This window comes from Hibiscus syriacus, unplaced genomic scaffold (genome assembly GCF_006381635.1).
Source record: "Hibiscus syriacus cultivar Baekdansim isolate YM2019G1 unplaced genomic scaffold, ASM638163v2 tig00111027_pilon, whole genome shotgun sequence".
NCBI lineage: Eukaryota > Viridiplantae > Streptophyta > Magnoliopsida > Malvales > Malvaceae > Hibiscus > Hibiscus syriacus.
Genome location: NW_024062960.1, coordinates 1,708,187 through 1,780,275, shown reverse-complemented (window position 1 = coordinate 1,780,275; position 72,089 = coordinate 1,708,187). Strand labels below are relative to the sequence as shown.

Here is a 72,089-nt window from a genome sequence, read left to right as displayed (position 1 = left end):
ATCGGATTCGGAACGTCGAAAAATGTCAGGATAGGTATACTCGGTCAAAGTCAAAGGTCGTTTAATGCCCGGTCAAGCTAGTCAAAGTTTTGGTCAATAGTTGGTCAACGCGTCTACGATCAACGGCCAATGGGTCGGGTCGGTTATGACCGGTCAAACCTGTCAACTCTGCTCCAAAACCGGTCAAACCGTCATTTGGACCATCCCCCCACGCGTAGTGGGGGCGCGTGGGCCCCTTCCGGCTGCATAAAAATTGGAAAAATTCTTAAATTTATTCGCGTGGCCCCTTCCGTCTGCATAAAAATCTGGAAAAATTCTTAAATTTATTTGAGCGATTCCGATACTTACAAAGCTCGGTTCACATTTTGAACGGCGGAGAGCTCGATTTCAACGATCAGAACTTTGACCGCTTCACCTCCTCACGCGCCGCCGTCGACGGAGACCAAGGATGACACCGGCAGACTCGGAACGAAACAAGGAACACGATGTTATTACCGATGATACTTCCGATTGAAATTAACGACGAACCGACGATTCACGACAAAACCTTTTAGGGGTTTTGTTCCTCGCTCGACAACGAACACGATGGTGGTTTTGGCTCGTCGATCGGAGGTCGACGGTGAGTAATCAGAGTTGAAAGGAGGGTTGTTGGAGAGGAAATCTGGGAAATCTGCAGAAAAACATACGGAATGGGTGTTATAATTCATCCCAAAAGAAAATGGTCAATCATGAATCTACCACTGAATTTCCCGCATTTCTTAAAATAGTCTGCCAACTTTGCGATTTTACAATTTAATCCACTGTTTCTTTTAAATACCAAATTAAATCCACCACTTTATAATTTCTTATTTTAGCCCCTAAATTGGGGTTACAATTCTCCACTCCTTAAAAAGAATTTCGTCCTCGAAATTCATTCATGTCACATAATTGCATAATAAACTTTCATCAGTTCTCTCATATCTTTAAGTAGCTTTTACAAATACGATCCTCCATAATCCTTAACCAGCTGCATACATTCTTATCATAACTTTTTCCTCATTTCAATAAAAGAATCCGAACGAAAATTTCCTTGAGTAATCAATTTAGTCTTTGTCACGAGAATAGGCTCATAGAGCAGTAGCATATCCCAATTTCATTTCCGGAGTCAAGTCAGAATTTTTCAGATAAATAACTCTCACATGGATCGTAAGGTACTTCACATCGTTTAAACAAATGTTACTGGTATTCCTTTTTGTACAAGTATAGCCTTAACATATAGAAACTTTGGTTTACTCGCTACAGATAGGGACTCAGCCCTGGAGTTCCGGCTCAGAGAGGTACGATTGTAGTCTAGGGGCATGTACTGATCAGACATATTTTGACATTCGACCGGCCGGTCTATCTCGAAATTTTTTGACTCAAACCATAGCTTTGATACCACTAAATATAACCCCCTCAAACCGATGCGGATAGCCCGATCCGATCTGGGGTGTCACATTAGGGCCACCGGAGCGACCCACTGTAAAAATGGCAGAAAATTTAAAACATTTATTAAATATGTAACTTATAAATGATTTATCAGTATGTAGAAATAAAACAGATTTCTAGACTCGTATATAAATCAAAATACAATTACATGCCCCCTAAACACATGCATCATACTCTACACAACGCCGGAAGAACTCCCTTACTGAAGTCGATAGTGATACTGATACAATTCTTTTAACCTGCAATGATGAGTAATAGAGTGAGCTTCAAAAAGCTCAGTAATACAGAACTACCAGATGATGCTACATAACATGCAAATAATTAGAAAACCATAATTTCCTTATTGAATCATACGTATACCAGTGGGCGGAATAATTTGGGGTTCCCTTAGAAGTTCATCGAGTAGAAGCCATGAATCTCAGTTAATAAGAAACCTTTCATACTATCACGTTTTCATGAGGTCGAATAGGATGCCTAGTGTGTTCCATCAGTACGATAAAACCATAATAGGTACACTAATCAAATGATAGTTCAGTAAAATCCCATAAACCATACTGTAGTGGAGCTTTTTAAACTCGTATTTTAAAACCATCTTACAAAGAGTTAACCTAAGGGAACATCTTAGGGCCTGAGAGCCTACCCAAGATAGATTTCGGGGCTGTGGGGCCTACCTAAGAGTCATATTAGGTCCATAAAAATTTTCCAGCTTGATCAGAGCTGTACTTTACAAATCTGTATCTCCAAGATACAGTTTATACAATATTACAAATCCATAAGCCATCACCGTTAAGTCAGTGCATCCATAAAACAGTAACCATAGATTTCAGTGTACCACATGTTAAAACAATAAAACAATTTTTCAAAATATAAGGAACACACTAGAGAATCCAATTATTTTTCAGATGCATTTTGTAGTTATCAATATGGATAACATGAACTTGTGCAATTTGATCGGATTCCAATAATAAGATCTTATTGAAGAGAATTGATTTCTAACCGATCTAATCAGACATTACATATTGATACTTTAGAATTCCACTAAGTTTCTATGTGCATCAGGAAAACGTTCAGGAACCTTTATACATAATAATTCTAAATTCATATTTACTGCGAGTGATTCCATTACCTAATCAATCAGGGGTATTCAGGAATATACTTTGAACTCATAGGATTTCAACCCAATTGAACCAAATGAGGTATTCAGAATCTTTTTCTTCTGCGTTACTTGCTTTTTCAAATATGACCGAAGTGATTTTAGATGAAAATATAGAATCGAAGATTCAAGTCATTTATAATCTATGACTATCGATCGTATTATCAAACAACTCCAGTTACACAACTCCAAAACTGATGCATGTCAACAGTCAATTCATTATCATTCCAGTGTATTCACTCTTTAATGCCATATACAGATCCATAGATCATCCCCATAATCATCGCTGAATAGATCTCCCAATTGTCTTTTTTCATTTCCATGTTTCAACGATATCAGGAAATACAGACGTACTTGATTCATGGTTCATAACCCATAAAGACAATTCATCATGTAAGTTCAACAGTGTTTCTAGACTCATCCAAATCACTTATTTAATCCTCATTCATTGAGGTTATTTAGTTCATTTAACAATCATGTCTATTCTTGTTACTTCAGAGTTTTTCAGAGTAATTCAGATGTTTCTGAATTCCAAATACATATTGTATTTCCATTCAGTTTAATTTGGTCTTCGTGGTTTATTTGTCGAACAACCGTCCAATTCTTAATACTGAATGCGATCTAGAGTTGAGCTGAGTTGAATACTTCCAAAATTATCATCAAGCTAAACTTGAGTAGACGAACACGCATTCAAGTAATATCTATGCCGTTCAAGTACTGACATATCATTAAAGTTGATCGGCTTACTTAAGCTGTGTTCCATAATTTTTTAAAGGTAGTCCAATACCTATGCTTATTTGGATTCCTTAATTAATCCAAGGCATTTACTTAGAATATGACACAAGGGTATTTTGGTAATTTTGGTATTCATTTTTATTCCATTTATTTCAGAGCTCGAAGATATCCAATCATTCTTGAGCTTGGTGGTATTCTTGGGTTATTTCAATTACAGGGGTATTTTGGTCATTTTATAGATTCAGCGTATTTCAATCATTTCCTTCCGTCCGATCTTACTATTAAATTCAATCTTATCATTTATTTCAGTCCTTTCGAATAATTATGACAACAGAACACCCCGACAAATTATTCTTCAGGTGTTAACTCATAATTCGGATATTTCTGGGTCAAGTGTCTTCTCAGATTTTACAAAAGGAATATCATAAATTTTTCTGTACAAAGATAGGATCTTAACAATTAAATTCGTACTTAATCGAGTTAAGTACAAATCCTCAAAGTACTCTCTCATTCAGGGCCAATTCAGACTATTTTATCTCTTAAGGGCATTTTCGTAATTTCTTAACTAGATAATTTCAATATTAGCTCTTAATGAAAATAATTATAATTTAGAGATCCTATGATCAATTGTTTTCCCGAACATTCTCTTATCTTGAAATGATTCCTTAATAGAATTCTAATATCTTGCACAAACCCTCTAGGGGTTAAAAACCAGTTATCCGTATTTCGTAAGCAAAATCTAGCATTTCTTAAGCACATATGTAGTTTTATCATATCAATATATCCTTTCAGAGTTATTAATCAACTTCCAAGGATAATTCTTGACATCTTACAACTTAAGGGTATTTTTGTAATTTTACCCTACTAGAGTATTATCATAATTTCTCATCCACTTACCTTTAACATTTAACCTTTGATGAAAAAACTATAAGTTACAAATCCATGTTGATTTCTTTATCACTAAGTACAGAATTTAATTCTAACAATCCCTCAATTTTTTATAAAAATCATCTAAACCATAATCAATTACCAAACCCTTTTATCGTATTCAGATCGAGTGTAGAAACTAATTAAATACACAAATGAGACCAACATTATCTTAATCATGCATTTACCAATATTCACATGTTCCATAAAGCATAAAGAGGTGGTAAAGTATTACCTCGATTTCCGTGCAATATTGATCGACCATAAAAATTCCATTCGAACGCCTTTGATCTTCAATTCAACTTCCAATAATTCCTTAGATACATATCAACATAAATTATATAAAAAACAGAGCTGAATTACGATAAACGGATCGAATCGGATGATAAATCAGTGAAAAACAACTTACCGGGTTCGAATTTGGCAAAACGGACTTCGGATTCAGGACGTCGAAAGCATAAAATATAACTTTTTGGAAATTTGGAATTTTTGGTCAAAATCAAAGTCAAAGGGTTTGATCGGTAATTTTGAGGTCTTCGGGTTCGAATTTCGAAAAACGGACAGCGGAATTGGATTTGGAACGTCGAAAAATGTCAGGATAGGTATACTCGGTCAAAGTCAAAGGTCGTTTAATGACCGGTCAAAACCAGTCAAAGTTTTGGTCAACAATGGTCAACGCGGTTAACGATCAACGGGTCGGGTCGGATTGTGACCGGTCAACCGGTCACTCTGCTCCAAACCGGTCAAACCGTCATTGGACCATCCCCACGCATAGTGGGGGCACATGGGGCCCCTTCCGGCTGCCTAGTAGATCGGAGTTGAAAGGAGGGTTGTTGGAGAGAAAAATCGGGAAATCTGCAGAAAAACATACGGGAATGAGTGTTATAATTCATCCCAAAAGAAAAATGATCAAATCATGAATCTAGCCACTGAATTTCCTGTATTTCTTAAAACAGTCTGCCAACTTTGCGATTTTACAATTTAATCGACTATTTCTTTCAAAATACCAAATTAAATCCACACTTTATAATTTCTTAATTTTATCCCCTAAATTGGGGTGTTACAAGCCTTGAAACCCCATAAAACTTCGAAACAAGTTCCATATAACTAGGTGTGAGTTACCATAAATTATTTCTATTAATCACATTCCTAACATTAGTTTCACAAACTTGAAATAAACAATCATGTGAATAGGATGGAATATCCCTTAGCCATAATCCACAAATCTAGAATTTGTGTGAATCCAGAAAATTCAATATTGAGGTTCCTCTTTTACAACATCATTCGAAATCAGCAAAAGTCCATCTTTGCTCCCATAGATTTTAATCGGGCAACAGAATGAAAAAGAAATCAACACAGTCCCCAACATTTCATTTTCACGAGATGACTCAAGGAATATGTTATGATAAAAAAAATCATAACATAACAAGGAAGAGAAAAAAACCTAGGTTTTCCAAATTCCAAGCTTTATAAAAGAAATGACAAAACTGATGCATAGATCTAAACAACATCGCACCCAGTTAATGCTCAGATTAATAAACAAAAACCCAAACTGTATTTGCAAAAATGAACAAAACCCATAGCTTAGAATTCATGAATTATAACACGAAATGAAGATAAAAAAATGTTGAAAAATAAACGAACCTTTGAGATCTGAAAAGGTTTCTCCATATCTACGTCTAAAAGGTTTGATATCCCACCAGAAATTTGATCACTTGGCTCTCATTTCTACACAAAAAAATATAAAAAGTGGAAAGCTTCCATTAAAATAAGACTTAAAGAATAATATTAAAGCCAAAACCCTTTTGGCGTCCTCTTCGTCTTCCTCGAGAAGAGCTTCCAACCAAGTGGCTGGCGCTGAGCGGAAACGGGCAAGTCCAGCTCGACTCCCTTCACCACCACCACCCCACCACTACCACCGTTGGAGCTGCTACTTCCGGAATCAAGCTTGGAAAACAAAGCAAGTTTGAAGCTTTTGAAAGCATAATATTAAGAAGAATGGAAACGGCGAGAATGGAAAAATTAGGAAAAAAAATGAAAAATGGTTAAATAGAAATTGTAAAATTACGGCATTTGTAAAAGCCACTAAAGTACTGACAAATTGCAGCGTTTGTATAAAAGCGCCACTGAAGTATGAATCTTTAGAGGCGTTTGTATACAAAACACCGCTAAAGAACTAATATGTTGCGGCGTTTATTAAAAAATGGCACTATAGATGGACCTATTGTATAAAAATGCCCCTAAAGTTCTAATCTGTTATGGCATTTTTGAAGAAAATGCCACTAAATGTGAACCTACTGTGACGTTTTATTAAAACGCCGCAATAGTTCTAACTTGTTGCGGCATTTATTGAAAAATGCCACTATAGGTGAATCCTATTGCGGTGTTTGTATAAAAAGGCTGCTAAAGTACTAATCTATTGCGGCGTTTGTTTAAAAATGCTGCTAAATTACTACTCTATAGCGGCATTTGTCGAAAAAACGCCACTATAGATGATCCCTATTACGACGTTTGTAAAGAAACGCCGCTAAAGAACACTTTTGCAAAAATAATATTGAGTCATAATACATGCTCATGATTTTTTTTTCATTCCAGTAAAGCCTTATTGTATATATATATCTCCGTTATTTCTCCCATTCTTGTTAGCCATCGTCCAAAGATGTGCAAAGGTTTATAGCAACGAAACACGCCAGATTCATGTCCGAATGAGAGTGTCACACCTAATGAGAATAGGGTTTTGAGGTCGGTGAACTGTGAGCTTTGTAACTCGAGGGCGAGCTTATATTGTCAAGCCGACGACGCATATCTGTGTCGGAAATACGACAAATGGGTTCACGAAGCTAATTTTTTGGCTTTTAGGCACGTAAGGTATTTCCTTTGCAATACTTGTCGAAACCTAACGCGACGATATCTCGTCGGAATTTCGCGTTAGGTGTTGTTACCGACAATGGTGAGTTGGTCCGAGAGAAGACACTATGACCCTGACATGGAAACAAAGCACTCGATAAAAAAAATCTTTTCTTGTTCTTTGATGGGTTTTTTTTTTTCTGGTTAAACACACAAGGGATATTAGAAATAGTAATGGAATTATGGAAGTGACTTGAAATTAATGTAATCCTTGTGTAAACCAGATTGACTTGGATCGAGGGTGCCGACAACGGTTGTCGTTTCTAAAAATTTTAAATTATCTTATAATTTATATATTTTATGTATTTTCTATTGATAAACTATTTTTATTCTCTAAAATTTATAAATTTACTCTTTTAACATAATTTTTTTGTCCGTTTCTACTCAAGTGTTGCCAATACAAATGTTGGAACAAAATTTGTATGATTGGCGATGTGGTTATGGCAAGGAAAGACTCAAGGTCACCTACCATTCCTATTAGGTCTAGAATTGATTTCAACCATTTGTCTCCAAAAACTATCTTGCCAAATCATTTCAAGCAATTGGATTGAATCATGCAAAAAGAACCATTGAAACAAGTGTGATCCAAATCATCCCCAAAGAGAAGCAACCAAATGAGACGAAGCACTCACTTATGGCTATGGGGAAAATCCATTTTTAAACAATTAACGACAAAGCTTGCTTTACATGGAGAGAGGGCGTAAAGGCTAATGTCGGCCATATGCATTTGCCTCAGCATTTCATCCCATGGTGTCCTGTTGGTTGTCCATATCAATCATAATATAACTCAAATGTTCCACCATAATTTTTTTTAATAATATAGGGTTAATATAAGATGGTTTTTATTTAAAATTTTATTAATTTATTAATAATGTACATACTCTGCATACAATAAAAGTTGCTTGAATTCATGACTTCTAGGGAAACACATTTTCTTTTATTACTGAGACAATTTTAATTTTTTTCATATAAATACATCAGAATTTATAATTAAATAGGAATAATAAATTTTTAAAGGGAATATAAATAATAATAAAATGAAAATTATAATTTAATTATTAAGTAATTAATTTAAATTTTAAAAAACAAGATGTTACTTTTAATATGTTTAATTTTAAAATTAATAAAAATTTAAAAAGTATTTAAACTGAAAAAACGACACAGTTTTAGGATTAGAGTATAACATTGTTAAAAGCATCTCTCTAAATAGTGTAAAAGTCTTATTAGCTTAGTATAAGATTAAGGAGGGTTTTTTCTCAAGGATGGATTGAAAGAGGGTGAGTGGAGGTAATTGCCCTCGAACCTTTTTTTATGTTTCTTTTATTAAAAAATTAGTTTCATTCCTTAGAATATTATAAGTTCATTATCTTCTAAAATTTTAGAAGTTTGACTATAACATAAAATTTTACGTCCGTCACTATTTATTCTCTTGATATTGTGAAAATATTTTTTGATGATATTTTAAGGTTCATGATTCAAATTTAAACATCCATTCTTATTTTTATAAAATTATTAATGATAACAATAATATTTTTTTTTTGTTTTAGGTGTTTTTATGAAATCATTAACGATAACAATGATACATCGTTTTTCGTTTTGCATAATTTTGGGTACCAACATCACTCCATTGCCACAATATAAATCAACTACCCTTTTATTTGAGGTACCATAAATTCGTTCGGGCGAACAATCAACAGCGGCAAGAGACTATCACCTAAAGGGATAATTAAAACACAACACAATTCAAATAGCAATCCAAAGCAATAAAATACAAAGTTCACCCACTGGTCCAACAAAGAAGATCGAGAGACGCGGTTATTAATCTGCATTATGATTTTCCTTCTCATCTTTCACATGTTCCAATTCGTTGCCTCCCAAGGCTTCCAGATAATGGTGGTCTCGGCAATCATCGATGTCACGACATAAGGATCCATGTTCGACGCTGGCCTTCTGTCTTCAAAGTAGCCTGCAAATTACATCACCGTGAGTTTTAAATTCATGGGACCACACACTAGTATCATAGTTTGGACATTGAAGAGTGGTTACCTTTTCCGGCCTTTTCGGTGTCACGGCCAACACGGATGGAAGCTCCCCTGTTAGCAACACCCTGGAGTTCGAACATTGCAAGCAAAACAGTAACAAGAAATGAGAATTCAATGCCATGCTATATAGCTTGTTGCTGAAAAATAGGGTGCTGAAGGCCTAATATAGTGCTAACTTACCCATGAAAATGTATTGATATCTGCAGTCTCGTGACGACCCGTTAGGCGTCTCTCGTTACCCTCTCCGTAGGCGGCAATATGCTCCTTGTGACGCAGACCCAACTTCTCAATCGCCTTCTTGATAACATCGATGCCCCCATCATTCCTCATGGACTTTGTGCTGAGAGAATAGTTCCATTTCAACTGATTTAACTCCGTCCGTGCAAAGGGACATAATAAAAATGAAGAGCATATTGGTTTTATCATCTACCTGTAGTTAGTATGAGCACCAGCACCATTCCAGTCACCCTGGTACCAGAAGTGAAATGCGAAAATTAGGCAAAGATAATTGAGTGAATTTGAAACCAGGGGAAATTGTAGCATAAAAACGAACCGGGATAGGTTTGGGGTCGAAAGAAAGAACAACTCCGGCGATTTCGGTGATTCGCTGTTTAAACACGAACGAAGAAGTTATGGTTCAAACTTCAATATTAAAGACACAAATTCATTACTAAAATACACTACAAATATATGGATCATACCTCGAGAATGTATCGAGCAATCCATATTTGATCGCCCGCAGATATTCCAACGGATGGGCCAACTTGGAACTCCCACTGTTTACACAATCACAAGACCAGATAAACACCATGGACCTTTCAAGGAAAATAAAGCTGGATCAAAATTAAAAGAAACACCATTTAAACGAAGAACGGCATTACGCACTTGACCAGGCATAACTTCACCATTGATTCCACTGATGTTAACGCCAGCGTAAAGGCATGCCTTATAGTGGGAATCCACAATGTCCCTTCCAAAGGACTTGTCAGCACCTACTCCACAGTAGTAGGGACCCTGTATGGTTAATAAAACATGGTTAGATAATCAGTTCCCATTAATATAAACATAAGCTTTACAGCAGCATATAACATTTGGGGATTTGATATACAAGTAAAACATTCATAGGTAAGGACGAGTATTTAATCTAGTTGAGTAAAAAAATTTAAATTAGTTGAATTGATGAGTCATATTTTATCATTTAAATTTTATTTTAAAAAGTTCAAGTAGAATTGTTTAATCAAATTTAATTATAATTATTTATAATACTATAACACGAATTGATTATAATTTAATGACTTTCACTAATCATATAAGATATACATATATATTCCTTCATATTTTTTTCCACTGTAATGTTATTTAGTAAATTAAATATAATCTAAAATTATGAAATATATTTGTAATATTATTTTTCTAAAGAATGTATTTTAAAGACAAAGTATTGATAGGATTATAGAGAAGTCAAGGAATTGTTGGAAAAAAAGAATTTGCAAAAAGTTATAGTTGAAATACCAAATTAAAAAGTTAAAGGAATTAAATTTCAAAAAAAATAAATCTGTGTTGAAAATAGGAATTATGTTATATAAGCATTATTTAGTGGTAAAGGAGAATGGAGGAGGAATTAAAGAGTTGAGGAACGCATACAATGTCCAAGGATAAAAATCGAAAAGGAGGAAATTTGTTGTAAAAGAAAAAACTAAAGCTACATAGACATTCTAAAATAATTTAACAGCATGGGATTTAAATTTAATCAAAAATAGATTTGAAGTAAGGTGAAATTAAAGAAATAAATCAATCATACACCAAAACATAAAACTGTCAAATTACTTGGTTCTTTTTTTTTTCAGTTGTTACACTTTGTAAATAGAAATTCAAAATTTAAATTTACTCGAATAATTTAAGCAATTTGATTCGGAAAACTTAATTCAAAAAGAAAGTCAATATTTTCGAGTCAAATTATATTTGTTCAACCCTACTAATTTGCATTTCGTTAATAAATGACATCATATCATTTTCAAAGAAATTTTTGTTATACCAATGCATTAAATATAAATACAGAATTTGATTATCAAAAGCGACAACAGTCGGAAAGTGCAGTTTGACAACTATACCTGTGGTCCGGGAAACCCTCCAACAGGCCATCCAACAGGCCACTTTGTATCCTTTTGAAGAAGGGTGTACTCTTGCTCAATGCCATACCTGATTCCAATATGTTTTAAGTTTCAATCAACCAACAAAAGTCATTAAAAGGACAAATACAAACGATAGGAGAGGAGGAAAACTATTCTAATAATTAAAACTTGTCATAATCAAACTTCTAAGAAAGTCATTGTTGCTTTAAAGTTTAAAGTATATAATGACAAATCAACTAAGTAATCTTAGTAATTAAGTGATTAAAATGATAGTTGTTATATCTAGAAGTTTCGAGTTCGAGATTAACGTTTTAAGAGGTATTTAAACATCCATGATCAAATGATTGAAAATCTTTCAAACAGTTACTACCTTACAATCATTCTATATTAATTAAAAAAATTAAGTAAGATGAATGGTATTTATATTTACGGCAACAAAGTTAGAGTCTCTTTGGCTAAATATAAACCCCGACAGTCTTTCTGGAGAAAGTCCTCGAAAGTTGTTCACAATAAGCCTGGGAAGGAAGATATTTCGAGAAATAAACTCTTTGAAGTTGAGGGCGTAGTGGATGAAGAAAAACTACAAGTGTTGAGTAACTGTCTTGTGGGGTGGTGTAAGAATTTTATCAAAATGGGTAATCTTGCTAACCAAATAAAAGCCAAAGGATTAGCTGGTTTCACGCTAATGAGTGTTGATGGTAATGTAGTTCTCATGGTTTTTTAAGACTCTGATTCGTTGGGAAGCGTGAAAGAAGATAAGTTAGAGACTCTTGCAAAATGGTTTTCCAGAGTGGAAATTTGGTCAGAGAGCCTAGTGGTGGAGTCCCGATGCGTGTGGTTAGTTTGCTAAGGTATCCCTTTTCACGCTTAGAATTGGAATACTTTCAAAAACATTGCAACTCAGTGGAGCAAGTTAATAGCAGTTAACAACAGTTGTGAGTTTCCATCGTTTTTTGATCGGGCTAAAATTCAAATACTCACAAATGCTTAAGGGAGAATCGATGAGTTGTTGGAGTTGAAGGTCGGTGATAATTTATTCAAAATCTTGGTGCATGAAGTTGATCATTCCTTCAAACTTAATTCTTGGGTCCCTGAAGATTGCGATATTTCTTTAGAACTTGTTCCTCCTATTAGATCGTGATTGTTTGGCAGCTGTATTCAGAGGTGTCTTTTAGTTTGGGGTTGTAATTGTTGGTTTTTATTTTGATTTGTTATCTTACATCTTGAGGTGTATTTTAGAAATATGGTTATTATCTTTGGGGTTTTTTGTTTGAAGATGTAAGATTTCTAGGTGATATGGTTTGTAATGGTGTATATTCTCGTATGAGAGATCGGTGTTACCACATGTACTTGGCCTACTATTTAATAAAATATGAGGCATTCTTTTCTTCCTTCCTATGTTCTTCAACATACTTCTAAGTATGTGGAAGAATGTGAAGGAAGTTTTTAATGAGACCTTCAACTTCTATAAAAAAAATATATGATGAGGTTCCTTAAAAAGACTTCAAAAGAAAAGAAAAAAACAAAACTTTCATTATTGGATCTTTTATATTTAAAAAATAATAATAAGTTCACCAACCCAAAGAGTACAGGATGAGGTTAGCTGACTTTGAATCATTGGCTTCATCGTTAGCAATGTCAAACCCTAATTCGAAGTTAGTTGAAATAGTGCAGATGAGCATAAAAAATTAAAATACTTTTAAAAACATTATAATTAATAATTTATTTTTATTGAATTCAACAAATATAATATACTGATGGGATAATTAAATAATCCTTATCAAACTACCCCGCTCTCTTTATTTTCTGTGCATGATCGAAATTATTTATTTTATTAACATTCCATTTAATTTTTATATATAACTGAAGAGTCGGCAAACCAGGGAATCATTCTAGATAATGATGGTGTATCATGTGACAGAAAAAAACAAACAAAAGAAGCCAAAATTATTCGGCGTTAACTTTGCACTTGCCAAAAGATCTATGCATATGGCCTTCGATATGTTCATTGTACTATTAAAAAAAGGTGGAAGAAATCTTTCAATTTTATATGCAATAAATTATTATTATTATTATTATTACTTTAATATGATTTTATAAAATATATAAAGCTTAAAACACAAAATGACCCTTGAATTTTGTAAGCTTGATCAAATTAACTTCTAAATTTTTTTGGTCAAATTACCACTAAGTTTAACAATTTTGGCCAGATTGACCCTTTAAATTTTTAAAACTTATAAATTTAGGGGTATATTTGAACAAAAAAGTTTCAAGGACTGACTTGATTAAATTTATAAGTTTAGGGGTCAATTTGTATTATAAATTAATATATAAATATTAAGAAACCAAAAATTTAATATTTGTGGCTTTCTTCATTAGTTGAATCCACCAACCCTCTCGTACGACAAAGTATCTAAAGTCCACAAGCACGAGGCCACCAAACACGTCATTATTGCCCATGTGAGAGTTTTCAAAAGCGCGTTTAATAGCGAGAAAGTGAAGATTTTTTTTGTTATTAAATATTTAAAAGTTAAAATATTAAATTTATCAACTTTTATGTTATTATTATAAAATCGATTGATATTTTATATTTTTTTAATATAGAGATTAATAGCATTTATCATATATTAGAGATCTTAGATATATTTTACTATTTAAATATTCAATGTCATAATAAAATAAGGTGAATATATAATTATTTCAGAAAATAGATTATTTAAATGTTATCTCCTTAGCTATTAAAAAAATGGTTATCTCCTTAGATCTCACATAGGGTTTATACTTTATAGCCATTTTATTATAAGAAACTCCATAAAATAGCAAATCAAAAGGTTAAAAAGGGAAGAAAAAAATTTACCAAGGCTCCTCAGCAACAACATCAGGATGGCTAAATATCTTAGCCGCGTTAAATCTCTTGTTTGTGGGAATGGGTTCTCCGGCTGGTGTATAAGCATCGCACATCACCTAATATATTATCATCAACGTCCAAAAGACATAATTACCCCTCTTGACTTTTGATTTAGATCGGGATTATCATTAATTAACTAACTAATTAAAGCAAAAGCTAAAATCTCGGAGAGAAAGCAGTAACGTGTAAGGAATCAAATTTTACCAAAATGTTGTTTCCTTTCCTGAATGGATCTTTGAATATAGCTTGAGGGCTGATTCAGTCAAAAATAAAAACCGAATCTTAATCTTAGTAAAACAAAAAACAAATCTCGAATATACTTTTTCCCCTAAAAAATATGATCTAAATCGGAAAGTAGATTAAAATAATAATAAAACTTACTATAGAATGACCTCACTGTCCTCTCCAGGTGCTTGATCGGTGCTGGAACCATCGTAGTTCCATTTGGGGAGTTTTGAAGGGTCCGTCACTGGTCCAGGCAAAGTCTACGGTGGAAAAAAACAAATAATCTCCTACTTTTTTATAATACAAAACGTGTAATAATCAATAAATGAAAGTTTGAGAAGTGAATCGCGCACCCTCGCTTTGCTTCGCAAATCCATTCCAGATCCGCCGATCCTGAAACGAAAACCGACGAAACATTTAGCTCGAGATCGTATCGAAGAAAAGAAAGAGAGAGATAACCGAGTAACTGACCATATATATTCAGCTATGATCTTCTTGGTGGTCTCGCTGAGATTGAGGTTGATGAGATCATTGAGGAGCGACATGGCTGCTATTGGCTGCTCAGTGAAGAACAGAGAGATGCAGAGAAAATATAAAAGTGGTGGGAAAATTTGATAAGCAGGGAAAGTTATATATAGTGGGAACGGGAAAGAGCTAAAAGATAACAACAAGAAGGAATTGAAAGAATCTAGGAGACAGCCGCTGCAAGTTGTGGCACCAACAACTCCATCACCTAATACTGGTGACTCTTTAACCATTTTTTTAATGTTCATTATATTGGTTTAATATCATTCTTAATCCTCAAATTTCTAATTTAATACTATTAAATTAAATTAAAGGACGAAAAATTAAATATTTTATCATTTTTAAATGTTTTAATTTTCAAAATATTTTTAATAAACGTTATTATTGATATAATGATCAATGTATTCATATTTTTATTATAGTAGAATACATCCTCGTAACATTCAATTATGTATTTGCTTACAAATAAAATATTAGTTAAAAATTATAAATAAGTTATTTAATTAAAATATTTTTATGAACTCATATCAAGAGATGATGTGGTAAAAGAGAAGTTATTTCTCCTAGAGATATTGGCTCAGGTAGTTGCATCTATAAAATGTGTGATGTCAATAAGTAAAAAAAGTTTTAAAGATATTGGGTTCAAATAGTTGCATATGCAAAATGTGTGTTACAGAAGAAAGTTTTGAATATATATTATCCGTATACTCATTGATTATTAAATATTAGACATAATAATGATGTGATTTAGTATTATAACAGTTTCAGACCTCAAAATTTATATAATCAATCAGTTTGATCTTAACTATAAACAGTTTTAAAAATATAACTCTGAATATTTTTTTATCATTTTAGTGTTTGTTTTCTCTTATATTGTTTGTTCTCTGAAAAATATTATATTACTTTTATGGTATAATAATAATTTTATAATATTTTTTGTTGTTTTATGATCTAATGTAGTTATTCAATTATTAGTTTCATTTGATGAGTTCGTTTAGTTTGTTGGTCTAAAAAAATTATATTGATAAAAAAATAAAATATAAATGATTAAATTTGTTAAATTAATTTAAATTAAAATAATTTATAATATATATAAATTTTGAGGATTAAAAATATTATTATATCAATTAAATTATACATATGTTTCATTTTCAATCATAAATACAAGTGACCAATCCATACAGAAGGCCATTTATATTTGGAGGATCACACCCCATAGCCACGTCATTATATGTGTCAGTCACAAGTGACATGAGTACTTTAGCAAAATGAACAGTCCAGTTAACATAGCTGGGATTTGGTATAAGGAAGAAATTGAATGTCTACCATGAATTTGTTGAAGTAACAATGGCTTACATTTTGAAAAAAAGTTGAAAAGTCGTGGTTTTTACTCTCTGAAATTTTGTTTGTGATGGGAGTCCGTGTAAATAACAGGTGCCTTAGACTCTGAACATCTGAATATAGCATGATGCCTATTTTTTTTTTTTTTTTTTGATGATTTAGGTATTGTTCCTGCTAAAACCATTCAAACAGATATATACTGGAAAGAGATGGATGGAGATTCAGAATGGGTAAGGCTGTTAATAATGCTGCTAAGTGCTAATGCTTTTGACTTACTCTTTTAGTTGAATGGTTACTGAAAAAGTTGATATTTGTTTCAGGCTAGAGTGAATGGCCTGTGTGAAAGTATTGAGGAAGTGTATGAGAGCTCAAGGGATGAAACATCTTCTGTTTCATCCTTTAATCCTTCATAGGAACATCTTTATAAAACCTTGAGTTCCCTATCATTGCAATCCTCAGCAACCAGATCTTCAAATAGAGATAGTCCGTATCATGATGGGGACCGTATGAGTTTATCGTCAAATGTAGGACTTCCACGATTATTGATAGCAGAAGTCTTGCCTGATTCCAGTGCTGGTAATTGCGTTATACTTTATTACGTGGCGTCACTATGTGATCTAAATTTGTTTCCCTTCTTTTGTCATTATACTTGCATGATTTTGTTTTCTGTGAATTGTTGTGGTAACTTTTAAGTTTTTCAGCAGACCTGCAGATGTAATGTTAATCATTCTATCCAAAATATATTTTCTGATACTTAGAATGCCTTTTAAAGTAGATTTTTTCATGCAGACATATCATCAGTCATATCTCCAAGACAGCAGCGGACTTCCACAAGATCTGGAACTACTGAACCTTTAGCATGTAAAGCATCAGACTTTCTGCCCCCATTTTTTGTTCTGTTTGTTGCTAATGAAGCAGGAATCTAGCCTTGAGCTGTCTCACATGCAGATCCCGGTAAACTTATTTGCTACCAATATTTTCTGCAGCAGAAGACTTTATTCGAGGAAGGTCTTATAATATCAGGATGGACGACCAAGTTTTGCTAAGATTTTCCCCTAAGAAATCTGAGTCCACTTATTACTTCAGTGATATGGTAAAATCAGTTTTTGGCTGTAGCTTGTCTCATTGCATGAATTTGCATCCATTGTTTCTCTCGTTCTTATAATTATCTGTTCCATTAACAGATTGGCGGAACTCTTACCTTCTTTCATGGAGGAGCTAGAAGATGCCTTGAGGTACTGCAGATTATGACCAAAACAAGTGAAGAAACCATGATCTATTGAATGATGAATCTTGTAATTTACTGGAATAATTTCCATTTTATAGGTTTCAGTCACGCTGGAAACTTCTGAAACGATAAGTCAGCGTTTTGTTCATCCTTCCAGAAGGAATTCCACAACAATTACCAAGGTGAGCCTTTCCAAAATCTTAATTCTACAGTTAGATACATTGATGGACTTATGAATTAGACTAATTTCCATAGATTAAACTCATTTACATGCCTGGCCTTTTTTTTGGCATTCATGAAACCTTTGATAATTTGTTTTTCTCACACAATCTTGAAATCATTGGCAATTTTTTCTCACATTCATGAAACCTTTGATAATCATGTTTCCTATAGTCCTAGTCGTTAATCTATTTCAATGAGCATTGAGCAGAGTACACTAATTGTATCAGGCTTAGAAGTCTCAAAACTGTTTCTTTTCCGACCCAATATGACTGATAAAAGACCTAATATTTTTTCTGCATATTTACACAGCTCTAGCAATATTATGGATTATTGTTCTTGTAGGTCCAGAGTGATCATCAGGAGGTTGTTGCTGATTTAATACAGAAGTTTTATTTTTTCAATTCCCATGGATGTTCCCATGTCGTTTTGCACTCCTCGTGTCTCAGTGCAGTGGGTTCTAAGAGTTGAATTTTTCACTACTCCAAAGAATGTAGACTGGACAAGGTATGGTCAATGACCACGTGCTACTCCACGAGAGTTCTAACTTATCAAAAGAGTTTATTATTAATTGTCGAAGTTTATCAAGTGGTTGTATGACCATGTTGTTCTTAATTATGAATTCAGATATGAGCTTCCTCTTTTAATAAAAGGTAGAGACAAATGTGAATGGGTTCTTCCTATAACAGTGCTCGCACCTCAGGCTGGAACTTCAGCTGTCGTCCGTTCCCGTAGTAAGAAATATTTCTCCTTAAAATCCATGTGGATTCATAGTTGAAGGTAACTTGTTTCAACTCTGCTAGTGGCTGCTGCATTTCCGCTGTAACGATATCTTAACCGCGATCCTTTATTTACAATTGTCTGGTAGGTGCATACAAAGCATGGTGCGGGTAAGGAAATACATGTAACCATGCAGCTTCTAGTTACACTTACCATTGCAATTACATGAATCTTACATAATGAAGTTTCGAACTCAGTTTTATTCTTTCAGTATTCATTGTACAAGAACACTAAGCATAACAACGAATCAAAACTTTCATTAAATGTGAGCATCACATAAACGTTTTCATAACATCAGAAAATTAAAATAAAAACTTCAACAAAAATTGCATACTGCATTAATTAAAAGTTCTTCCACCAAAGCAAAACAAAAAACTAAACATGCAACAAGAATAACAAAACTAGAAAAGAGACGTTCCCTTCCCTTTCTTGTCTCCACCAATCTCAAAGTGCTTGCACCTCTGCAAAAAAGAACCCACAGAACATTAGCACATCGATACAGAAAAGTGAAAACAAAACAATAATAACAAAGTGAAAACAAAACAATAATAACAAAGTGAAAACAAAACAATAATAAAACATAATTGCCTTTTCTGGGCACCGACCTTGATCGGATGCTGCGAAACATGCTTGCAACCCTGGCATTGCAGCCTCAGCACAATCTTCTTGGTGGTTTTTGCCTACAAATATACATGCACAAAAAGGTTTCAAGTCCCAAGACATAACAACTATGTTTGGTATTACCACAATATATACATCCACGGGAAAGGATAAAAGTCAAGTGCCACAAAAGTTACCTTCTTGTGGAACACTGGTTTGGTCTGACCACCATAACCAGATTGTTTGCGATCGTAACGGCGTTTCCCTTGGGCAGCCAAACTATCCTTACCCTTCTTATACTGTGTAACCTTGTGCAAAGTGTGCTTCCTGCACTCCTTGCTCTTGCAGTAAGTCTTCTTGGTCTTAGGTACATTCACCTGCAACACCAAGACTATTACAGTCGAAACAGAAGTACTAGATTTAGCACTCATTTCATCAAAAGAAAACCTAGATTACACCTCAACCACAGCACACAACAAACAACACCGCAACTGTACTGAATAGAAACCCTTTTATTTAAGGGCATCTTTACTAGTAAAAAAAATGCTCCTCAATGTTCAATTGTTCCAATGACAACAATATATAAGCTCTTGTGCCGTAGACAACATTGGTTGCCACGAATAAAGTTTACCCTTTGATTGCAACGTCGTCAATTTAATTTATACTGGGATTTCTGAGAGAAACCCAATGCTAAAGCCATCAATTCAAGGCCAAATTCATACAACACACCGAAAAATTAACCATTAATTCACCAAAAGAGCATGAAATTTTCATCCATACGGGTATTTTATTAAATATAAGTTTCCTGAAACATATAAAAATGGAAAAAAAAAGCTTAAGCAACTCATTCTAAGAGCTGGTTAGTATAATATTAAAAAATCATTCGATTTGATTATTTCCATTTTACAAACATTTTGCATAGTAAAACAAAAGAGCAGATCAAAAATGGATGAACGAGAGGTAAATGAAAGCAAAGAAAGAAGAGTAAAGAGTTGGGGAAAGAGAAAGGTACCATGGCTACGGCTGAATCGAGAGAAGCCGAGCTGCTGTTCTTCGCGAATGGTAAAGTAAAGAGGGGGCAACTAATCCAACAATTGTGTACTCTAGGTTTTTAGTGGCTTCTTCGGTTTGTGGGAGCTTTAAGCTTGAAAATGGTTCATTGCCATATCCAACCGAAAGCCTCCTTTCGTGGCCCAATTATTCTTGGACAGACATAGATTAGGGTAAAATCTCTATTTGGTCATCTACCTATTACTTAGTTTATGTTTTAGTCACCTGACTACTATTTTATATTCAAAATCATGTCTAACATTATGTTTTGATCCCTTATTGTTAAAAAAATTAGATTTAATATTGGATTTTAAAAAAAATTATTTTTCCAGTACGAGACATTACCTTAATATCTAGAATTTTTACATGAAAACAAGAAGATTGCACCTATGTGTGACTTTCAATATTTAATCAACTAATTTCTAACCTTATTCTCTAGATATTCTTACAAAGTAAACTTATATAACAATAAATTTACTCAAATTAGAGTTCCTACTTTTAAGCAATGTCTAACAAAAGAAGTATAATTATGTACAGATTCAATGTGGTAAAATAGTACCACGAGAGTTCTATTATGATTCAGATAGAATCGATTCATGAATCTCTTTTTAATTTTATCTCATCAACTAGATCGTACCATAAACTTTTTAAACTAAACTAAAACAAAATTTAGATCACAAAATTTTAAATTTTATTGAACAACAAAGCAAATGTAAATCAAGACTTACAATATCGCAATACTTATGTCCCATATAAGGGTGGGGTGCCTCCTATTCTAAAACGTCCAATCATTAATAATCAAATAATTAAAACAATCCCATTATTCTATAGTCCTAAACATAACCAAATGCCACTCTAAATTATACCTATCTTTTTGTTTCCTATCAGCAAAATGTTCCGTTATTATTCTTGAGGTAAACTTGAAGATCCGATTCATGTCGCTTGATTAAGTTTACCCTAAGGCCATGCTTCACGTACATCGTCAAGGCGAGCTTCGGTGCAACAACATGACCTTCCGACACCTTCACACAGTACCGATATAAGAGCGAAGCCGCCATGAATTTCATCTGGTAATAGGCAAAATCTTTCCCTAGACAGTCGAGGACCACCATAGAAGGCGATAAACTTGTACGCGGGCTCGCTCGTATAACGACCGTCTCTCAGCCATCCCTCCGGTTTATATTCGCGGCAGTCTTTTCCCCATATGGTTTCCATTCTACCCATCGTGTAGGTTGCATAGATGACTTTTGTTCCTTTCTTTAGCATTGTTCCATCTGGAAATTACATTATCTTCAGCAACCTGAAAGAACATAAAAATGAGCAATGAAATCACTCTCTAATCACAGATTATAGACATGAGATTTCAGTCGAGTCAAATTGAAAATAAAGAATTAAATTATTGAGTTGATGAATACATTTTATTATTTAAATCAATTTAAAGTTTTTTCAAGTCAAGTTGATTTTATGAAATTCGAGTCGAATAGAATTTATTTGTTCAATTTTCTATTCAAATTTAATTGTAATTATTTATAATGTTATGGTAATGATTTGTTCCAATTTAAACTACTTCACAAACCATATACGATAAATATATAGTTCTTATATTCTTTTTCATATGTGTAAGTAAAATTTGTAATTTATTTTAATAAATCATATATCATCTAAAATCATGTAATATATTTATAATATTAGTTTTCAAATGATGAAATTTGACGAAAAAGATATCGAAGAGAGTATAAAGGAGTTAAAGAATTAATGAGAAGAAAGAATTTATAAAAAGAATAGCGATCAGTGTATCAAATTAAATAAACAGAAAAAGTAAGAGATTAAATTAAAAAAAAAGTTAAATTTACACTAATAACTCAACTAAAATAAGATTAAATAATACAAGTAAAGGACTTACCTCCTTGTGATCAACAGGAATCGAAGGGTACAATCTTAGAGCCTCTGACAAAGAAGCTTGCAAATAATCGATCTTCTTTATCTCCTCTGGTCTAAATATCAATTGTAACATCCGCAATATCGGGTTAGTGACCAAATTGTAAAGTTTCAGAATTTGGTGACTAAAGTATAAGAATAAAATAGTTCAATGATTATTGGATATATATGATGAAGGTTATTTAGTAATTATTAAAGGAAATAAAGGGCAAAAGGGTCAATTGACCAAGAAATGAATTAAAAATGGGATTGGTAAGGATAAATGCACGTGGAAAGGGAGAGAATTCTCCAGAGTTATCTTCTCCTTTCTTCTTCTTCTTCACGTGGAAGCCAAGAGCCAAAGGTAAGTTTCTTTGTTTATAATTGAATTGTTGATTTTAAGGTTGGGTTTTAATTATTAGATGATAACTAAGCTTAAGGAAAGCTTAAATCATCTTAAAAGCAAAGGATGGTGGAGTTAGGAGAGATTAAAGATTTAGAGTTTACAAATGAAATCTTGGAATAAAGTTCATTTCTTAAATTGGAAGTTAAATTTGACTTGTCAATGGTTAAATTAAGAGATTTGGAGTGATAGAATTGGATTTAGAACATATTGAAATTTTAGTATGATTCTTGAATTACATATGAAGGATAGGATTTTGAAGTCATAGAGGATTTTCATGGATATAAGTTAGTTTAAGTAATGGTAGTTGAGTTTAATGACATGGTAGGGGTTTAAAATAGAAGAATTGAAGGAAAAATTGGTGATTTTCGAGCTAAAAATATGATTTCTGGGCAAGGGGAATCGGTACCCATTCAAGGGGAACCGATACCCCTTCAAACGAACAAAAATTTCCAGAATGTCATGAGGGAATCGATACCCCCTTAGTAGGGAACCGATTTTCCCTAAAGGAAAATTGTGAATATGAGTTTAATAAGTTCGTTTAAGTTGCTAGTATCCAATTACAAGGTGTAGGTATCTAATGATTACCTCAAAATGTACATTTATGTAGATTATGCGCGTAAAGCAATTCCGGAACATTTGGCAAGTAAGATCGATCAAGGGAAAGATAAGAGATTGGAATTGACTAGTGAGGCCAAGGTGAGTGCATACTAGTGACATGTAGTGTTTAATGGAAATAAGACTTGCGATGAGTCTATTTCCTAGAGTAATATGCATGAAGTCATAGACATGATTATGTGTTGGTTATAACTATATGTGATTATATGTATTACATTGATTGTATGTATGCATGACTAAAGATAATGATATGCTTTGTATATGCTATATGATTTATGTAAGACTTTATTATGTAATAATGGAAGAACATGGAATAAGTTATATGATAGAGTCATAAGAAATGAAATGAACATGAGAGAATAAGATAATCAAGTATAAGTCATATGATATGGTATAAGTGATTATACGAGAAATGTTAGGAGACTCTAAGAGAATAGTATGAATTCGAGGGCATAAATAAGGATACATAAGTTATATAGAGAAGATTGATAAATTAAAGGAAACTATGGTTTATGTATTAAAGTGAAGAGCTACAAAGTTTTATTAAAGAGTATTATGGAAGTCATGAGAAATTGAACTAAATAAATAGATGGTTTATGTGAGTGAAAAGGGAAAATGATATAAAATAAGTTATGAAATTATAGGAATATAGAAGATAAGTCAAGAGATGTAGGGAAATGGAAAATAGATGTTTATAAAGAGTCATAGGAGAACAAATATAAGTAATATGATAATGAAATATAAGACTATGTGAATACATGGTTATGAGATAAAATATGCAATAATAGGAAAATATGATGAAAGTGAGTTCATGAGAAGTGATATGAACTAGGTAAACATGGGTAACAGTATATGCATAATGGAAACATGAGTTGGACAAGTACATAGTGGTATGATTTATTATGAGAATTAGTATAATGGAGCTATATGAAAAGATTATAATGAATATATGAAATTGAATTAAGTAAAGAGATTAAATTAGTACCTAAATAAAAATACTATTAAATGATATATGTTTAGAAATACGACATAATTTATAATCTAAGGGAATACAAAGAAATGGGGCATAAGGTAGATAATATGATATCCGTTATTATATATCTATATGATATATGTCATCAGGTAATATGAAAGGACTCTGAAAATTGATATAAGCTATGAGAAAGTGTTCTAGGTGTTTCTATGTGTTATATGAAGCATATATGATCATATGTGAACAAGATATGATATGTATGTTTATATGAATATCTGAGAAATGATCTAAGCTATATGATATGATATATGTGATTATGTGCACTTTGGGATATATGTTATATGATATGGATCTATGTAACTACGTGAGAAAGTATATAAGCTATGTGACATGTAAATGTGACTCATATGAAAATGTTCTATGAGTAATTATGTGTTATGTAAAATGATAAGTATAAAAGAAAATGCCCATGTTATGTGTCTTGAGAGCTAGGGGTATAGTTGGCATGCCAAGAGTTGAGGGTCTACGCGGTCCTTCGGGACATATATGTATTCTTTGGAACATGTGTGAAGTCTGGTGAGACACATACTTGATCCTTGGCATATGTATATGATTCTTAAGGAATGATATGTGGTCCTTCGGGACATATATGTATTCTTTGGAACATGTGTGAAGTCTGGTGAGACACATACTTGATCCTTGACATATGTATATGATTCTTAAGGAATGATATGTGGTTCTTCGGGACATATATGTATTCTTTGGAACATGTGTGAAGTCTGGTGAGAAACATACTTGATCCCTAGTATATGTATATGATTCTTAAGGAATGATATGTAGTCCTTATGGACATTATTATATGGCACTACGGTGTAATTCTACGCGGCACTCCGGTGCAATTCTACGTGGCACTTCGGTGCAATTATACGAGCTGTGGTGACAGCATAGTGCACAACCTCTATAGACTCACATATCTATAGTTCTCACATGTGTACATGGGCTTTGAAAAGAGAACATAATTTGATATAATGATATGTGTATTTCTCGTGACATGGTAGAAGTGCATATATGTCTTGGTGATATGAGAACAATGTATGTGATATATGTATATGATGTGTGATATGATGTGTGCATGATATGATATATGTGTGATAGGGGCTATGGTATCTGTTACATAATATACATGAATATATGTTGATGTATATGTAAATAAGTTGTATAATTTGATAGCATAAAACAGTCATGCATGATTAGTGGGTATGAATTCCATTAGATGTGTTTTCTTTATGCCTCACTAAGTCATCGACTTAGCGTGTGAGTGTTTCACACGCAGGTTACAGAAAGTGAATATGGAAGCTGTGAGGAGCAATACAGGTCAGCATCTCCCTTACAAGATTTCAGATCAGAAAATAGATGAGTTAAATGATTTTTGTTATTTTGAATATAGTTGGCATGTACTAATTGATTGAGTTAAATATGCTCTGATCGATTTTGGTTATTGTGGTCAAATTATGTAACTAAACTGCTTTTACTCTAAGGAAAGTTTTAATTTTTTTTTTGAATTTTGTCAGGAGTCAAAGTTTGAAAAGTCAATGTGACACCTCGGACTCGTATCCGGGTCAGGTACGGGTTGGGGGGTGTTACATCAATGGACTCTTTAATTCTCCTCCGTTTTTCAGATCATCTCTTTCATTAACAATTCCACATATCTCTGCAAGAATTGTCTCTTCAATCATGGGATTCTTTTCCAGCAACCAGAAAAACCAGCTCAACGCCACCGACGATGTATCCCTTCCGGCGAGAATAAAGTTAACACAAATATCACGTAGGAACTTGTCCGAAAATGGCTTGTCTTGTTCATCTTTCAATCTCATGAACACTGTCAACAAATCCAATCTTTGCCTTTTGCCTCCGTTTGTAACGACAGTTCCTTCTTCCTTGTCTTGATAACTTCTCCGGCGAACTCGTCGACACCCTTTATCGATCTTTTCAGCTTCTTTTCGGACCCTAAATCGAGGAATCTCATGGCTTTCCATATGCATGTCGGAGTAAGGAAACGTAGCAAGGTCGCCTCTGTGGCGTCTTCGAACGCTTTGGCAAATGGTATTTCGGGCAATCTGGGTCGGAGACACCCGGGGTCGACTCCGAAGGCGATCATGCAAACATTGTCGAACGTTAATCTCTAAAGAACATCTTGGAGATCGATGGAGGTTGATTTGTTCACTGCATTTTCCAACACGGTTTTAAATAGTGTTAGCGGTCAAGTTTTTTGTTGCGTGCGTTCGCGGTCATGTTTTCGATCGTGTCGCGTTTATCGCGGTTGCGGACATAATGGATGCCATCGCGTTCTCTACAGGTGTCGCGGTCGTGAATTTTTTTAAATTTTGCACAACTTATCTTAAAACATAATAAAAATAATTATAATTATAATGATTTTTAAAATGTTTTCTAAGCGAAATTGACATATATATAATATAATTTGACAAAGAAAACAAAACAAAAACGTAAACAATGTAGATTATTTGATTTTTTAGGTTTTTCTAAGTTGGGTATTTATATATTTTAAAATATCAGAATATAAGGCCTAAAATAAAATAGTTCAGAATATTAAAATATAGAATTAAAATGACTAAAATATAATAAAGTAAAGCATAAAGATCAAAATAAAATAATAATAGTGAGTAGATTATAAATAAAAAAGTGATCAAAATAAAAGAAAATAAAAATATCACAACTAATTTCGAAATAAAAAATATAAATGAGTGATTAAAATAAAACTAATGAAACTAGAGCATCATATTCAAAATAATTAAAAAAATGAGGAAGGGGTGACTATTTCATAAAAAGACACATAAATGTTAGGAACCTAATAAGGATTAATCCTAAAACTTCTTAATAAGAACTTCAGCAAAACAATAAGGTAAATTATCATGATCAGACCTATGTTCTAGAATAAAATTCATTATAGTCCAAACTCAATGACAAAAATACAAATATGCAGTTAAAGATGGGGGACTTAAATAAAATTAATCCAAAAATAAATTAATATAACCTAAAACTATACCAACACTGCGTACTTCATCTCTTCTATTTCTCTCCCTTTCCATCTCACGAACGACACTCACTATGAAGGCTCCAAGCCTCTCGATCGTCGGTCATCGTTATTAACGGTAGATAACGGTAATAGCGTCCCGTTATCGGTGCTATTCACCGTTACCCGTTAGATTGCGGACGTGATCGACCGATTTTGGTGTGAATCTGATGCCCACCGTTATTTTCCCGGATTTTGGTTTCGGACGGCGACGCTACCGCGAAATAGCGGACGCTATTGTGTTTTTGTCCCGCTATTTTAAACCCTTCCAGCTATGACTCGGTCGTCAATTGTCGGAACTTCGCCCAGTGGAACTCGACGCTCGCTGTTTTCCTCTGTTTTTACCACATCTCATCATCGGCGTTGAATACCCCATCTCATAGAAGATCACGGACGATGTCACGGAAATAAGGCCCTTTGGGGGAAAACAGTGGTTTTGAGAAGATGCTCAAGGTTCCTTGGATCACAAGTAACCACGCAATTGAGACTACTAAACCATGGACCTTTGAACTCGAAAGTCCCGTTTTGCTTACAAAGTACATCCGAAATCCACTCGTATAAATCGGACCGGAGACCCATCACCAACAACGGTAACATCCCCAGCAACGGCCACACAGGTAGACCACCATGTCGTTTTTGCCTCAACGAATGTATAACAACAAAGACCAAAACAGCAAGAATCAGCTCCATAACTTGGAAATATTGTAAGAAAAACAGCCACCGTGAAACGAAGTTTCCGACATCACCATCGTCTGAGAAAGAGGAAGAGGAGGAGGCTAGATTGGCAATAGGGTCGAACATTATTTTGGTATGACAAACGAAAGGCTAATTTTGCAGGAGGAATATGTTTAGTGCGCAGAGAGTTCGTTGTAATAAGGGGATAGGTCAAGGCGTTTCCTTGGCGTGCATGTTTTGGCCCCAATTGATTGGATTTGGTGAGCTGAATTTTGTGTGTAAATGCATTTTTAAGACAAATTTATGGAACCGTGGGTAGAAACGAACGTGGAAATTTGTAGAAATTTATATCAAGATGTAAATTTTAAAATAAATATTTAGAGGATGAAAAATTAGATCATAAATATAAAATACAAAAAATATATAACTTAAATAAGAATTTGAAATTTCTACCCTAACATCCTTCAATCCATCTTGGATGTTGAGGAAGTTTCACTCAATTAAGGAATGTTTTTGGGTTTGGTAGATAGTGACATATCCACAGTTTTTTTCCAAGTAGATGTGTTTATCTTAAAATTTAAATTTTGTTTCGATTAGTTACTTATTTTACTAATAGTATTCACTCTAAGATTGTATTTGTATTTATTCATTCAAAATTTTATTATTAACATATGTATATTTATATTAAAAAAATTCAAAATCTGCTATCACAGTCCACAGATGATGAAAATGGTGGGTAATGCTGTTAGTTTATAGGAATTGGGGTTCTTACCGATGTGGAATGGAAAGTGGGTGGCGGCGGATAACCTAAGTGCGACTGTTTGTTTATTGCAATTTGTTGTTGTGTGTTAAGGTTGCATGTTGACTATCAAATTTGTTAAGAAATGGAGATTAGATAGAAATTAGAATAAAATAATGTGTGGTGCCGGCAATCTTGCTTTTCACCTACGCTTACCCTTAAATTAATCCCACTTGCCAAACAATATTATTTGCATACGATATTAAAATATGAAGACACAGAGGGTGATTTCATTTCATATTATTTTGGTTTAATCTTATTCGACGATGAAATTACGTTGAGAATGAGATCTGTTTGATTTTTTTTAAATTTTGAGATTAAATATTTATTAAGTTTCTGTAAATTTTAAAGTTGGTGAATTTATTCTCTCTCGTTAATTAATTCTGATTTTTGTTATTGATCTTATAACCATTTACATGCAATACACATGATAGGAGAAGCTAGCACTATGTACACATAAAGGTTAAGACCAAATGCAAATTAAGATCAAGAGGTCAAATATCGTATGACGTATGATTATAACTAACTTGGCTGAGAAGCAAGTACATTTTATCTTTGGTTAAGTTATTAATATTATTTTTTATGTTTTTATTTTATTTTGTAGCATTATTGACAGGGATGAGAATTTAATCAGAAGAATTTTAACCCGATTTAACTCAATAAAGATCAGGTCAGATTTTATATAACGGTGAGGTCGGATTGGGTTCGAATTGTGTGTAAAAATTCTCCTAACCAGCCAAGCCGAGATAATAGTGTAATATTTTCATATAAATTTATCAATAATTGGTATAATATCACTCGCTCTATAGTTTTTTTAATTATATCTTTATTTTAAATTATTTTGGGTCGGATCGAGTTTATATTATAAAAAATCGAGTATAGTCGGGTTTAGGTGGAGAAAACATGCTCTTTGAGTCAAATCGAATCATATAGAAGATATATATTTTATGGATCGGATCAGATAAAATGTATATGTATTTTGGATCAAGTCGAATTGACAAAAACTCGATCCAACCTAACCCTTTGCGATCTCTAGTCACGGACATGTCTTCTCCATGGACTCATTGCTGGTACTAATGAAACCAATCCACAGTGTAGACATTAATTTTTCATAATAATAATTATAATTATTATTAATATAATATATTATTATTATTATTTATTATTAAATATATATATATATATATTACAAATTACATCAGAGGCCCAATCCCGTTTACAAGCCCAAATCCCAGGCCCAACCAGAATCGGCCCAGACCAAAATGAAACCCTAAATATTTAGGGTTTCAACTAGGGTTTCTAAACCCTAGCACTGCTGCCGCCGCCGCCGCCTCCAAGAACTCCCAACAGCCGCCTCTGCCGACACTTCCCAAGCCAGATGGTCCAACCAACTGCTGCCGACGCCTTGTTGCCACGCCGCAGCCTCAAGGAACACTCCAGAACACCATATGGCAACCAACAGCCTTCCCTACGGTGAGTCACCAGCCTAGCTTTGGTGAGTCACCAGCCTAGCTTTGGTGACTCACCGAGGTTTCCCTCTCAGGACCGGTCCAAATAGAACTCCATGGTGGCTATAAAAGCCACCAAATCCTGCAAAAAAAGGAGACAACCACAGCAAACAGAAACTAAGAACCAGAGCAAGGGGACAGCAACACCAACAACGAGCAAGCAAGAACCGAGGGTAACACTAACAACCCACGACATCAAAACGAAAGAAAAGAGAAAAGGAACGGGGGGAGAAACTTACCACCAAGGAGAGCTCTCAAACCATCGTCGGAGACGAGATCCTAACCATGGTAAAAGCTTCGGTTTTTCTTAGATCTAAGGCTATTTAAGAGCTTTTAGGGAGAGTAAGGGTTGGATTCGACACTAGGTTTTAAAAAGGAAGCATTTGGTGTAATTTTTCAAACTCCGGCCACCGTTCACAATGGCCGGCGGTGGCAGTCGGCGCCGGATCGTGGCTGTCGGCCAACAATTGGTTTCCCTCAGATGAAGGAAACTTAGAGAGAAGGGAGAGGAAATCTCTCCTAGAGAGAGAAGAAAAAAATGAAATGAAAATTTGGCCTAAAATGGCTGGTTTTTGAGCTTAAAAAACCCCTCCCCGAACGACGTCATTTTGGGGGAGGGGCATGTCTGTAATTTCACCACTGGACAAACCCTTTTCGCGGCCCTTCAGGTTTTGTAAACAATTCATTTTAGTCACTGAAATTGACTTTTATGCCTTTTAATTCGTTATTTAAATTTTGTGTTTATTATAATTTAGTCACTACAATAAACTTCCATATATTTTAATTTAGTCTCGTAATTTTATTTTATATCATTTTAGTCCTTTCCAGTATAATTACATACTTTAGGGTAAATAACCGATTTAGTCCCTTATTATTTAATTAATATTTATTTTAATCTTGTATAATTATATGTTAAATTATTATTATTAATTATATTTCAAGTTATGTTCATTAATTTAGATAATTTATATTTTAATACTATAGGATTTTTTTCATTTATTTATTTGCAATATTATTTTATTATTACTTTTAATATATATGTAAATTATTACTTTCATTATTATATTATATTATATATATATATATATTGGTTTAAATAATAATATTTATTTTTAATATCAAAGAAAAGGACAGTCTTAAAGCAACTAGATGTCCTATTCTCATATGTTAAAAATAAATAAATATCTTACTTATAAAAACCAGAAAACACATATTGTTTTGTTTTATTAGAAAAAATTATTATTTTTAATATTTAAATATTAAGAAAGGGCAGTCTTAAAGCAACTGGATGTCCATTTTCTGATATTTTTAAATAAATATTTTACTTTTATCAATTATATATATTAATCTAATTTTTTATTATTTTTAGATAAATATTTTATCAATATTTATTTATTTATTATATCAAAGAAAAGAATTGTCTTAAGGCACCTAGAAGTCTTTTTCTGATATTTCTAAATAAATATTTTTATAAATATATATAAATTAATATATTTTTTTCATAATTATAATTTTGAAATAATAGGATTATAAATTAAATATATTTTGAATTTTTAAATTTCTAATAATAGAGACAATTTATAATTAAAAAGTACCAATTTTGGGCGTTGTAGGGGTGCTAATCCTTCCCTAAACGTAACCGACCACGGATCCCTTTTTATTATTAAAAAGAACGAATTTTTGGTTAAAACGCAGATCAGTTTATCTTTTAATCGATGTTTTCTTAAAAACTCTTTTAAAGGATGATTTTTAGGTATTCGACCTACCTGACCCAAAAGGCCGATGGCGACTCCCAAATTATTTTAAAAACCATTTATTCACATCACTTTTCCCGCCAAATAAATATTTCGTGCCCGGACGAAAACCGGTTACGACAGCTTGGCGACTCCGCTGGGGACCTTTTCAAGCTTTTAAAATCAATTATAAATGATCTCTATTAATTATAAATTAAAAAATTTATATATATTTAATTTATAATTCTTTCTTTTCAAATTTTTTATATACTTATTATTTTTATAGTATTTATATATATTATTTCATTTTATTTGCAAGCATTTTATTTCATTATTTATTTTTCTGCTAGAAGTTTGAACATTTCTCCTCATACACAACACTTGCATTGCATAACATAAGCTTTCTAATCAAGTTTATCCCTTTTAAGTGGGAGTGAAAGCGACGTCTTCGTGAGAATTTATTCTCCGTGTCAGACCTAGCAAGTAACTTTCGGGGTTCATATGCTCTATGTCTTCGTGAGAATTTATTCTCCGTGTCAGGTGTAGAGAAATATATCCCCTCGAATTGAACTTGATCCGCTTAAGTCTGTAATGGACTAGGATTGAGGGTTGACAGCCCAAGGGGGCATCAACAAGGACAGTTCGAGTACCTTTACTCCTAGAACTGAAAACCTGTATATAATAAACCCTAGAAACTCTCTCGATCTGAAATCATGCCGAATTTTTGTCTGTAGGTATACACAAAGGAGAAATAAGCTCTAGCTTTTAATTTATTTTATTTCCTTTTCTTTTTCCTGAATAAATGCATGCGAACTAGAAATCATGCGGTTAGGTTAAATTTTCCAAACAAAGCATGGAACTAGAAAGCATGAGGTTAAGATTCATACCTTGATAGATAGATTTTTTTCCATTAGTTGGTATTAACTATTCTATTTTTTCTTATTTTTTCATGCATGTTACATTGCTCTAATCTGTTCATATTGATTTCTTTTGTTTGCATTGCACGATCATGGCATAATCAAAAGGTGTTGACTTGAAAGACTGTTCATCAAATTGGAAAGAAATCGTAAATGGACAAAAAGTTTTATGATCAAACAAAATATGACGCGGCCAAGGAATCACATCCCGAGGGAACTCCGAGGATAGAAGAGAGCTATGCACCTAAAGATCATGTGTCCATTAAAGAGCAAGAGGAGATACGAGAAATAAGAGAGCAGATGTCCAAGATGATGGATAGAATATCTGTTTTGGCCAAAGGAGAAGAGATTCCTGCACAGAAAGAAAGAAAGCTTAATGAAGATAATCCTGCAATTTCAGATATGCAAGGGACTTCTGATCCTAATCAATTGGAGAAGTTACAGAGAATCATCATTCGTATTCACAAATCATCTGGAGATACCAAAGAAATGGTGACCACTGTAAAAGCTCCCAGAAAAGAGAAGAAATCATGTAACTTGAAATCATCAAAGTTTAGTCTGCTCCCGGCATCTAAAACTCAGGTTCAATCCAAGATAAAAGGCGGTTCTCATGTAAATGCTATACCTATATCATATAAAGAGTTGTATGAAAAGTTACTTGAAGCACGAGAAGTGGCTCCATATTACATAAAACCATTCCAACATCCGTATCCAAATTGGTATGACATCAATGTTCATTGTGAATATCATGCCAGAGCTCAAGGACATACCATCGAGAATTGTCTTGCCTTCAAACGTCGAGTCCAAAGTCTTTTGGATCATGGAACCTTACAATTTATGGTAAATGATCGACCTAGTTTGGTAACCGAGGGTCCTGCTAGATTAATACCAAAAGTCTTCAAAGGTAAGAATATCAGTAGGGGCGCCCAGATAGAAGAAGATTTGCTGAGGTTTGAAGCTCAAATACGTCATTTGAAGATTGAAAACGATAAATTGAGCACCAAAATGGAAACCATACATGAAGATTTCCAGAAGGTCAGTCAAGCCTTTCAAAATGCTGGTATAGGAAACACCCCAGAAGAGTGGATAGCAGGGGTCACCAAACTGAAAAAGAGTTGCAACATACATGAAGATCTTGTCCAAAAACTTTTTGAACACAAATGTTCTCTCACAAGGGAAAATGAGCAACTCTGAGAATTGACATAGGAGATGAAAGAACACCAGAATATCATGGAAGAAGCTGCAGTCCAGACAAGCAATATGGCCCATAAGCTGATAAACTAACTTGGTTTTAGAGAAGAAAATGGGAAAGTTATTCCCTATATGTAAAGTTTTGTTGAAGTTAGGACTAAAAGTTATCCCCTACATGTAAAAGTTTTGTTTGATGTACCGAAGCTTTTGTGTTCAATGAAATCTGTTCTAAGATGATCATTCTTGAGTAACACCTTTTCATACATGCATTTACATTTTGTATCTGTGCATTTTCATTTTGTATTCTTACTTTTTACATCTTTGTATTACACAGTTTGCATTCTTATTTTTGCATTTATACATTTTAGCATTTACATTACATTTTTTTAGTATTGTTATATACATTAAATATAAAAACATGTAAATAATTAATGAAAGGTTTTGTAACAGTAAAACCAAGGTCATTCATTCATTTTACTTTACCATCATCATGAAAACAATGGAGCAATCTTATGAGGGACTACAAGATCAGTGGCTAGAATAATTGACAGGGTTACCTCAGGATACAAGGAAAGAAGCATCAGATTCAGTACCAGATGGATCAAATCAAATTATTCAGGAATGGAATTTGATAAAGAAGAGATAGATGCTAAAGAGAAATCGTGCTATCAGATTAAAGAGTCAAGAAAGATAGCATACCCTGTGGCATCCCAATTGGACCTAAAGAATAGCCTCATTAATTATTCACAATATGAGGAGAGATTCAAGAAGATGGAGAAAGCAATTAGAAGCACGAGAGCTCAGCTTGGTTCCATATTTGGTTATTCCCCATGATTTCAAAATGCCTGATTTTGAGAAATATGATGGCACCAGTTGTCCCTTAATCCATTTGAGAATGTTTTATAGAAAAATGGAAGGATATTTGAGTTCTGATGATCTATTAATTCACTCTTTCCATGATAGTCTTGTTGGCCCAACAATAGTCTGGTACAATCAGTTAACCCAAGAACAGATCAAGAGATAGGTTGATTTAGCTGATGCATTTTTGGAACAATATCGGTATGTTAAAGGCTTAGCTCCAACACGTATGGATCTTCGAAGAGTAAAGAAGAAAACCAATGAAAGATTTCAAGAACATGCCTTAAGATGGAGAGGAGTGGCAGCACAAGTTCAACCTCCCATATTAAAAGAAAAAATATCACGTATGTTTCGTGATTCCCTTCCAGCGCCTTTCTTCGAGTTAATGCAGGCAAATCCGACAAAGGAATTCGAGAATCGTGTGACAAGTGGAGATTTAATTGAGAATGTAATCAATGAAGAAAACTCAAAAGTCACATCCAGGAGCCCAACGGATCAAAAAGCAAAAGCTGATCATGTGAATGAGTGTCGCATCCAGAGTCCTCGCAATTGTAAAAGAAAAAGAGCAAGTAACTGTTTGGATCGACCAAAGAAAGTCATGCGATCAAGAAAAACTTTGGAAGTGTTCCAAACTTCCATTTCAGACTTGTATCCTCATTTGGTTAAAAGTCAATACATCACACCAAGACCAACTAAAGTGACATCAAACCCTTCTGCTCATAGCTATGATCAAAATAGTGTTTGTAATTTCCACTTGGGGGTAAAGGGGCATTCTACAGGGAATTGTAGGCCACTGTTAAAAGAAATTGAGATGCTTGTTGACAAAGGGATTTTGACACAAGAAATGATCAAGAAATGGGGGGCAAATGAAGAAAAGAACCATGATCCTGTTACATACCCAACATTATAGGAATAATGAGGCATGATGCATAAACAAGTGGAAGTTGATATCTACCACTGTAATACTTTCTATTTTCAGCATCTTGTTTGAACTTGTTTTTTTTCCTTTCTCCACCTTTTGTGCAATAAATAAATGTGTATTGCTTTTATGGTTATGAGCAAGGAATCAAGTTTTAAATCTTGAGATTATTGAGTATCATGTAGAATAAATATTCTTTTAATTTTTCAAGAGTTATAGATCTTTGGCAAGTGGTAAAATTATATCTTCCATATCCCATTCAACGCCAATTACTCGACCCTTACCAAAACCAAATCCTGACACTACATTTATCTGAGACTCTGAAGTAATGTATCCACTTGTTTTTGAGACACCAACTCTAGATGTTTACTTTTTCAGGTAGAGTTGATCAATTCATTATACTACCTTCCACCATATATATGATTTCAAAAGTCACATATTTGTCCTTCCAAACACAAAACCACCATAAACCAAATAACCTCAAAAGAACCAAACTTTCAATTATCCGTGAATCTTACTACAAGAAGAGACGAGATGAGGCATCATTGACCAACTCATTGAACATAATTTCGAGTGATTGGAGCATACTCAGAAAAAAAATGATTGATTGAAATAAATATGTCATGCATTAATTACATTTTTCATGTAAGTAAAGTTAATATTGAATATTCATTCCCCTGGAGATACCTCTTTTTACAAGGACTTCTATGTATGAGAGGACTAAACTTCGCACACATATCAAGCACGCCAACTCATTGTCATATCACCCAAAGATGAATGGGGCATTTGCAGGAGCAAATAAGTACCTTAAGAGGATCATTACAAAGACCACTGAAGCTTACAAGGATTGGCACGAGAAGCTACCTTTTGCCTTATATGCATATTGAATTACTGTGCGAATATTTACTGGGGAAACACCTTATTGTTTAGCCTATGGGATGGAAGCAGTATTACCAATTGAAGTTGAGATCCCATCATTTTGTATCCTAAAGGAGGACAAATTGGAGAAGACTGAATGTATCTAAGCTCGATTAATCAATTAAACCTTATTGATGAGAATCAATTGAAAGCTATTTACCATGAGCAAATGCATTAGAAACGGACAAGAAAATACATCCAAGAGAATTCCAAGAGGATGATCTAGTGCTGAAAAAGATTTTGCCTATACATAAAGATTTCCGAGGGAAATGGATGCCTAATTGGGAAGGTCCATACGTTGTAAAAAAGGCCTTTTCCGGAGAAGCATTGATTTTGGCAGAAATGGAAAGGAAAGTTCTGAGAAACCAAATAAACTCAGATTCTGTCAAGAAATATTATACTTGAAGAAGAAAAAAGGACAAAAAGGAAAAAGAGGTGTTCAAAGCAATTGAAGTCTTATACTCATCTAGCAAAGAAAGAAAAAAGAAAAATCTAACAAAGAAAAAAAATGAGGAAAAAGGAAAAAAGATGAAAAAAATGAGAAAAAAGGGAAAAAAGGGAAAAAGAAAAAGGGAAGAAATTGAATCAAGATGGGTGACTCCAGGGAGCCTCAAGTTACAAGATGGATCAAGTACAATTAATTCATATATTCATATTCAACAAAAAGAGCAAGAAATGATGAAGATATGAAAAAATGGAAATGAATCCAAAATTTGGCAGTCTAGAGGGATCCAGATGATAGAAAATTCTCCAACAAAGCAGATCCAAGTCAAGCAAAGAAAAATTGAAGGCATCCAATTAAGAGAGAATATCTTCAGAATTCATTCTGCCTCTCAAGATTGATTTTTATTTGCAAAATTTGGTTTTTAAAATCTTTAATGCATGATATAAAAAATGATAAAAGGGGGGTTCAAGATGTAAATTTTTAAATAACATCTTGAAACCAAAGGAGGATTCGTGTTGAAAACCTAAAAAGGCGGCTCGAATATTGAATGATGTAACAACGACATAAGAGACGATTTTAAGCTCTTAAATGAAGCACCGCACATCCCAAAGACGTTCCTGAGATTTTGGAAACGAGAAGCATCTTTACAAGATGAGCATAACAACATTTTCTTCAAGTTAGTGGAAGCCGAAGCGACATACTGAACCAACTTGAAAGAACCTACTTTACCAAAATCAACCTACACCTCAAATCAGTCAATAATTTTGACATTTGCCATAGGACTATGATTTTTTGAATAATTTAAAAGTGTAGTTGATATTGGATATTCATTAAACTTATTGTTTATGATTTGATTATATTGTGAACCTGAAAGGGGTAATACTTTGCAAAATTCTTTCATTCTTCAATAAAGAAAGGAGAAAAAACATTTTCAAACAGGACAGTCTCAAATGAGGAAGGTCCTTGAAGAAATTGTTGCTTATTCTACCTCTGTTGTAGAAAAAGAATGAAAGAGGCCAGAATAATGAAGCACTTCACATTTTTGAAGGCAAGTGGTCCAAGAAGCCAGAAAGTCTGGAGAATTGAACTTGTGACACTCTCCTATGACATTATTAGCAGCTCATCAAGAAAGATTATCGTTTATCTCATGCTGAGGGCGATAAGCATCACCAGACAGATTATTTTCCCCAACCATCAAATCATGTTCTCTAGAAGATTACATCATAGAGCCATGAACAAGTCACTACCTGCACTCTGGTTATACAGTGATGCTGGCTTAAGTCTTGATACATCATTGCTGCTTCTTCTATGCCGATCATTTTCTTTGTCAAGATGATATCCATTATGTCCTTCAGAAGATTGCTGAATTTGAATTTGAGGACTTATGACACAGAATAAGACACTGGAATAGATTCTACACTTGTATGCTGTACAGGATTCCAAAAGTTGAGATAACCAGTTTTACCATCAACTAAACCTTTCCATGGTTAAGGAAGAGTGGGATATGGCAGTGTGCATTTTGGAGCAGCAGAAGAGATAGTCATTGTGACAGTCATTGCAAGTAAATGCACCAACAAAAATCTTCAAGCCCATCACAATGATGTTTAGTGCTTCCATTAAGGTTGTTACATGGGATGCTACCGACAACAAGGTCAAATCCGCCAAATCTACTCATCAATTGCTCCAACCGATCATCATTCAGTTCTTGCACATCTGTTTTCAAAGGTATGCCAAGACAGTAGAAGGTAATCTCTGCATCATTGATTCCAGAGAAAAGAGACAGGACATTGATATCACTGGGGAACATGTCTCTAGTAGCTCCTCATGAATGGTTTTTAGGGAAACCTAGAAGCATTTTCACATCATCAGGTTCAAGTGGAGTAACTTTATTCATTCCAACCCATACCAGATTCCATTTTCAGCACTCATCAAAAACATACTTCTAAACACTCGAAGGTGGCTCATCGTCACAAGCTTCAAGAACCTTGTGGATCCTTTCTGTCAATTTGGCACTTCCTGTACATGTTTGTAAACAGATCAACTTTGTTCTTGGATCCCAGGAAGGCCATCATTTCTTTGTCAATGGAAAAATATCATGTATAGTGCGTGGAGAAAACAAGATAAGAGGAAATCTGTTCTCAATTGGCAGATTATGAATATAGCCCCTTTTCAGTATCGCAGTATGAAAATACTTCGAATCTACAAATTCTGGCTCTACATCGAATAAGTACTGTGATATTTCAGTCCAAATCAACTGGAGCAAGTGCCACATTCTCATAGTAGAAATAAGGAGACTCAATAGCATCTTCTGGAAGTGTTCTTTGAGTTATCTGATCTGGTTCGGTATGAACCCCAGAACCAATTATTAGAATTGAAAGATGAACTGCATGATCCTCTTCATTAAGAAGCTTCTTTTCAAGCTTCTTCTGCTTATTCCCTTCCCAAAAATCATAGCTCGAGTTTAGCCTTTTCTTGTAATTGGGATCATTGCATAATGGCTTCCTATCTTCTACCATAAGAAGTGCGTCAGTAGCCTTAGCTATTTGAGCAGCACATATAAAATCTGTCAACTCTGCAATTGATGAATCCAGACCATATCTCACCATGGTTATTGAAGCCTCAACTTCTGAGTACCCCATTTTCGTCAAGTGTAACAGTTTATTCTTCTCATCAGAATCAGAATTCAGAATTTCTTCGGTATCAGAAAGAACTATCAATATCTGTGAAATCATCCTGAAAGATCGCTTCATAATTAGATGAGTTGTTATCAGAATCAACATGTTGCATGGATGTGGATTTTTGATAAGATGGTACCACTGTATATGTAGTCTTGCCAGTGCATCAGATTACTGTTTGCATAAATTGGTTTCTCTCCTACGAAAAAGTATATTTCAGAGATGGCCTTCACTGAAGATGATAAGCCACTGTGTCAGCTTGGAACGGATTACCAAGCTATTTTTACTGCTCTGTCTGATTAAATCCCTCCAGATACAGAAAATGGTCACATCATTCAGAAGACACATATCTCAGACGTTTTTGTCAGAATGATTGAGTACTTCTTAAGTTTGTGACAGAAGAGAATTTCTCCAGTTACTTGACAACGCTACTGTTCAGCAACACCAGAATGAGAGTATTCAAGATAAACAGATTTGGGGCACGAATAAAGCCACAAATACCCATAACAGTGCATTGTCAAAATTGGACCTCATGAGGATCATGATATTCCAGTCAAACATACATTGAGAGTGAATCGGAAGCAGAATATTGAGGCATCTCAAAAGCCCAATTCAGACAGATCTAGAGGGACATCTTGAGGGCCCATTTCAACCAGAAATAGAATATTGGGGCATTTTGAAGGCTCACAGCAATATGAATATTTGGGCATTCTTGGAGGCTCATCTCAACAAAAAGTAATGTTGAGCACACTTTTAACATCTGTATTAGCAAATACTGGTGCATGCTGAAAGCCTTTTTCAATCAGAATGAAGAATGTTGATGTATTTTGAACGTTCGTATCAGCAATTATTGGGGCATGCTGAAGGCCCACAACATCCTGTGTCAAGATCATTGACTTGAACAAATATTTCCAATGAGACAGAAAGGTGTGAAGAATGAAAATGGTGAAACAGTGATAGTCGAGCTGACTATACATAATTGCTTCGTTCATCAAGCAGTTATATTATGATCATGTTATTGAACAAATATCTACTCAGCAAGTATGGTTTCAAATACCCAATCTTCTTAACCATGTGTCACATGACAGCGTATTCTTTGTTAAGCTACAACATGGTTGCATGAATAAAGATGGTCCCCAGATAGACTACTCGATCCAGGGTTCAGTTCCTCAATATCTTAGCTTTGAATTTTGCATTCCGTGTGTCGGTGATGATTGGAAATATTTCTTTGAGATTCCTGGCAGTTAGTTTCAACCATAATGTTGAGATTATGAAGCTGTTTTTCACATCAGTTTTTACTTACTTGATGACATTAAAAAGGGAGACTCGACTCTCACTTATATTACTGTTATTCCCGTTGTTATTGGGATCATCATTGCTAGCCAAGATGAACTGAGTTTCCATCTATCTTGGTTTTATCATGTACGTTTCATCCCCAGAAGCAAGAATTCTACGGATATCTTTCGGTACATGGATCCTATAGCTGAAGTGTTTCTACTTTCTATAATGCTCATTACAGAAGAAAATGTGATCAGTATTATATTTGCCTTTGCCCGAGATGAAAACGTGATCAATTAGTGTCTCTATTCAATTCGACACCAGCACATTTTGTGAATTTGACCAACTTTTTTTGGTCATACCAGTATTTCACTTGTATTCCCATTTAGTTTTGTTCTCAAGTGGTTTTGTGACATCATACAAAAACTTTGAACACCATGCAAAGAGCATTATTGACCAACAATTCGAGCAGAAGCCTTAGGAGATGAATAATGTGTTGTCAAATGTTTTATGAACCAATGATTATGGTGTTGAACCAATGTTGTTATCATATGGTTTTCCTTTATTGATACAAGATGAAGATCTCTTTCCGCAGAAGGAGAGCTGGAATTTTAACAACAAGAAACTAGTGGAGCCAACTAAGGTTGAACGACAGGTTGTTGTTAAGCATCTCGGCATGATATGATCCAAGTTGCCTTGTTCAAGAACCATTTAAATGTGGGGACATGAAACGAATTGAGATAAATTCTCCTTATGATGTGTTTCAAGAGTCAAATCAGAATAGACTCTACTCCCCTAATTAATCCCCCCTGAGTCAGGCATATCTACATCTACACTCTTCAAAGATGATAGATTCTCTTTTTAAAGATGATAGATTCTCTTTTCAAAGATGAAAGCTTTATGGGATTTATACACAAGTCCAAGCAAATAAAGTTGGTTTTATCCAAGACAAAATGGGGCATCAGGGTCATAATTTTGACTACGACAAGAGTTCCACAAGTGAAACATTTCTTCTGAGACTTAAATGAAGCAAAGAAGATGCAAAGATACAAGTTGATCAGATGATTCTATAGAAATGCAAGCTTGATAGCATAAGTTTCTACACTGATATCCAGAGGTAACACTGGCAATAAATGATGAAGTGAAGGAAGACCAAGTTCACCACTTTGAAGTCAAATGAAGATTGCATCAACATTCATGCATTCATAAGAATATCATTTACACAATAGACAATGCATTACATTAATACATTTGAGTGCATTCAAACATGAAGTTTTACAGATCTTCGGAAGAACAAGAAGATTCATGGTAATAAGAAAAAACCTTACAAGAAGAAGGTATTCAAAACCGCAAATACATGAATCATGCAAACATCTGAAGAAGAGATGGAAGCAATCCACAAAAATTAGCATTATCTTGAGATTGGGGCATGTTATCCAATCAACATGTTATTTCAAAAAACAGAATGAGAAAACGATTTTCATAGTTTCTAATTTTATCTTTTCTAAAATGAAATTGTTGAAAAGTAAGAAAACGATTTTCTTAGTTTTTTTACTTAGTAAACTATTTCTAACAGCCTTATCTTGAGATTGGGGCATGTTACCCAATCAACATGTTATTTTGAAAAATAATGAGAAAACGATTTCCATAGTTTCTCATTCAATCTTTTCTAAAAATGAAATTGTTGAAAAGTAAGAAAACGATTTCCTTAGTTTTTTTATTTAATAAACTATTTCCCACATCTGTAAGTCTTGTAGTGCATGATGTTTCCAAAAAGCCTTCGGGAGATTTTTGATGTTTTCAAAGCCTTAGGGTCATCTATAAGTCCTGCAGTGCATGATGTTTCCAAAAAGCCTTTGGGAGCTTTTTGATGTTTTCAAAGCCTTAGGGTCATCTGTAAGTCCTGCAGTGCATGATGTTTCTAAAAAGCCTTCGGGAGCTTTTTGATGTTTTCAAAGCCTTAGGGTCATCTGTAAGTCCTGCAGTGCATGATGTTTCCAAAAAGCCTTCGGGAGCTTTTTGATGTTTTCAAACCTTCGGGTCATCTGTAAGTCCTGCAGTGCATGATGTTTCCAAAAAGCCTTCGGGAGCTTTTTGATGTTTTCAAACCTTCGGGTCATCTGTAAGTCCTACAGTGCATGATGTTTCCAAAAAGCCTTCGGGAGCTTTTTGATGTTTTCAAACCTTCGGGTCATCTGTAAGTCCTACAGTGCATGATGTTTCCAAAAAGCCTTCGGGAGCTTTTTGATGTTTTCAAAGCCTTAGGGTCATCTGTAAGTCCTGCAGTGCATGATGTTTCCAAAAAGCCTTCGGGAGCTTTTTGATGTTTTCAAACCTTCGGGTTATCTGTAAGTCCTGCAGTGCATGATGTTTCCAAAAAGCCTTCGGGAGCTTTTTGATGTTTTTAAAACCTTAGGGTCATCTGTAAGTCCTGCAGTGCATGATGTTTCCAAAAACCTTCGGGTCATCTGTAAGCCCTTCAGTGCATGATGTTTTCAAACATTTTCATCCTACTCAAATAGAGGCCAAATAAAAAAAATTATTGTCTTTTTCGTCTTTACTCTAATCTTGTTAATACAAGAATGAGCAAAGAGGGGCAGTTGTAGACATTAATTTTTTCATAATAATAATTATAATTATTATTAATATATATTATTATTTATTATTATTAAATATATATATATATATATTACAAATTACATCATAGGCCCAATCTCGTTTACAAGCCCAAATCCCAGGCCCAACCAGAACCGACCCAGACCAAAATAAAACCCTAAATATTTAGGGTTTCAACTAGGGTTTCTAAACCCTAGCACTGCTGCCGCCGCCTCCAAGAACTCCCAACAGCCGCCTCTGCCGACACTTCCCAAGCCAGATGGTCCAACCAACTGCTGCCGACGCCTTACTGCCACGCCGTAGCCTCAAGGAACACTCCAGAACGCCAAATGGCAACCAACAGCCTTCCCTACGGTGAGTCACCAGCCTAGCTTTGGTGACTCACCGAGGTTTCCCTCTCAGGACCGGTCCAAACAGAACTCCATGGTGGCTATAAAAGCCACCGAATCCTGCAAAAAAAGGAGACAACCACAGCAAAAAGAAACGAAGAACCCGAGAGCAAGGGGACAGCAACACCAACAACGAGCAAGCAAGAACCGAGGGTAACACTAACAACCCACGACATCAAAACGAAAGAAAAGAGAAAAGGAATGGGGGGAGAAACTTACCACCAAGGAGAGCTCTCAAACCATCGTCGGAGACGAGATCCTAACTATGGTAAAAGCTTCGGTTTTTCTTAGATCTAAGGCGATTTAAGAGCTTTTAGGGAGAGTAAGGGTTGGATTCGACACTAGGTTTTAAAAAGGAAGCATTTGGTGTAATTTTTCAAACTCCGGCCACCGTGAACGGTGGCCGGCGGTGGTAGTCGGCGCCAGATCGTGGCTGTCGGCCAACGATTGGTTTCCCTCAGATGAAGGAAACTTAGAGAGAAGGGAGAGGAAATCTCTCCTAGAGAAAGAAGAAAAAAAAATGAAATGAAAATTTAGCCTAAAATGGCCGGTTTTTGAGCTTAAAACCCCCTCCCCGAACGATGTCGTTTTGGGGGAGGGGCATGTCTGTAATTTCACCACTGGACAAACCCTTTCCGCGGCCCTTCAGGTTTTGTAAACAATTCATTTTAGTCACTGAAATTGACTTTTATGCCTTCTAATTCGTTATTTAAATTTTGTGTTTATTATAATTTAGTCACTACAATAAACTTCCATATATTTTAATTTAGTCTCGTAATTTTATTTTATATCATTTTAGTCCTTTCCAGTATAATTACATACTTTAGGGTAAATAACCGATTTAGTCCCTTATTATTTAATTAATATTTATTTTAATCTTGTATAATTATAGGTTAAATTATTATTATTAATTATATTTCAAGTTATGTTCATTAATTTAGATAATTTATATTTTAATACAATAGGATTTTTTTCATTTATTTATTTGCAATATTATTTTATTATTACTTTTAATATATATGTAAATTATTACTTTCATTATTATATTTATTATATATATATATATATATATATATATATATATTGGTTTAAATAATAATATTTATTTTTAATATCAAAGAAAAGGACAGTCTTAAAGCAACTAGATGTCCTATTCTGATATGTTAAAAATAAATAAATATCTTACTTATAAAAACCAAAAAACACATATTGTTTTGTTTTATTAGAAAAAATTATTATTTTTAATATTTAAATATTAAGAAAGGGCAGTCTTAAAGCAACTCGATGTCCATTTTCTAATATTTTTAAATAAATATTTTACTTTTATCAATTATATATATTAATCTAATTTTTTATTATTTTTAGATAAATATTTTATCAATATTTATTTATTTATTATATCAAAGAAAAGAACTGTCTTAAGGCACCTAGAAGTCCTTTTCTGATATTTCTAAATAAATAAATATTTTTATAAATATATATAAATTAATATATTTTTTTCATAATTATAATTTTGAAATAATAGGATTATAAATTAAATATATTTTGAATTTTTAAATTTATAATAATAGAGACAATTTATAATTAAAAAGTACCAATTTTGGGCATTGTAGGGGTGCTAATACTTCCCTAAACGTAACCGACCACGAATCCCTTTTTATTATTAAAAAGAACGAATTTTTGGTTAAAAAGCAGAACAATTTATCTTTTAATCGATGTTTTCTTAAAAACTCTTTATACCACATTTTTTTTACAACTATGAGGTAAGGGCGTTGTCTGAAAGGCCCCATTTTTCAAAGAGGCGAGGCAAGCCCGGACCCAGAGGGAGCCCCGGAAAGAAGAGTCTATATTGGTGTAAAAAAGCGAGTTCCATCTTTGACAATATCAAATTCTCGAAGGTCCAAGACGATAAGGCAAAATCGTCTGATCGGCTTCAGCCTGAGATATCATATTCGCCGAGAGCACACTTCAAAGCGGAGGGGGCGGACAGAAAGAGTCCATTCATGAGTTGAGGACATGATCTCAGATATTTGCTGGCTTATTGATGACATTCTCTCCTGCCGGCCAAAAGGAGTGGAGACAAGATAATAAAAATGATAAGCTCGATCCGCCTTCACTTACCTTACACAATTTATTGAGTTAGACCTAACCTAAGATGGACTCAGAGGCCAATAGTTACGACTATCGAACTATCGAACAAAGGCGCTATCTAGTGTATTATAAGAAAAGGGAAGATGAAAAGAATGAAGCGGATAAGCGGGGGACGAACTCCTCTATCTATCCTAGAAATGGGTTAGATCTATTGAATGAGATCCTTCCGAATGGGATAAGAGAATTCCTACTATTACTATTCTCTTTCTTTCTCTTCATTTAATAAAGAAAGAACACTGAACACAAACAAGAAGTAACTTTTTGAAAGAGTTATAACTTCACAAAACTTCTCATCCCTTATCGTAGTTTAGACTTGATCTTAGGCTAACGGTTACCGGCTTCACGAAAGGGTCCACACACGGCTAAGCACTATTGGGCGGAGCTTTCTCGATCCAAGCTAACTACTGGAAGATTTGAAAAGAAAGGAAGTCGAACTATAATAAGCAATTTATTTCGCAGGCTGAAACAGGTGAAATCAAAGGGCTAAAATCAAGGTTTTCCGTTCTGCTTCTTAGTGGATAGATTGGATCGATCAAACTTTGTGTTCCCCCGCTCGCTGCTTTCCTTTCCCTCCCCGAGAAAATGCCCAAACACGGTAAAGCGAATCAATGGATTTAGTCGGCAATCGCTCAGATTCAGTGAGTGGTCAGTTAGTTCGAGTAAAGGATGTGTTAAGTTAACTGGAGGAAAGCTCAGATTCCGTGAGTGAGATTAATGTGAGAGGGAGCGTTCGTCTTAGCAAACTAGAAATATCGTATAATAAGAAAGGCATGGATCACTTTCTTTCTAAAGGCAACTGCTCTGATTCAGTAAGTGCTGCTCAGTCCGAGTAATGATTCAGTAAGTGCTGCTCAGCCCGAGTAAATAACAGGAGGAAAGCTCAAGCAGCGAAAGGGATCGTCGGAGATTGGGTTTGGTGTTAAGTCCGAGTAGATGGAGGAAAGTGAAAGTGAAAGGGAGACCATCGGCATCGGGAGAGGTTATGGAATATCTCGAGCGCTAGCGAGAGGTTTTGAGAACCAAGCCGTAGAGGAACGCGAAAGAAAAAGAACCGAGTTTTCGGAAAACGAATCAATGGGTTTCGTCGTAAAAGCGAAAGGGGGAGAGGTTATGAAATATCTCGAGCGAAAGCGAGAGGAAAGCGGGGATCACCATCGTAGGGAGAGGCAACAGCATTCTAAGTTTTGGAGTTTAGTTTGCTTTCCCTCCTGATCCAGGGGGCTTGAGCATTACTCGAGCTATAGTTATGAGTTCCAGGCCTCTAAACGACGATCTGGTTTCAGGGAGTAGGAGTGTTATAAAGCAAAACCGGGCTCCGTGTTAGGAGTAAGGACGAGGAGTTAAGTTAACTTCTAGGGTTCCAAAGGATGTATCGAAAGCATACGACGAAAGCTTCCGCCGAAAGCGAATGAAGTGAAGGTCTGAAAGAGAAAGCTAGAAACCCTGGTAGTTTTTCTGGTTTGATAAAACCAGGGATCGAAGATGAGCTCTTTCACCCGTAGTACGCTCAAGCCCCTAAAACCGTTCAAGAGTGGGCTTGTAAGCTAATCCCAACTAATCAATTATCCCAGGCAGGGTTTGCATCTTATTTTCCCTCTGAAATCCATTGTTAAATTAACGAAGGGAAGTGAACGCTCAAGCGAGAGGGACGACTTAAACCACTCGTACGTTGGTTGGCTCAGCTGCGAGTAGAGGGACTTCATTCTAGGGAAATTTAGCACCAGGAAAGGTTGCATCGGGAAAGGTAGTACTTCATGCAGCTCGTGCTCTGTTAGAGCAAGAGGATGTTCAGGTAACGAAGGATCAGGGAGTGAACACGACTTGGAAACGAAGCTGCTAAATCCTATTCGAGGGGCGGAGGAGACCTTTTTCTTTCTATGCAAGCGGAGGAGAAGGAACCACACCCCAAGTCAGCTACAGCACCTGGAAACGATACGAAATCCAAATCCGCATCCGCCACCGTTGAGCCAGAAAACTCAGAAAATCCTATTCGTTCACCAGACATCGAATCGAAGATGTTATCTTCCTGCTTCGAATAATCGGCCCTAAAAGCCATCTTTCGCGGGCGGATGATATAAATCAAATTTCACTGGGGAACGAAGTTGCACTGGTTTGATAAAGCCAGGGGTTTTCCTTATTACATTTCGCCTCTTCATTGAATAATTAAATAGAGGTCGACATGAAAGAAAGTCATCCAGGGTTTGACCCAGGCGCGGAGGTTATTCAAAAGCCGGGGGTCCATAAGGATGAGGGATAGAAGTTGGACTGAAAAGGATCGGGACTGAAAGTGACCTTAGTACGAGGGTATTATACCAGAAGTAGCTCGAGCGTTAGCGATCGGAATGTGTTCGTTCGTTCGTCTAACACCCGTGCGCGTGGCGTGGAGGGAAACACTATCGTATAAGAAGATCGTAGCATAGAATGCTTTCCTTGAACGAACTACGCGTTTCTCTTTATATATGATATTGTTCGCGTTCATCCCATCCCATAAATATTCAATGTTGTGTTTGCTTAACACATCCGAATTGGACCGATTGCTCGAGGGAAGGTAGGCAAAAGCTCTACCAAAAGACACCCCGTTGGTTGGTTTTTCGCGTTGTCCCCCAAGTCGCACGACGTTTTAACCGAAAGAACTTCTTGCGCAATTCATGCCTTTCTGTTTTTATGACCAGAAATTGTTTCTTGATTTCCATTTCAAATTGTTCTCTAGACTTTTTATCAATATGAGGTGATCGTAACACAGTATATAAGACTCGTGATTCAGGCAATCCAATCTTCCGTGTGTAAGGCGGAAGCCCCCAAAAAAGGTTTTCCATAAATGGGTGATCAAAAGATCGAATCACTATACGTATCTTGGTGGTCGTTACTTTTGGTGGTCTTTCTTTTTGGCTGACTCCTCTTCCTGTTCTATTGATAAAAAAAAAAGCATCCAGCAGCGCCACGCCAGTAGAAAGAGTTAAGCTACTAAGCTAAGCTGCTGTTAGGGAACTTGGTTGTTAACCAACGGCGCTAACCAAAATCGCCTCCTCCCGCCTCATTTTAAAAATGAAGTAGTTGGTGGAATTCATCACTAGCAAGACCAAGCTGAGTGATGTTCTGCAAAACAGAAGAAACATTTTGCAGAGTTAGATCATTCCCAAGGATGTCAGTGACCAGTTGCCCGTAGGTCCAATTAGGCGGCAGGGGGATATTATGACGTTGGAAAAGGCCGTATCGGTTATGGCTCCCCTTGTTATATTAACCGCTGTGGTATAAAAGATATCGTTTGGCCCCGCGGGAGGTTCCCCATTATATTATGCTGGTTTGAAATTTCATTACATAATGAGGTAAGGGCGTTTATAAATATATATAAATTAATATATTTTTTTCATAATTATAATTTTGAAATAATAGGATTATAAATTAAATATATTTTGAATTTTTAAATTTCTAATAATAGAGACAATTTATAATTAAAAAGTACCAATTTTAGGCGTTGTAGGGGTGCTAATACTTCCCTGAACGTAACCGACCACGAATCCCTTTTTATTATTAAAAAGAACGAATTTTTGGTTAAAAAGCAGAACAGTTTATCTTTTAATCGATGTTTTCTTAAAAACTCTTTTAAAGGATGATTTTTAGGTATTCGACCTACCTGAACCAAAAGGCCGATGGCGACTCTCAAATTATTTTAAAAACCATTTATTCACATCACTTTTCCCGCCAAATAAATATTTCGTGCCCGAACGAAAACCGGTTACGACACAGTTATTGAACATTGATGTTTGTTTTGGACATAATAAACAACCATGTACAATAAGTTTGAAGTTGTCTTCGTTTTCGTCCAAATTATATAGAAACACTATAAAGTTGAAGACAGCGGCGAGAGGCTTTTGAGTTCCTGTAAATGTGGAATGTTCCAAGCTCTTTTCAATGTACTCTCTAAATGCAAATCATTCTCTGAATTAAAGCAAATCCATGCACTTGTTATAACTTTTGGCCTCCTCCGTGATGAACCTTTGTCGTCTAAACTCCTCTCGGTCGCCGCCCTCTCCGACGCCGGCGACATAGATTATGCCTACCGCCTTTTCTCCAGGCTGCCGACCCCCGGAGTCTTCGATTGGAACACGATTATTCGAGGCTACTCCGGCAGTAAAAATCCCAACAAATCATTTTCAGTTTTCATTAAAATGCTCAGAGCCGGTGTCTTGCCTGATCATCTAACATATCCTTTTCTGGCCAAGGCATCTGCTCGCCTTTTGAAGCCGGACCTCGGCGGAGCAATTCACGGCCACGCGTTGAAAAATGGGTTCGGATTAGATAAGTTCATTAACAATTCTTTGATTCATTTGTATGGTTCTTGCCTTGACGTTGTTTACGCACGCCGGGTGTTTGATGAAATGCCTATGAAGAATATTGTTTCGTGGAACGCTATGTTGGATGGTTATTCTAAGTGTGGGGATATGGCATCGGCGCGTCAAGTGTTCGAATCAATGTCTCAAAGGGACGTTGTTTCTTGGAGCTGTTTGATTAATGGGTATGTTAAGAGTGAGGATTATAAGGAGGCGTTGGCAGTGTTCGAGGAAATGCGAGTTTTGGGTCCCAAAGCTAATGAGGTAACGATGGTGAGTGTGTTGTGTGCTTGTGCACATCTCGGCGCGCTTGATCGAGGGAGGTTAATGCATCGTTATGTGATGGACAATGGGTTGCCGATGACTTTGGTTTTGCGTACTTCTCTCGTTGATATGTATGCTAAATGTGGAGCGGAAAAGGAAGCTTTAGACGTCTTTCGTGCGGTATCTAATCGTAAGACCGATGTGTTGTTGTGGAATGCTATGATTGGAGGGCTTGCAATTCATGGATTGGTTAATGAATCTCTCAAATTGTTTACCGAAATGCAAATAGTTGGGATTGTCCCTGACGAGATCACGTACTTGTGCTTGTTGAGTGCTTGTGCTCATGGTGGATTAGTGAAGGAAGCTTGGTACTTCTTCGAGTGTATTGGAAAACAAGGTATGACTCCTAAGAGCGAACATTACGCTTGCATGGTGGATGTTCTGGCTCGTGCGGGGAAGGTAGCAGAGGCATACCGATTTCTACTTGAAATGCCCATGGAGCCGACCGCATCATTGCTGGGTGCTCTGCTAAATGGGTGCTTAATACACGGAAAATCTGATCTCGCAGAAATAGTAGGAAGGAAACTAATCGAGTTAGACCCGGATCATGACGGTCGATATATCGGCTTATCGAATGTTTACGCGGCTATCAAGCGATGGAAGGAAGCAAGAACAATGAGAGAAGCTATGGAAAGAAGGGGAGTGAAAAAGTCTGCTGGATTTAGTAGTGTGGAAATATCCGGAGCTCTTTATCGTTTTATAGCTCACGACGAGACACGTCCGAACTCTGAACAAATCTATAAAATGCTGGAATTCATTGTAAACCAAATGAAACTTGATGTTCATAAGGATATTGGAGAATATATTTCTTTATGAAATGAAATGTAATTCGAATGCAAGCTTTTCAAAATCCAAACCTATCAGATACCATCTCCGAAGGAAACTTTAAAGTAACATCAGAAGCAAGAAAGCATATATATGTAGCACACTCCCTAAACAAAAACAATATCAGAAATATGTTTCTAATAGATATTTAAACACAATATTTCGATCCTGACAAAGTCGACTCGATCTGTCTATGTAATGTACCATGTTCTTTTCATCATTCTCAGAAAATCTGCAGGATTATAATATACCATAGCTGCGATGGCAATGCTAGATATTCAAATCTTGAAGGTTGGGCTGAGCAAGCTGGAGCGGGTAGGAATGGAACTGTTGGGGGCTAATGGTTGAGAGCTGAAGCACACTGCTGGGTTCATCATAGAAAGGGAATTGCCCAAGAACTTGCTGATACTCCATCGGCTTAGCTTCCATTCCCCCGTGCTGATACTCGATCGACACTCTGTGTTCTTGAATCTACGAGATAACCGAGAAACCAATCCAAATAGTAAATGTTTCAGCAGCTAAGACTAGATGATCAACTAAGTTAATCAACACAAGTTCAGTAGAATTCTTTACTCACCCATCGGTACATATTGCTGTTTTCTTCTTCTAGTAGTCTCTCCTACAAATTTTTTTGACGTCCAAAACATAAATTAGCATCTGGTTTCGATTTTTTCCTATGTGAATCATGTGAGGGAAACTTAATAAAGTGTTAATTGAATTCCGATACCTTTCTACGCAAGTTGTCCAGTTGTTGCTGCAAAAGCTCATTCTGCAATATCCCAAATTGTAAAACAAAAGAAGAAATCCTCAGTTGAATAACATAAGAAGAAGATCATGATGAACTCGTATACCTTTCGCATTCGGACCTTTATGATGGAGCGTTCGAGTTCTTTTTCTAGTTGTTCGAGCTCTTCAAACGGTATCGTGCTCATGTCCTCACCGGTGTAGCGTCGCATGCTCAGTTGAAGCCGACGGGTCTCTCTCCTCAACACTGCCAATTCATTGTACAAATGTTCCTACACATATACATACATATATATACATAAATATCATACAAAATATTCTCCAGATTGAAGAAGGAAATGTGGGATTCTTACCCGATTGTCATGCTCAGGAATGCTACTTCCTGTGACCTTCAAATACCTTTCTATGATTTGTTCCATTCTGTGAAACAAGATATATATTCATCCATAAAACAAAGACTTAAAAAGCTGCAATCACTCAAATTCATCATGCAAAAGTAGATCTGCAGAAACCCTAACTAGTTTTTTCTCTCTTTCTTCCATAAACATGGCATATAATAGAACAAAGCCTTTGTTTATAACCAAATATGGGGATCCATGGAAAGGAAAACGAAAATGAAAGACCTATACGGCTCACTGCAATACTGGCACATCTTGCCAGTGGTGGAGAAGATGATGAGGCCGATCTGAGCTTCACAAAGTACAGAAAGCTCGTGTGTCTTCTTCAAAAGTCCGGCTCGTCGCTTCGAGAACGTCACTTGCCGAGTCGTCTGGTTCTCTATCCTCTTGATCTCTATCTTCCCACGTCCCATAACTATATCTAAAGATCAAAACCAATATATACTCTATCTATAAACTTCTACAAACCACAATAGCAAGTAATAATGGGAAGTAAAAGCTTCTGAAAACTTGAAATAACAAAAGCTTGATGCATAGTTTGTATGAAAACCAGGAAGGGAAATTAAAGATGAGGAAGATGATGACTTTCTCTGTGTGCAAAATCACCTATGCTGTTGTTGCTTACTTGTGAAATCTGCAGCTCCTTTGGTGTATGAACAAGGAATTTATTCTCAATAAGTTATTTTTTTCTCCCTAAAAACCCCATTCTCTTCCGATAAAACTACAAAATTGCACCTATGTTTGATAGTAATAGATTAGGCCCTCTATGGTAGACTCATCATGTAGGTATAAGTGAACTTAAGCACACTTAACTATTATTTAAGGATTTGAGATTTAAATATTCTTACGATAAATTGATGAGTAAAGAAAACTTAAACAAAAAAATATAGGTAGATAACAACAGGGTTGGTTTAAGTGGTAAGCAGCTTGATATTGTTTGAGCATAGAAAATCTATATTGGAAGACTCATCCACCCAAAATCAAGTGTGTGACGCGAATAAATCCGAATTAGTAAAAGTATAAATATAAAAGTATATGAAACCCTATAATTCTAGTTATAAATGTGAAAATTTATTAAAATTACGTGAAAATTTGAAATTTTTGAAAGATATGGCCGTTTCAAATACACCTGAATTCATCCTAAATTAATACCCTACTAAAACCCTAATTGTTGAATTAACTTACCAAAATTTATCAAAATTACGTTAAAATTTAAAATTTCCGAAAGATATGGCCGTTTCAAATACTCCTGAATTCATCCTAAATTAATACCCTACTAAAACCCTAATTGTTGAATTAACTTACCAAAATTTATTAAAATTACGTGAAAATTTGAAATTTCCGAAAGATATGACCGTTTCAAATACTCCTGAATTCATCCTAAATTAATACCCTACTAAAACCCTAATCGTTGAATTAACTTACCAATGATTTAATGGAATAGGGGCAGTGGCATTGTCAGTAATTTAAAGCAAGAAGTGATCTTTTAATGTCAAAAGGGAGAAACAAAGACAAAATGGTGTAAGTCTTAACCACTCTTCTGAACTCATGTCTGTCAAGCAACCTGAAATTTACCAAAATTAGAAATTTCTTTTGCAATGAGTTGAAAACTAAGACAACCCTAAAATGGAAATTGGGGCCCATTCCAAAACCCTAAAGAACCCTAATAGGAAACGACAAGCTTTAACAAATCCCATGACTAGAACTTACCATGTATAGTTTCGTGGTCTGGTTTCATATTAACTTGAGGATCAATCAATAATAGGTAAAGTGAAAAGTAATTTTATTTTACCTTTTACTTTGAACTTTCATAGGTAATTCAAATTCAATTATTATGTTAAATTAATTGTCTGATGCATTCAAATATATCTTTTGGTTCAACATGTTAGAAATGTTAAGGTTATATAGAAATCCACCAACGGGTTAGTATAAATGGTAAGTAGTTTGATATCGTTTAAATAAGTCTTGAGTTTGAGATCTTGTATATGTAGAAAATCCATGTTAGGAGACTCACTCACTAAAATCATATATACGACATGGATCGATCCAAATTAATTAAGACAAAACCCTAAAAAGTCAAAAGAACAACCATATATATGGTGTGTATATATATATATAAAAGGAAAGTAAAAGATTGATGGTGATTTATATACTACTATTACTTTTTCTCTTATTTTTTTAAATATTAGTGAACATGTCACATTCGTATGGGTTATCGACGTCGATTGGTCTAATCTATGTTTATGTGGTTCTTGATAATCAAAATTTCATTATTTTTTTTCTCGATAAGAACAATAACATTTCATTTTCAGTTAATGCTAACAATTTATTTTACCATAATACGATTGTATTTCTAACATAATCGAAATTTGAAACAGATTATATATTTTTTCCAAAATAAAAAATATATTATATTGATTTGATGACAACAATATACAATTATATATATGTTGTTAATTTCAGAACCCTTTAAATTTAGCATAAAATTTGAGATTAATATAACGGTAAAATTATATTTTACTCCCCCAAATATAATTTGTGATCTAATCCTTTTAAAATTATAAAATTTTAAATTACTATAATGGTAAATATAAAGCAAGGTCTAGGGTTTGCAATGATCTTTCTGGAATTCTTAGTGAAACGATAAGAGGTTTTGTTGTTTAATCAGAAATTTGTCCGAAGTCTACTTATGGTAAGAAGCCAAATGCATAATAGGTTTCCTGAAATACGAAACCACTGGCCATGGTCACCATTATTCCATTGCTTGTCACCATCATCATATCCCACTTACATCACCATAAACTGCACTTACAATCCATATTCACCATTGTACTATTCTTAATATCGTGTTCCGACATCGATTAAAAATAGAACGATTCGAATCTTTAAAGCAAACATATTCTCTTTTCTTTAATTTGGAGTCAGATCTAAATATTCAAATCAACAATTTATATCTATATAAGTAATATAGACTCGTCTAATTCATTCTATATTCATAACGAATAATATATATGAATCTTCAAAAGAACGAATTAAACAGACATAATTTGAACTCACAATCTAAATTAGTATCCTAATTTCAAATTTCTTTTATTTTTTTTAAAAAGATGGAAGAGTTTTTAAAACGAAAGAGTAGAGAGTGAAGAAAAAATGAAGATGGGAACATGAGCGGCTTACCTAAAATGGGAAGGGTCACAGAAGGGGTTTAAGGTCACTTCAACCCTAATTTAAGGCTGAGGTTTCACATGGAGCTTGCCAGGCTTCTAATTAGTATGTGCATCATCATTACCATTAAATAATGCAAAAATGGTAGGCATCAAAGACATAATATACATAGCATGTATGATATATAACTCTTTTATTAGACTGCGGTGAATATAAGATGATATATGTTCAATAACTTTCAATCAGTTGGCATTAATCAAATTAAAGAAATAAAGGAAACATGTACCATCATCTTCTCCATTTATCCTTAATGCCATTGATGAATGTTCAAGCATTTAAAAGAGAGAATTTAATTTTACTCATATTTCTCAAATATTTGTGAAACCCCTTCTTAAACCTTAAATTAAGTTTAGGGTTCATGCACGTTGTTCTTTAATTTTTGATATTGTAAAAAATCAAGCATGATAACACATACATTTAATATGTGAAAACTAATATCTCGAGTTAAGTGTAAACGAGTTAAAGGCTCTATTAATTATTCACAATAACCTATATGGTAGTTTGATGATGAGAAACGATAATTTGGATACCTTGGCATTGTTAATATCATGCCCTTGGTCGTTAGCTTAGTTCCATGTACAACTGAGATGGTATAGGTATATAACGTTTATGTACGAATTATTTAAAGAATTTTATTTTGGTGAGACGGAAGGGGTGTTGATTATTAGGATGACGTGTCTTGACAAGGTAGAAAAATGACTATTATAATTGTACTATATTGATACTCGACGAAGAAGTGAAATTTACATATCCGAAAACTACTAATAAACCATCGTCCTAAACCCAATGAAATGTACTTAAATAATCTGTATCATAAGTTTTGATAAATGGATAGGTCCATATATGAAAGAAATCACTCCTTTTGAATAAAACAATGAGACTACCATTTTTATAAAAGAAATAGATCAGTCTCTTTCGTAAACAATTCGATCCCTTTAAGATAAAATAGAGACAAGCTTTTGTAATAAGTAGATGTGCGAGTCCAAATTTATGAGAGGGATCGGTCCCTTTTATCTGCAACCAATACAAACATTGTTTGCAGATGAAGCTATGTGTCTTGGGGAATGGAACTCTGCTGCTTTATCTGTCTGCAAACACCAACCTATTAAGTGAGATAATCAACAACCGGATGAAGTAGGGTAATGACGGGAGCTCGGATTCGTACCAAGCAAAGTCGGAGAATATTTAACCCCGTAAGCCTGCTGTGTTCGTTTGGTTTGTGCTTAAAAATTTGATTCGCATGAGAGATCATGGCTCTAGTCTTTGCAGCCATAGCCCACAGCAGTATAGAGAAATTGCAGGGTATGACAAATTGTATTAATCAACAACCAAGCCACAAAAACTCCGAAGGTGAAAAAGTTAGAAAAAAAGATTCCGTTGCCGGGACTTGAACCCGGGTCTCTCGGGTGAGAGCCGAGTATCCTAACCAACTAGACTACAACGGATCTTGAAAGACGTCTGCGAATTTATAATTTTGGATAAAATTATAAATAATCTAGTAAATGTTAGATCAAGTAAGGCTAAATTATATGAATGGTCTCTTATGTTTTTTGCCTGATCGATTTTGGTCACCGGTTCAAAAAAAGATTAGTTTTGGTCCTCTACATTATCGGTCCACTCGGTTTTGGTCTCTCAAGCGTTAACTCTCGTTAACCCCTTAACGGAAGTATTACGTGACAATTAATTTTTTTTTATAAAAAAACCATTAAAGCTGCCATGTATCCTTGACCATTAGGTGAATCTTTGCCGAGAACTTCATGAGTGCCGTAGCAGATGCTCCATTGTCGAGCAATGTAAAACGAATGCTCAAGTATGTTAGGGAAACCCTTATTGTGTTCACTGAACTTTGAAATTTCTTGGCTGATTTACATATAAGTTTTTATCATTTATATTAATGTATCAAATGTAAATGAACGCAAAACTCTTATTATTTCAGAATGGCAGCCCCTGTTTTGTCAAAAGTGATGGGCTCAAAAGGAACTTGCAAAGTATAGAATCACCAGATTATCAAATGGTTGAACCCATGCATACCTGATCTATGAAAGATGCATGGCATTCTTCTTTATTAGTAATGCCACTGTGATCACTGGTTCATTATATCCGTGTTCTTTATTAGTAATATTAGCTCGAGCGATTCTTTATATCCGTGCTGTATTCATATTTTTCTCAAGGTGTTTCTGGGCTTGAATATGATGGCCATTTTAGCAGGTGATTCAAAAGAAATTGATGAACAAGCTGCTAAAGAGTGGGAGCACACACTTGCACAAAATACCATGGACAAAGAGTTAAATAGATGTTTACCGGAGAAAGAGGTATAATTTTTTGCCTTTTGCAATATTGTTCATTAGTTGTTATTCAGAGGCACAGGGATCTTTATCCTTGATAATTACATTGTATGTCCATCGGCGCTCTTCCGAAGCTAGCTACTTCAAATATTTAATATGTATGCTCATTTTTATGCACGAGCAGTCCCACATGAAACTTTTTGGAGGCCACACAGTTGCACTCAAGCAGCATTCAGTGACTAACATACTTGCAGCAACTGCGCAAGAAAATAATGTAAGTTTCTTTCTGTCAACCACCAGCTGAGGTGGATGCATTGATCCTCCAATTGAGTTCTATCTTATTCATTTGAGTGTTTGAAGATTGAAGTTTTTGTGTTAATCTTAAAGAACAACATCCACTACAAGATCACATCGATTGGGACAAAACCACTTCTAAGATGACATTCTCCACAGCATAATAATTTTACCTTTTCTTTTTAACTATTTATATAAATATAAATATGAAAATTTATTGTCATAAATATATTTGTATTTTGACACTCGCAATATTTGAAGGAAAAGGAAAAACGTTACTTGCAGAAAAGATATTGAATCCATCCATCAATGGCGGCAAAGTATTTTCTCCTCCAGGTTACACTCATGTAAAGTGGTGCAATAAAACCCCAGAATCCCACAGCATACGATATAAACACAAATGCATAGAAAAACAAGGGCCTGTCAATCAAGCTCTCCTCTTCCTTTCCAATGGAATTTTCTTTTCCTCCATCACCATCATCATTTCCAGTACATTCTCTTTCTACTACTTCACCGCACAGTTCCGGGTTGCCTAAGAAGTACGTTTCGGAGAATGTCAAAAATTGTGCAGTAAATGGGATCAATCCTGAGAGATTGTTGAAGGCTACAGAAAACTTTTCGATGGTAGTAATCTGTGTGATTCCTGGAGGGATTGGTCCTGTTAGATTGTTGTGGGAAAGATCCAAGCTCTCCAGGTTCTCGAGTGCTTCGAAAGATGTTGGAATGTGACCTGTTAAGTGATTATTCGACAGGTTCAGAGAATGCAGCTCCGATAGTTCACTGATCTCGTGTGGAATTGTCCCGACCAATGTATTCTCTGAGAAATCGATTCCAGTCATTAGTGTCAGAGGGATTCCCTGGTACGAAAGTGATTGCCCTTTGGTGGTGAAATCTATAGGAACCCATGAATTTGCTTGGAACTTGTTTTTCCAGACTGTGTTGTTACGTAGGCAGCAAGGAATGTTCCCTGTGAATCCGTTGTTTGAGAAATCCAGCAACTGTATTCTTTGCATTTCACATAATTGCCGGGGAAGTTGTCCCGAGAATTGATTTCGTCTCACGAGAAACGCTCCTAATTGCATCAGAGCAGGCAGATTCGAGATGGTTCCCGAGAGATGATTGTCTCGCACATCGATCAGTCTCAAAGACAAACTATTGGTCAAGCAAGGTGGAAATTTCCCCACAAAGTGATTATGTTGCAGCAGCAACCATGCCAATTTCGGCATACTGCAATTCCCGGGAAGTGGCTTGCCGTGCAAGCTATTGTTCGACAGATTCAAGTACCATAGCGGTGAAGTTCGAGTTAGATTAACAGGGACAACCCCGGTGAAACCATTGTTAGACAAGTCCAACCTTTCTAAATGTTTCAATTCACCAAAGGAAAGCGGAATATTACCCGAAAATCAATTAGACGAGACATTGAATCCAAACAGCCGAGGGAGTATTTGATCAATTTTTTATGGCAAATAACCATCAAAAAGATTATTAGAGATATCTAGCATAGTAATCGTCGAGTTGCTTCGGAGTTCTTTAGGCAACTGACCAACAAAACAATTGCCTCTCAGGCTTAATACCGAAGAAACATTATGAAGCATCCAAGTAGGAAAATTTCCGACCAGTGAGTTATTGGATAAATCTAGGGTTTGCACGTTAACTTGTTTTGCAAGAAACCTAGGAATCACATGATCACTCTGATGATTCAAATTGCAGGCAGCCAAAAACAAGTGTTTTATTTGGAAAGAAGGGTACCAATTCAGATCTTCAGTTTCGACTTCCAAATGGTAATTGTAGGACATATCCAAATGGCTCAGAATGATAATGTGATTCCTACGTTTCTTGCAAAACAAGTTAAATTGTTATGCGAAACTTTGATGATCTCGATTTTCTTTGACACATTAGCAAGGGTGTAGGTGAGGTTTCCCCGGAATCCATTCTTGGACAAGTCTAGAGTTCGAAGCGACGGCATATTGCCCCAACAGCGTGGAACATCGTCTTCAATCAAGTTAATCGAAAGATCTAGCCATCGTAAGTTAGTAAGTTTACATACTGTTGCATGACAATTAGAGATAGTTTTAAGAAAATTATCGAAAAACAACCATCAATTTCAAAGCACGAGTGAAGACCTTACCTTCGGGATTATCGAATCCACCGATGTTGTTCCCCACAAGATGCAATTCCCGCAACTGCTTGGGCTTAGAAAACAAACTCATATCCAGAAACCATTCATCTTCAGCATCTTTCCTGATGAAGTAAAAGTAAATCCCGATGGCTTGAGAGTTTGTGGGACTACAATGAACATCTTCCCACCTGCAACAATCATCAAAGAATCTGTCTCGATGCGAATACTAATACGAATCGTGTCCGTAGCCCATCGATTATGTGATTGCCTGAAGATTCGTCCTCTCCTCGTCTATGCAACAATGGTTGAACCCAATGCTGCAACAGATTATCATCATCATCATAAACAATAACAACATGGCAGTGTAAGTGGGAAAAAAATTCATATTGATCCTTCAAATGTGTCTATTGAACCTAAAATATAGAAATATTTGAATACTGATAACAAGTTATAAAGTAATAGAACAAGAGAGAATATGTAAGAAATTTCCAAAGTCAAAGTCTTCTCTAAAACCCACATTTTTTCCATAATGTTGTTGACTTGGTAAACACTAGAAACTTTCAATTAGGGCGAAGAATGATCAACCGTGTCCATTGAATTTCAAGTAGATATTGGTCATTGTGTTGTTACTAATGCAAGATTTAGTATACCGAAGTTTGAGATTTCATATTCAAGTCTCATTATATGTAAATGTCACGGGGCTAGACTTCTGCTAGTCGTTTCGCGTAGTACTTAGACGATTTCCAGGTCGAAATGGCACCTAAGTCAGCTTTACCCACGTTCTTGTGAGTCTCTGGCTCACTAAGCGATGAACAAATCCTCAAGGGTTAAACAACAATGCGGAAGTAAAACTTATATAGGGCTAATCTTAGCCACCTGGATTGAAGCGGATCTCCGAAGCATGAGCAACGTGGGAACTTTCTAAGTCACCAAGACTTGAATCACTTTGGAACTTTGAAAGAACTCGGAAAGGAACACTCTCGAGGCTATTTCAACCCTTACGATAGGAAACACAAGCTACAAAGGCTTAAGAACAAAAGAGAACAAGCCAACAAGGCTAGAAAGCTAAAAAGCTAGCAAGCTAGAAAGATATTAATTCATAGAGAGTGAGAGTAAATGCATGAGTTTTATTACTCTGAAGAGAATGAATGAATTGAATCTCTGATTACAAATGAGGGGAGGAGCTCTCTATTTATAGTTGAGGCCCTCAAGATCCAACGATGTAGATCAAAGTACATCGATGGCTTATATTGAATCCTACCTTATCCAGAACTCTATCTCTAAGGCATTTGAATTCAAACAAAACATTAATCATAATTAAATCCTTAATTATTGGATAATATTATCCTTTCTAGAATCTTCCAAGGAACGGGATAGGTCTGATGGTTCTGGGCAAACCCAACACTCTGTATTCTCCTACAGAAATCTACACACACATGTCTCGGTCCGAATCCACGAGCCTTGAAAAAATTACCCCCATCGAACATGTAACACCCTCGTCGCTTCTCTCGGACGCCTCAGAATTGATCCTTCACGGACTCGATCCTTTACGAACACTAAGCATTCTCCAAGAACTGGGTCAACTCATCATGCCCAACAAGGCCAAGTCTGCGCATTAGAACCCCTTCTGTGAACGTTTATACCAATGCCCATGGACCCAAAAGTTTAGTCCGTGACACTCTCCCCCATTTGATCTAGCGACGTCCTCGTCGCTAGGTGAGAACACTTGGTCTTGATCACCTTGGACGCTTTAACAAAACACCTTGGCTTGTTCGCCTTGGTTAACACCGTCATGTCTTATCACAATCTAACACACCGTGGCATTCATCTTGAATGTAGGAAATCCATCATACCCGTTTACATTCACCGAAACAAGGATACTTCTGATCCAGCGGCAAAGAATTGGATACTCCGACAACATACAACACGAAAACTCAGATTCGTCGGCAACACTCGCTTGTCCCTATGAACTCTGAAAGTCTCAAATATCCATTCCAATCTTTGATCATTCCGCAACAAAGATAGTTAGGTCATCGACCTATACTCATCAATAATGGTGAATCAAACTCAACACTTAGAACGTGTTTGAGATGTCCCTCGATCTCCCTCAACACATTTACTCTATGTGTCAGCTCTTCTTACTCCACGAAGTCTGGCACTCCACACACCAACACTTATATCCGAAAGTCTGGTGTTTCTACTTGCATCGGCACTTCCTCCCTTGAAGTCTGGTGCGACTCACACCCTTTTACATGGGTGGAAAGTTCTTACCCATCATGTCTCTGGAAGGCTTAGAATTCATCAACCACTTCTCGGTTGTATCTTCAATGGTAGCCCCCAAAACAATGTTCCTCTCCCTTAGAACTTCATCAACAAACTTAATGGCCGTCACGGTCTTAGTCGCTCCCTTATTGTCTCAAAACAAAGGCACAATACATTACCGTCGGGAATCTAAGATGCACATGACATCGACAAACAGAAAGACAAAAGCCTTCACATGGTCAAGGAATCCCAACTCGATGACAAAGTCGAAGTCATCCAATGGGATCACCCTAAAGTCCTCATTATCGCTCCAGTCACCAATCTGCAACTCTATCTTCCTGTCCACTCTAGTAATTAGAACTTCTTTAGAGTTGACAGTCTTGATCTCCCCTTTCGATAGCTCGACTTTCAAACCAAGATTGTCGGCAGCCTTCTTTGACATGAATAAATCAGTTGCCCATGTGTCTACTAAGGCAACTCCTGATTGTCCCGCAAAGTTGATGTTCACATACATTATCCCATTCTGTTTTCGGTCTCCACTTGCCTTGGCAAAACTCAAAATCATTGAGCCAAGTCTCACAGCCTCATTGATCATGTCTTCACCCATGTCCTTGGGTAACTCAATCCTGGGCTTGTCCATCTTCTCGGACCACTCGGCTTTATCCAAGCAAGCTTACAACTCCTGTGGCCCATTACTTCGGTGACCCTCCATTTGCTCATTTCTTGCCCTCGGCTTAAAGCACCAAATAGCTTGACTTGTGCCAACATCACACACGTCTTCTCTATACTTGTGTTCACCACTTGAACGATCAATGCTCAAAGGCTCATCATTCGAACAAGCACCACTCGAAGAGCCTTGCTCCTCATCATTAGACTGACCTTCATCTCGGATTCTTTTACCACTACCCACGGCTTTCAACTTCGGCTTGGACGACTTCTTGACTCCAAGTTCTATGATGAACTCGGTGGCTATCAAGGCTTTAGACAATTCCTTGATTCCCCTTCTCTCCATCTCCTTCTTTGTTCATGGCTTCAATCCCTCTGTGAAGGTGAAGAATGAATCTTCTTCAGTCAACTTTGGGACTTTGAGCATGAGTTCCTTGAACTGACTCGAATACTCCTTCAATGCCCCATCATGTCTAAGACTCATCAACTTAGACCATGCCTCACACTTGGTATGCACTGAGCTCAACTGCTCTTGAAACATCTCGGGCTCTTTTGGCCATTTGCCAACTCCAGCTTCCACAACAGCGACTACCTCCTCGGTAACATTGGGTTTGGGCAACCCATCCTGCTTCTGGTTTTGACTAACCTTGGCAGAAGTAAACAAAATTAAACCAAGCCTGGCAAGCACACTACTCTCGGCCTTGTCCCTTCAATTGGACTGCTTGATTCGGTTTGGGCATTCCCGTACCATGTGTGGACCTTTGCACCTGAAACACTCCAGTTGCTCTTGTTTATTTACCCTCGGCTTTCCTGCTTGGCCCTTGGCTTTCGCACCGAGCTTTACTTCGTTGGTGCAATCTCGCACCTTGTGTTTTTCTCCACACTGGAAACACTTTAATGGCTCTTGCTTCTTTAATCTTGGTTTCCCAGCTTCGCCACTTGCATTGGCACCGAGCTTTTATGCATTTGGGTAACTCTTGGCCCTATGTGCTCCTTGACATAAGAAACACTTCAGTGGATCTCGCTTGTTTACCCTTAGTTTTCTTGCCCCACTCGTATTCGCGTCGAGCCTCGCTTATGGCTTGACTGCTTTGACTCCCGTAGCCACACCATCTTTGGCTACTTCCCCTTTTGACTTATCTTCTCCTCCGACAATGGTAGCAAGGCGATTCTTCTCGGGACATCCTCTTATCATGTAAGGACCATCACAGAAGTAGCATTTAAGAGGCTTGCTACTCACCTTCTTCTTTGACACGGACTTAGCCTTGCCATGATTCTCCGATAGCTTTATCTGACCACGATCGGTCGACGCCACTTCTTGGCTACTCGAAGAGCATTCTTTGTCATCTATCCACTGTCTCTTGTCATGGTCTCCCCTATTTTCACAACCATTTTTGGGAATGGGTATGAATAACTCATCTTTGGTTAGTTTGACTCCTGAAAGCTCATACTTTGACAAGTATAGAGCTCCAGCTTCCGAACAACTCTGGGTATCATTTTGCTCACTGACAAGTATCACCCCTGGTCTAAGTCCTTCGACGAAGGTCTTGAGCACATTGTCATTACTCATTACTCCCTTGCACATGAGTAACTCATTCTTGAGCCCATACATCTCTTCTCTCAAGGCTATCGCCTCGATCTTGAGCGCATTACTCATCTCTATCAGTGTCCAATCGTAGAGACTCCATTGTGCCACATCCTTGAACCCATCACTCATGGACTCTAGTTGTTCAAGACGGGACTCCACAACTCCTTGGACCTCATTGGCTTCCTCCACGAAGCTCTCAAGGTTCTTGATCCTCATCTCCAACGATCTTGGGATAACTCCTACACTTGGTTTCTCTAGCTCAATCCCATTGCCATGTCTCTCCATGATATTCTCTATGGGGACAACTCCTCTTTGTTATGTCATCACGCTTCATTTCCACAACTTGACTGGAACACTCATTGAATCAACAACGGATTCCTTCAACTCGCTATTATGCTTCTTATCACAAGACAAGCTTGGATCACTATTGAATCCACAACACCTACACTCCGACTTGCTCTGACTCGCTTCCACCAAAACACGAACAAAACGATCGTTGACTGCCTACAACGACTCACTCTGTTACCACCTACTACAACTCGCTTTGACATCACTTGTGTCGAGGCTACGGCTACGCTCTGATACCACCTATCACGGGGCTAGACTTCTGCTAGTCGATTCGTACAACACTTAGACGATTTTCAGGTCAAAATGGCGCCTAAGTCAGCCTTACCCAAATCTTTGTAAGTCTTTGGCTCACTAAGCGACGAACAAACCCTCAAGGGTTAAACAACAATACGGAAGCAAAACTTATCTGGAGCTAATCTAAGCCACCTGGGTTGAAGCAGATATCCGAAGCACGAGCAATGTGGGAACTTTTTAAGTTACCAAGACTTAAATCACTTTGGAACTTTGAAAGAACTCGGAAAGGAACACTCTCGAGGCTATCTCAGCCCTCACGATCGGCAACACAAGCCACAAAGACTTAAGCACAAAGGAGAACAAGCCAACAAGGCTAGAAAGCTAAAAATCTAGCAAGTTAGAAAGATATTAACTTAGAGAGAGTAAGAGTAAATGCCTGAGTTTTATTACTCTGAAGAGAATGAATGAATTGAATCTTTGATTACAAATGAGGGAATGAGCTCTATATTTATAGTTGAGGCCCTCAAGATCCAACGGTTTAGATCAAAGTACATCGATGGCTTATATTGAATCCTACCTTATCCAGAACTCTATCTCTAAGGCATTTGAATTCAAAAAAAAATATTATCCATAATTAAATCCTTAATTATTGGATAATATTATCCTTTCTAGAATCTTCTAAGGAACGGGCCAGGTCTGATGTTTTTTGGCAAGCCGATACTATGTATTCTCCTACAAAAATCTGCGCACACATGTCTCGGTCCGAATCCATGAGCCTTGACAAAATTGCCCCCATCAAACATGTAACACCCTCGTCGCTTCTCTCTGACGCCTTAGAATTGATCCTTCACAGACTCGATCCTTTACGGACTCGTAAGCATTCTCCAAGAACTAGGCCAACTCATCATGCCTAACAAGGCCAAGTCTGCGCATTAGAACCTCTTCTGTGAACGTTTGCGCCAATGTCCATTGACCAAAAAGTTTAGTATGTGACATAAATTATATGTAAATCATATGGTGGATTTGTGAATTGTAATAATTAAAATTTTTGTCTGATGAATAAAAAAATATTTAAACTAACAGTGTAAAATAAAAAAGGTAAAGTATAGTAATGGTCACTGAATATTTCTGAAGCTAGCATTTTGGTCCCTCAACTTTTTAAAACTTACAATACAATCCTCCAATATTTAGTCTGTTTGCAATATGGTCCCCGACATAACCGGTTGTTTGACGCCGTTACACTGCCAATAGTACGTTTGCAATATGGCCACCGAACTTTTCAGGCACTTGCATTTAGGTCCCTTAACTTTTAAAACTTGCAACACTATCCTCAATTTCATTTTAAACCCCAAATTCTTTTTCAATCTTGAATTTCCTTTTTTGCTTCTCTCTTCTCATTTCCAGCGTAACTTTTCAGTCGGAGATGCATGGGAAATTCTAATCTAACTTTGAATCCTGTGGAGATGTTGATATGAATAAGGGTCCATTGAGAGAAAACTCGACCAATGGACTATCGGGACCATCAACGATTCAAGATGTAATGTTAGATACAAGTCATCTCAGGTGAAGCATAGATTGTAACACCCCCAACCCGTATCAAACCCGGATACGAATCCGAGGAGTCACATTTACTTTTCAAAACGTTTACTTTAACAGAATCTCATAAAATTTAAATCTTTTATTAAAAGAACAATACAATAATTTACATTGATATTATCAAAATGATTACAAAAAAATTGATCAGAGTATTTGTGATTTAAACCGTAAATATATGCCAATATAATTCTTACAACAAAATAACATATTGTTTAAAGCACTTCATATCTGATCGCTTTAAAAGAGATGATGTATTTCTAGACTTCAACTCTGGTCTTCCTGCTTATTGGTACCTACGTGTAAATCACTTACACGCTAAGTCACAGACTTAGTGAGCCATAAAAAACATGTAACAATGAATTCATAAACATGTACTACTATTATTCTATCATAACATTCCAATTTACATATATTTACTAAACTATCACATATATGATAATAACATGCACAAATGAAACTTAACATCTTATGAGAGTTTCAGTTTAATTTATCTTTGAATGCCCATGTACATTATTAAGAATATAAGGTACATGAGTACACTAAGGTTGTGCACAAATGTTGTCACCACAGCTCGAATAAATTCCCACTAGGTGCACTGAAAATTTATCCCGAAGGACCAATTATAATCCATCGACTCTTGGCATGCCAATTATACCTACAACTCTCATATTATATAACATGGGCTTAAATATGGATACATTTCACATTTTTATACCTCTTTTATCACTTTTCATATAACATATCATTTACTTCACATGCACATATATGATCACTTTTCTTATTACACGTACTTGGATTTATTCTCTTGTAATTGCGTACATTACATATTATATTATATTAAAGCATTTAAGAGTTATGTAAGTACTCATTATAATCATAACATATGCATTTATATGAAAAAGGAAATCATGAAATCAAATATAGGAAATAGACTTATCACAAGTCTTATTTCCATTGTACTATATCTATAGTATGCATTCACCTTAGCCTCACTTGATTCGAATCGATTTTAGAATTTCTCTCTCTCTCGACCGTTTCTAACTCTTTGATTATTTCAAAATAAGTTTACGTTCAATATCTACATAATCATACATTAATCCACATCAGTATTCCAAATAACATACTCTAATCCTTCATTTCTTAAACTAAAGGAAAAGCTGAATTTCATTTTCTATTTGAAGTAGTATCGGCACCCCCTATAGGGTATCGATATTTCCCTAACTAAGGTATCGGTATCATTCCTAGGTATCGATACCCATATTGCATTATGTAACTCTCATTTCAAAGATGGTATCAATACCGTCCTTACGGTATCGGTACCCTTGGTATCGATACTATCTTCAGGTATCGATACCCCATGAACGCCTTTATATATTTTAGACTTATGGTATCGATACTTGTTCAACAGGTATCAATTCCCCTATACCAAAAGTATATATTTTAATTTTGAAGTATCGGTAACTGATGAAGCAGTACTGATACCCAAACCTCATCAGGTATCGATACCCAAAGCCAGATTTTTACATTTTAAGCCCAAAAATTCACTCCTAACAACTTAAATTCTTTATGTTTTAATCACTTTCATACACTTAACTCAAGTGCACATACTTAAACAAATTTATACTCATTCAATACATCCTTAACCTCAAAATTTTATCCTCCATATATAAATCAAGAATTACACCAAATTTTCAATATGTTCTAATTTCAATTCTATCACTTCATATCTCTTAATTCCACTGATGACAAGTAAAATTTAGTCTTGAAATCTAATTACTATCTTTCTACAAATACTTCATTTAAAAACCCCTCATCTTTAATCCTTCATATTCCCTTCATCTTATTGTTTAAGACAACTTAAGATTTCCTTAAGTTTAAGTATCACCTGATGATCAAAACCAAACTTAAATTTCAACTAATAATCAACTAACAATATTACTGACCTTTTCTTTGGATTTCACCTGTGAAGAAGGAAGGAGGATAAGAGAACTTTGGAAACTTAATTTGCCTCTTTCCACTTCCACGTGGGCTTAATATAACCATAGCAAAATTTAATTATTTCCTTGTCAATGACTATTTTGTCTATCTATTCCTCCTTCTTTGCAATTCAATCCTACACAACATTTCCCATATAAGTCCTTGAACTATTCAATTATTCTATTTTAGTCACCAAATTCTAAAGTTTAAAAATTTAGTCACTAACCCGAGATTGAGGATGTTACATAGATGTCCCCACCAGGGAAAATTCATCCTCGAATTTTCATTGGGTAAAGAGATGGAGGTACTGATTCCTCATGTCCTCTTCACGCTCCCACGTTGTTTCTTCTATCTTATGATTCCTCCACAACACTTTAACCAATGGTATAGTCTTGTTCCTTAATTGCTTAACTTCGTGAGCTAAAATTTGAATCAGTTTTTCCTTATAAGTCAAGTCTGATTAAACCTCAATCTCTTCTGGCGACACGTTATGGGAGGGATCAGATCTATACTTCCGAAGCATTGAAACATGAAAGGCATCGTGTATCTTCTCCATTTCAGGTGGCAAAGCTAGTTAATATGCCACTGGTCTCACTCTCTTAACAATCTCATTGGGAAATATTTTATCTCCAATTTAAAATTATATTTCTTTCCTCTTCATATCCGCATATGATTTATGTCTATCAACTGTTGCTTTAAGATTACTCTGAATTACTTGGATTTTTTCTTCTACTTCTTGAATCAACTCAGGACCGAGGACTTCTCTATCTTTAAGCTCGAACCAATTCAAGGCTTCTTCCATAAAGATCTTCATAGGGAGCCATTTTGATGCTTGATTGGTAACTATTGTTATAAGCGAACTCAACAAGTGGTAAATATATCTTTCCCACGATCCTTTGAACTCAATAACACAAACTCTCAATATATCCTCCAGAATTTGGATAGTCCGCTCAGACTATCCATCTGTATGAGGATGGAACACTGTGCTAAAGTTCAATCGAGTTCCTAGATCTCCATGCAAAGTCTTCCAAAACCGTGATGTGAATCTAGGATCTCGATCAGAAACAATGGAAACATGTACACCATGTAATCGTATAATCTCCCTGATAAACAATTCAACATATTTATCCATGGAGAAATCAACTCGTAAAGGAATGAAAAGAGTTGACTTAGTCAATCTATTTACAATCACCCATATTGAATCTCTTTTGTTCGGAGTTAAAGGTAACCTCGTCACAAAATTCATCGTTACATTTTCCCATTTTCACTGAGGAATAGACATTGGTTGCAACAGTCCTTACGGAACTTGATGCTCAGCTTTGACTTGCTGGCAGGTCAAACACTTAAATATAAATTTCGTAATATTCCTCTTCATTCCCGGCCACCAATATCGACTCTTGAGGTCCATATACATTTTGTTTCCTCCAGGATGCATCGTCAATGGACTACAATAAGCTTCTGTTAAAAATTCATTCTTTAATTCATCATCATCTAGAATCACCAATCTCTCTTGGTAATTTAAGTTCCCATTAGACTTGATCTCATAATCTTTTATCTATTCATTCTCTACTTGTTGTAACTTCTTCAAACATTTTTCATCTTTTGCTTGCAAATCCTTAATTCGATCTAACCATGATGGCTTGAGATTCAATTCTGCACATATTGCACCATCTCTATTTAATGATATTCTGGCATTTAAAGCTCGCAAGGCTGCAAGCGTCTTTCGACTTAAGGCATCAGCTACTACATTTGCTTTTCCTGGATGGAAATCAATCACCACATCATGATCCTTTAGAAATTCTACCCATCTTCTCTATATTAAATTTAACTCTTTATGAGTCATCAAAATACTTCAAACTCTTATGATCAGTATATAAGTAGCAACGTTCACCATACAAGTAATGACGCCAAATCTTAAAAGAGAACACTACTGCAGCCATCTCCAGATCGTGCGTCGGATAATTCTTCTCATGCGGTTTTAATTGTCTCGACACATAAGGTACTACCTTGCCTTCTTGCATCAACACACATCCCAAACCATTATGGGATGCATCACTATATACTACATAGTTCTTGCCAGATTTTGGTTGAACTAAGACTGAAGTTTCTGTCAAAATCTTCTTTAACATTTCAAAACTCTATTGGCATTCCGTAGTCCAAACAAATTTTTCATTTTTCCTCATCAGTCTAGTTAAGGGTAAAGTTATCATCGAAAAATTCTTAACGAACCTTCGATAATAACCGGCAAGTCCCAGAAAACTACTAACTTCTGACACATTCTTTGGAACTTCCCACTCCATAATGGCTTTAATCTTTTGAGGATGTACTCGAACTTCTTCTGCAGAATTTACATGTCCAAGGAATGTCACTTAGTTCAACCAGAATTCATATTTAGATAGTTTAACATATAGTTTATTATCTCTTAAAATCTACAACACTATCTTCAAATGCGTATTATGTTCTTCTTCTGACTTCGAATAAACCAATATATCGTCAATGAATACCACTACGAACTGGTCCAAATATAGTTGAAATATTCTGTTTATCAAGTCCATGAAAG

The 72,089-nt window shown here is 35.5% G+C and overlaps 5 protein-coding genes, 1 non-coding gene and 2 pseudogenes across 6 annotated transcripts; 2 read left to right on the top strand and 6 right to left on the bottom strand.

Annotated features, from left to right (window-relative positions):
* Positions 1–8,995: 8,995 nt before the first annotated feature.
* On the bottom strand, positions 8,996–15,125 carry LOC120150771 (glutamine synthetase nodule isozyme-like). Its single transcript, XM_039163398.1, has 13 exons — positions 14,968–15,125; positions 14,850–14,889; positions 14,653–14,756; positions 14,476–14,524; positions 14,221–14,327; positions 11,343–11,430; positions 10,117–10,245; positions 9,933–10,007; positions 9,785–9,838; positions 9,662–9,699; positions 9,412–9,571; positions 9,236–9,296; positions 8,996–9,155 (listed from the first exon to the last, which is right to left on the bottom strand). The coding sequence occupies exons 1-13, from the start codon at positions 15,039–15,041 to the stop codon at positions 9,040–9,042; spliced, it is 1,095 nt and encodes a 364-aa protein (XP_039019329.1). The 5' UTR covers positions 15,042–15,125; the 3' UTR covers positions 8,996–9,039.
* Positions 15,126–16,511: 1,386 nt separating this feature from the next.
* LOC120150913 lies at positions 16,512–18,650 on the top strand (annotated as a pseudogene).
* Positions 18,651–18,904: 254 nt separating this feature from the next.
* On the bottom strand, positions 18,905–20,327 carry LOC120150978 (60S ribosomal protein L44). Its single transcript, XM_039163546.1, has 4 exons — positions 20,202–20,327; positions 19,387–19,566; positions 19,195–19,269; positions 18,905–19,050 (listed from the first exon to the last, which is right to left on the bottom strand). The coding sequence occupies exons 1-4, from the start codon at positions 20,202–20,204 to the stop codon at positions 18,991–18,993; spliced, it is 318 nt and encodes a 105-aa protein (XP_039019477.1). The 5' UTR covers positions 20,205–20,327; the 3' UTR covers positions 18,905–18,990.
* A 733-nt stretch (positions 20,328–21,060) lies between these two features.
* On the bottom strand, positions 21,061–28,139 carry LOC120150977 (annotated as a pseudogene).
* Positions 28,140–50,191: 22,052 nt separating this feature from the next.
* Positions 50,192–51,784, top strand: LOC120151029 (pentatricopeptide repeat-containing protein At5g08305-like). Its single transcript, XM_039163584.1, has one exon. It carries the CDS (start codon positions 50,207–50,209, stop codon positions 51,782–51,784), a length of 1,578 nt encoding a protein of 525 aa, XP_039019515.1. The 5' UTR covers positions 50,192–50,206.
* An 81-nt stretch (positions 51,785–51,865) lies between these two features.
* Positions 51,866–53,546, bottom strand: LOC120151007 (protein TRANSPARENT TESTA 16-like). Its single transcript, XM_039163566.1, has 6 exons — positions 53,161–53,546; positions 52,891–52,957; positions 52,645–52,809; positions 52,521–52,562; positions 52,371–52,412; positions 51,866–52,264 (listed from the first exon to the last, which is right to left on the bottom strand). The coding sequence occupies exons 1-6, from the start codon at positions 53,346–53,348 to the stop codon at positions 52,064–52,066; spliced, it is 705 nt and encodes a 234-aa protein (XP_039019497.1). The 5' UTR covers positions 53,349–53,546; the 3' UTR covers positions 51,866–52,063.
* A 3,986-nt stretch (positions 53,547–57,532) lies between these two features.
* TRNAE-CUC lies at positions 57,533–57,605 on the bottom strand. Its single transcript has one exon. It is a non-coding gene; the product is annotated as a tRNA-Glu (tRNA).
* A 1,409-nt stretch (positions 57,606–59,014) lies between these two features.
* LOC120150827 (receptor-like protein 13) lies at positions 59,015–60,130 on the bottom strand. The gene has a single exon (XM_039163445.1). It carries the CDS (start codon positions 59,963–59,965, stop codon positions 59,015–59,017), a length of 951 nt encoding a protein of 316 aa, XP_039019376.1. The 5' UTR covers positions 59,966–60,130.
* Positions 60,131–72,089: the final 11,959 nt, after the last annotated feature.

Coding starts and splice junctions, on each gene's coding strand:
- LOC120150771 (XM_039163398.1), bottom strand. CDS start 15,041: ATGTCGCTCCTCAATGATCTCATCAACCTCAATCTCAGCGAGACCACC. Junction 14,890..14,967: donor ATCATAGCTGAATATATATG/GTCAGTTACTCG, acceptor TTTTCGTTTCAG/GATCGGCGGATCTGGAATGG. Junction 10,246..11,342: donor GAGGGTTTCCCGGACCACAG/GTATAGTTGTCA, acceptor TTAACCATACAG/GGTCCCTACTACTGTGGAGT.
- LOC120150978 (XM_039163546.1), bottom strand. Junction 19,270..19,386: donor AACCAGTGTTCCACAAGAAG/GTAACTTTTGTG, acceptor GTATATTTGTAG/GCAAAAACCACCAAGAAGAT. Junction 19,051..19,194: donor TTTCGCAGCATCCGATCAAG/GTCGGTGCCCAG, acceptor TCTTTTTTGCAG/AGGTGCAAGCACTTTGAGAT.
- LOC120151029 (XM_039163584.1), top strand. CDS start 50,207: ATGTTCCAAGCTCTTTTCAATGTACTCTCTAAATGCAAATCATTCTCT.
- LOC120151007 (XM_039163566.1), bottom strand. CDS start 53,348: ATGGGACGTGGGAAGATAGAGATCAAGAGGATAGAGAACCAGACGACT. Junction 52,958..53,160: donor TATTGCAGTGAGCCGTATAG/GTCTTTCATTTT, acceptor CTTGTTTCACAG/AATGGAACAAATCATAGAAA. Junction 52,413..52,520: donor TGGACAACTTGCGTAGAAAG/GTATCGGAATTC, acceptor AAAAATTTGTAG/GAGAGACTACTAGAAGAAGA.
- LOC120150827 (XM_039163445.1), bottom strand. CDS start 59,965: ATGCCGAAATTGGCATGGTTGCTGCTGCAACATAATCACTTTGTGGGG.